Source organism: Hypomesus transpacificus, unplaced genomic scaffold (assembly GCF_021917145.1).
Source record: "Hypomesus transpacificus isolate Combined female unplaced genomic scaffold, fHypTra1 scaffold_213, whole genome shotgun sequence".
NCBI classification, from domain to species: domain Eukaryota; kingdom Metazoa; phylum Chordata; class Actinopteri; order Osmeriformes; family Osmeridae; genus Hypomesus; species Hypomesus transpacificus.
In genome coordinates, this window is record NW_025813752.1 from 62,109 (window position 1) to 129,144 (window position 67,036).

Consider the following 67,036-nt stretch of genomic DNA (forward strand, 5'->3'; position numbering starts at 1 on the left):
CTCCCTGCCTGCCTCTCTGTCTCTCTCTCTCTCTCTGTCTGTCAGTCTGTCTGCTTGTGTGTATGTCTGTCTGTCTGTCTCTCTGTCTCTCTCTCTGTCTGTCAGTCTGTCTGCTTGTGTGTCTGTATGTATGTATGTCTGTCTGTCTGTGCCTTCTTGCCAGCCTGTTTGTGACCGGTCGGTTAGTGTGTCTTTCTGTATTGTCAGCCTTACACGTCTGTCTGTCATGTATAGTTTTTATTGGTACGTATTTCAGCTTTGGACTCGCAGATACCAGACTGTGGCTGCTGACACTGTAGCGTACCCTCCATACCTGTGGTTCCCCCTTCGACTGGCTGTTAGGTTGAGTCCAGTGCCCTCCTCTGACATCAAAGTTGTACGTGAGAACACGAGTACAAGCCACTGACTGCTTATGTAAGGCCATTTCTCTTTTCCCCAGTAGCCTACCCTCTTCTTACTCTTGCCATCTCTCTCCGTCTCTCGTTCTACAACACACGCGCACAGACCCGCATGCACGCAGTCACACGCACACACACACATACAGGAAAACGAAAATCCGTTCCCTCAGGCCAGTCATTAACATCATCTGAGTTGTCACATCTAACTTCCCTTCTCCGATGCACTGATCTGAAAAGACAACCCTGCTTGAAGAGAGGGTCCCATCGAGGGTTGAGAGAGGGAGACGGAAGAGAGAGAGAGATAGGGCAGTGTTTCCGCTATGTTGATTTTGCCGTGGCGGCCTGGACAGACTTGCCCCCACTTTTAAAAAAAATCCTAGAGGAAACACTGTAGGGATAGAGAAAGATATGGGGACTAATACAGAGAAGGTGCGATGGGGTAGGGAGAGAGAAAGAGAACTAATCACAGCCTGGCAGAGAGACAGACAAACTGAAACGATGGGATGAGAAACGAGAGGGAGTGGAGGAAGAGTGGAAGATTTTGGACAGATCGGATTGAGTTGCAGTGAAGAGGCAAGGTGACATTGGGAGTTCAGAGCTTCAGCGTTCGACCAGGTGATGGAGGAGCGACGCTAGCTGCTGCCATGGACCTCAGCCATCTCTCTGAATGATGTCAGTCAAATTAATTGTTGTTCTCTTCCTGTGGCACGCTTGAGGAGCTTTGGCTGAGGCAAGGACAGTCCTGAGCTGCAGGAACACTCAGTGTGTGTGTGTGATGACAACCCAGGGAGTTGTCATCAGTGTGAGCAAGATGATTATTACCTGATTGTGTCCTGTCTCTTCTCTTATTAGAGACACGGGGACAGAACTGGGATCTGGTGTTTCCTCCCTCCTCTGCGTCTGGGACAACATGTTTGATACGAGCAACTAATGAACCCAAGGATCATCCACGGAAATCTCAGAGCTTTGGGAAAGATCCTTCGCTATGCCACGACCTGAACTCACGTATGGTCTTAAACGTCTGGACTTCCAGACGGCAGCAAGGCTAGACAAATGCTTCCGTCTGTGGCGGACTGTCTTTGGGTCCAGCTTATTAGCTGTGTTAACAACAGCGTAGCCTCACAGAACACTGAGCTCCAAAACGAATGAAACTTTAAGGAGTGCACGCACAAACACACTGTCCTGATAACACACATGCACACAGACACTCCCCCCCCACCCCCCACCGTACTACACCCCAAATTCTACAGCACGCAGCTGTGGCGGAAGAAGGCTTTGAGTCCAATGCTCCCTTAAAGGGGGGAGTTTAATATGTCCTGTGGAATTAAATGAGCTTCAGTGAGATTTAACTGTCTGAGTTCATTGGAAAAGAAGTGTCTACACTGTATGGCTAAAGACAAACATAACCGAAAGACAACGTCATGAAAATCGACAAAAAATGATTTTATTCAGGCGTGTACAGATACATTTGGACTGTGAGGCAGACACTTGACTTTACTGTATTTCCAACATGTTCACTATAACTGTACAGCTACTGTGTGTTCAAGGTCTTCAGATCACCTTGTCCACGTATAAAAGTGAGAATGGATATTGCACATTACGTTTGATGGTTGGCTACATACCACAACATTCCCTTAAGCAAGTTCCACTGGGACATTTGACCTTAAAGCTGTTTATGAAACAAGACGCATTTAATGTTGAGGTAGGGGAACACTACGAACACTGTAGTCATCACTGAGGGTGAACAATCAAAGTCTAAATATTACTGGGAGTTGTTTTTTCGGTTCTATGAATACTGAATTTGTTTGGCTTTTGCCAGAGACAAGATAAAAAGAAAATGAGGGCCAAACATAATCATAATTCTAACACATCATTCTGGTTTTCCCAGCTCACAGCAATTTATTTTCATAGTCATGAACTCTGGAGGATGTGACTTCTATTGTGTACATCAGTGTTTTTTTAAAGCAGCTTTACACGTCTCGTATGAATGTCTTTATAGTATGATCTGTTAGCAGACCATCTGGTCTTGTGTCAGACCGGCAACAGGACAACACTGTACAAACAGATGGGCATTTCCCCCTAAAAAGCTGATTTGGACTAGCCATCTAAATTAAATAAATCAAATTCCAGTAAGCAATTCATGAGGTACTGCTGCTATTATAGTTCCAGCAATATGTTCCCATCCAGCCATGGACGAGAAGATAGCAAACTAAATCAATGGCAAAACGCACTCCAGATTGAAGTTTGTGAGAAAAAACACAGAATCTATTTTCAACATCCTCTACAAGAGTGAAGTGGCCTCTATTTCAACATTCTGTGGACCCACAATGCAATGCCAGATCTAAAATGAAATCTCCATCGGACAGTCTGCAATCATTCTAGCTTTGATGCAGCAGGTTTTAGGTCACTTGTGGATTCATTTACATGTTCAACTGTACAGCATATAAATGTGATTTGGTTTCACTTGACCCTGTAATGACATTTGAGATATAGAGTTTGTTGTAACTACACTACAACAGCCTGTGGTTGTGAGTGTATGTGTCTGTGGGTGGGTGTGTGTATGTATAAGTGTGTATGACTGCGTTTGGCTTCTGTTTGGCTTCTGAGCTGAAGGGAGCAGTGTCCTACAGTCTAGGAGTATGCTGCCCAGCCTCTGGATTAACATTCCCCAGAGGGATCCCACAATTCTACTCACAGCAGCCTTAATCTCAAATCGCACATCCTCCCTCTTCCCTGCACAGCGTCTCCTCCCAGCTGAGAACAGCTCGTCTCGCCTCTTTCCCACAACATCATTGGCAGTGGCAAGGGCACAGTGCAGGCATGGGGATGCCACTGCTTTTGGAAGTACCCTTCCCCCAACCCCCACTGACCACAAAATACGGCGTGATCAAGTTCCACCAGGGGGCCCCCCAGGGGGGGGGGGGGGGGTAGGATGCCGACAATAATACAACCTTGTGTGCCGAGGCTGAAGCCCGCCTGAGAAGCGCCGAGTCAGTTCTTGTTCAGACTAGTCGTCTCAAAGCCGTGCACTCCCGGACACAGCCTGTGGCAGCCGAGGAGGATGGAGAAGGCCTTTCTGAAGTCGGCGTTGAAGGCATAGATGATGGGGTTGAGTGAGGAGTTGGCCCAGCCGCACCACACAAACACGTTGAAGGTGGTGGGGCTGATGCAAGGGAAGGACCCCCCGTGGCCGGAGGGCGACGGCTCGCAGAAGGGCACCATGCAGTTGAGGATGAAGAAGGGCAGCCAACAGCACACAAACACTCCCATGATGACCGACAGCGTCTTCAGCACCTTGGTCTCGCGCTTGAACGTCATCTTGAAGGAGCTCTCCGACTCGCCGATGCTGGAGTCTCCGCCCATGCTGTTGTGGCGGTTCTTGGCGCTCTCCGCCGCTCGCTCCAGGGCCGAGATTCGACGGATCTGCCTGTGGGCGATGCGGTAGATCTGGGTGTAGGTGGCCACCATGATGCCCACGGGGATGTAGAAGCTGATGAGGGAGGTGGAGATGGCGTAGGTCCGGTTGAGGCTGGAGTCGCAGTTCTCGGGCCCCAGGGCCCCAGCTGTGCCGTTGGGCCCCAGGGGGCCCGCAGAGCCAGCAGGGTCCAGGATGGAGGCTTTGGTCTGGGCCTTGTGCCAGTTGAGCTGGACGGGGATGAAGGAGATGAGGACGGACAGCGTCCAGGCTACGCTGATCATCACAAACGCCACTCGAGGAGTCATCTTCCTCTCGTAGCGGAACGGGCTGGAGATGGCCCAGTAGCGGTCCACGCTGATGACACACAGGTTCAAGATGGAGGCCGTGGAGCACATGATGTCGAACGCCACCCAGGTGTCGCAGAAAGAGCCGAACGGCCAGAAGCCTATGATCTCAGTTACTGCCTTCCACGGCATCACCAAGATGGCCACCAGCAGGTCCGACACAGCCAGCGAGATCACAAAGAAGTTGGTGACCTTGGAGCGCAGGTGGCGGAACTTGGTGACGGCGACGCAAACCAAGGTGTTGCCCAGCAGCGTGGTGAGGATGAGCAGAGAGAGGAAGCAGCCAGTGAGGACGCGGCCGGAGGAGGCGTCGTCCAATAATCCACTGTCGATGACCATGGTGAAGTTCATCAGATCCATGGCTCGGGGGAGGGGGGTGGAGGGGTGGGGGGGGGGGGTGTGAGTGGATAGTGGACGTGCTCAATCACCTCATTGCTTGGAGGGAGGCTGCATCAGAACCAAAGCATCAAATAACAGCATCCTCATCAATCCTCATCAGGCTGGAAGACCATTCTCCTGACTTGGGTGTGCATGCAGCTCCGGATGAATCATGAAACGCAAGGTGTTCAAGGCAACCTCTCTCTGGGAGAGACATTTTCTTTGATTCCATTTTCCAGTTTTGACATCCTGTGTTTTGTAGGGCAGGGTTACGTGACGGTAGTGCATGTTCCCTGAAGGGAAAGAGTGGATGTAAAATGTCCTATTCCACCCTAAGTGGAGGAAGCAACATATCCCAGGGTACGAGATATCCCATAACTAGCTGTCCAGTGTCTCCAAGCTCATCTCCTTACACCAGTGGTACTGGGGAAGAGAAAGATTCCGTCTCAGTACACCATGTAGGAAGCTTTCGTTGTTTACACATTTGTAATGGATCTCTTTTCGTGCCACATTTTATTCTATGATCAAACAATTTGTGCCTGTCTCGTGTGCTTTGCCTCTTTCAACAAGGACCTATTGAGGTTTTTTCTCTAAGCCAACCTTAAAAATTCTTTGAAGAGTTTTGCCAATTGTAGCTTACAGTTAAACCAAAAATGCATCATCATGTAAGAGACACTCATCGTCTACTCCATTCTGTTTTTAAAATATTTGCACACATTCAGTAGGCTAATAGAGACTTCCGTATGTTAGGAAATATGTGATTTATAGTTACTCACATGATACTGTCAATTAGGAGATGGCGTTTGAAGTCCGTCTTCAAAAATACAATGGAAAAAAATTATATCCGTTATAAGTTCGTGGCACAAGCTAAGATACATAATTTACGCTTTGGAACCACGACTACGAAAGTAAACCTTAGTTTTTCCGATCAGGCTACACTGCGAAATTATCATCATATTCTAGCATTACTGTATGATGCTTTATCTTGATGTGCCCGATTAGACGTTTTGCGTAACGCTTACCTAACGCGTTATACTCGCCAAGTGCGTCTGTCCCCTCGAACACCAAGCGACCGTCTACCGTAGCCTAGACTACACCACCGGCGACCCCGTTTCACACCCGACTCCTGACGTTGACCCATTCAAAAGAAAGCGAAGTGAGGGTGATACCATGTGACGGGTGTCGCGTTCGTCCCTGCTGCGCACTCACCGGCATAGTACTGCAAAGCTAGTAGCGGTTCATTTGCGCAACCAATGCACCATAACTCATCCAGACGCTAAATATAATAATATTAGCTAAATCTAAAAGACTTAATTTACAAACGCATAACCTACTACCAGTCATCCTACCACACCATACCACAATCACTGTTGCTCGGTCAATTAGTATTGGGCTCTCTTTAGGAATGCATGAAGGGACAGGCTAGCAATGAATACATGAATAAATAAGCCTACCTGTATTTAATTCACAATGGAAAGTGATAAAATCAGGGACTGGGTCTCTCGTTAAATCTCCGATATTTGTTTGCAATGGTCAGCGGGTCGCTGGGGCCACCTAACGGAGAGAAAGAACAGCCTCGGCAACTGAGAGAGCGAAGCTGGAGTAGTGACAAAAAAAACATCCCCCCATCCATGAGGGATGACCTGAGGATATGAGCACGTGCCCATCAATCAGTCAAATGAATGGATTATGGGCCGCCAATATATCTACAATCGGTGCCGGGTAGTTTCTCTCTTCATCCTTGTCAGGATAGCATGCCAATGTCACCTTGCCTCTTTTCATTACAGCAAGCTCATCAAAAATATTGTTGTCTCTAATTACAAATAGTCTAGGACAACATAGAATTGGGAGGGCATCTGTCAACCTGGAATTGTTTTTCCTCGGCGGGGGCTGACATCTCTCGTGCAGCGCTGCTCGATGATTGTCAAGCAAGCACATAGAGTTCCTGGATTAAAAAAGTCCTCTCCAACGTTTGGTTCAGTCTTACAAAGAACTCTACTTTGCGTTTGATTGATTTAGATAAACTTCAAACTCACTGGGGCAGTACGGTTTGTTAAATTTTGCATAGTGGTTGTGATTTGTAGGGCCTGTCCAGGGAATGACCCTGCATGGTTCTAATCTTATTCTAGCATATCAGGATTATTTCACTCTTAAATTTATAAATCATGTCTTGTTTTATCATGTGGTGTTAGTCTTCTGCCTGTCAGAGTGAAGTGTGAGTGTGTGCGTGCCTTTTCCTGTGTGAGTGCCCACACATTGTGACAGACGAGTGATGTGCTTCTCAAAGTAATCTGGAATTCATTTCTCATCTCTGCGTGATGGCTAAACTGTTCCTGTAGTTTTCCCTCAAGTGCCATCTATTGTTGGTTGTCCTTTACCGCCAGTGCCTGGTGTAGTGGAAGGCAAACCAAGGAACATAAAGTATACACACACCCTTACCACCGTCATTGTGAAATTAAATCTTCAATTACTATTTCAAGTACTTTTTCTTTAGCCTCCTCAACACTGGGACTAAAGGACACCTAAAGGATGGTCTATGCATTTACATTTAATCATTTAGCAGACGCTTTTATCCAAAGTGAATTCCTAGAGAGAGCTTTACAAAAGTGCATAGGTCACTGATCATAACAACGAGATAGCCCCAAAACATTGCGGGTAGCCAAAACATGAAGCATACATTGTGAAAAACCAAATAAGTGCCAACGGGAAGAACAATAAGAGCATGCAGTTAAACAAGATACAATTACACAACATGAACCTCAAAAGTGCAAGAGTGTACCTGTAGAAAATACACCTGCATGTTCACACACTCTTAGGCTGAGCTCTGTGGACAACATTGGCAACAGATTAATTCAGTTTGAGACCGATTTAACATCAAAGATGGCAGGGGTGGGGGGCGGGGGGTCTGATGCTTTTGTAGCCAAAATAGTAAAAAAGCAAAAGAACGTTGTGGCAACCCAGGGGCACAGCAAGCCCGGGGTCAGGTGTTCGGGGGAAGATATCTCCGGGATCCGCCCCCACCAGAGACAACGAGCCACACAGCTGCAGCTCATGAGCAGGAACGAGGATGGCTCCACTATAAAAGACGGGCCACCCCTGCTGAAAGGGGGGGGAAATGACTAGAATGAGGAGCGGGGGGGGGGATCCAGACAGCCCAGGAGACCAGTCCTGACCGTGCCCTCGACCGAGGAAGAACCTAATTTATTTTTGTATTTTTGTTGGTCGGTTCCGAAAATAAACGCCTGCTTTGGGCAGATCACAACCCGTGCTGTGCTGTGTGGTCCTAGCTGCGCCCCTTTGGTTGCCACAACATGCAACAAATACATGAGCGGTACACATCTAGAGAGTGCCAACAGTGTTCAATGGACCACAGCACATAGTGTTCCTACCTGGCATGGAGCCAGGTTATAGGTGTGAGAAGGAGCAGAATGGATGAAGCAGGAATGACAAGTGTGACGGCAGAACATGTCTTTGAGCACACATTTGGCACAACGTGTTATTTTGATGATTGTGAGTAAAGGTTCAAAAGTCAATTTCGAGATTGGACTTGACCAGGAACCATGACAACGAGTCCTTCACTTGTAACCAGCTTTCATCCAGGATTCATTCAGGTCAATCCTGCATGTAAAAGCATGGACAAGGTCAAAGTAATAATCTTTATTGTCCCCGAGAGACCATTTCTTACAGAGCCAGCAGTACAGTCATCGTCAACAATCAACACACCAAGCTACACACACAGCTCTTCTTTGGTTTGTTGAATCAGACTAAATTAGTTCTTAAATCTATTGGTCGTCCATCTTGGCTTATTACATCTGTGATCAGATGGAAGCAACCTGAACTCACTAAACAAGAGGTGACGGGTCAGCAGGTTGACTGGCGCTTCTTTGCGGCTTTGACTTTGTGCAGTTGGGAGGTCATTTATATTTGTGCCTCTATTTTACTGCATTCAAACTATTCCATATAGAGTTACCTGTTCCTGTTTGATAAGGAAAGTGACCCAAAACAACAAATCCAATAAATGGTTAGGGTTAGACTGACTCAATTAAAGAACACAATCACATAAAAGTGGAGTCAACATTAGAACTTTGGAGCTTCTGACAAGTGTCAACTGATTAGCCCATGCACAAACAACATCACAGGTTAACTTAAAGTTCATTGTCCCCAGATACTTGTACTTTTGACTGTCTTCAACACTCTGGTCAGAAATAACAGCAACTTAATCTTGGGAAGTTATTACCTGTAGTTTCGGAATGAGACGTACAAGTAACTCATAGAGGTGTGATGGTGTGGTGTTCCAACATGTTGGTCCAGATAGTGTATTAATGGTTGTCTGGCAAATCTTCTCTGCATGAAGCTGTCCTGTCTCTAATCTTGTCAAACTAGTAATTCTGAGATTCTTATCTTGCCTCTAGAAAAATGTCTGTCTTTGGTGAGAAATGAATAGATTACATGAAAATCATTTTCTCCTTGTTTCCCCTTGTACAAATACAATGATATCATCAAAATTGACTTTATTTGAAAACATGTTGAATACAAAATAAGCTTAATTCTGTTAACATTTACTTTAACTAATTCATAATTTAAATAAATTGAATGCAGGAAATAATAAATAAATAATAAATAGATGAACAACAAATGTTATAGAGATTTCATCATAGAAACTGTCCTCGTCATAGTAAAACACATTATGTAGCACATGCAATGTGCTAGCTCACATTGCATTGAATAAATAGGCATCAGAATGTTCAATGAATACATTAGTTGTTTGACAAGACATTTCGTAAAGTCTTAGCAATTCTTAGCATTCAACTCCTTGATGAACAACTTGTAATATTTGGAACAGAAGTTTATATTCTTGTATTGACTAAAGGATAGTGCGCAAGCGATCGAATGTTTGTCCTGAAAAGTAAACAACATTTTCAAGTCAAACTCAACTCCCCAAGGTCAAAAAAGAAATTCATGAGTCAGTGGAATTAAGACCACATGTAGGTTAAGAGTCATGAGAGTGCACAGTCAATGCTTTTCAGGACACATGTTTAGTCTGTATTACTGACCTCTGGCACATGCAGAAAGTTTATGTTTACCCGTAGCCTGTCCAGTATTTTCTGTAGCCCTTGTGTTTTCTGATTTCCTTCAGATATGGGTTTCAAGTTCTTCACAAACTTTGAAAGCTGCTTTTTAAATTCCGTCTGACAGAAACACTGCAATGACACACAGTTAGACTAGTTCAGTCCACACACCTTGTCCCTGTCTCATCACATTGAGAAACCCATATCCTTGGATGGAATGGTAATAGAATGCAAAATTACTTACAGCATTGCTTTGATTGCGGGGTACCATGATGGGCAATAAATTATTGTCCTGTGCAGGGGAGAATTAAGAACAGTTAGAACTACATCACTGTCTAACAAATGACAAACTGCATGTTTTTGGAAGCACATATGTATTCTCTGTAATGGCTGAGAAAGAGCTTATTGATGTTGACCCACAGAACATGCTGAGCCATGCTTTTCTTTGAGAATGGGGTTGCCTATTGCTAGCCTTCCTGGACCCTGAAAGGGCTGTATGACAACACCAACGAGACAAGGGGCTCCAGTTACATTGCATAATTTTAGCTTGGTTTGACTCTGTTCTCCCAGTTTGGCAGGAAGAACCACTTGTTCTCTACATGCTCTGTGTCAACTGGGAATACATTTGTTAACTTGGAGAAAGTGATTACTTACCCATCTGAAGGAAGTTCCATTGAGCTTTTGCAAATCATGCAAGATCTCAGTACGTGTTGGAGAGGTCCAAGTGGCTCCACTGCAAAGTGGCAACAGGATGACAAGAACAGCGATGAACATGGTCATTTTCTTCTTTTGCTGTGTTCTTTTTTCTGCGTCTCTCTGAGTCTGCATCTCTCACTCTCTTGTGATTGTAATCACAACATCTGCTTATAACGTTTCTGTAAAAGGAAGTTGCTCTGGGGGAGTGTGAAACCATGATGTCAATCATTGTTGGAAATTATCATCAAAGGGAATTATGAATTCATCATCATTCATGGGCAGGGGCGGTTCTACACGGGGGCCTACAGGGGCCAGTGTCCCCGTAAAAATATCCCTGGCCCCCACTGTGGCCCCCCTGGGCTGACTGAATAAAAAATAAAAAATAAAAAGTTTTTCTTCTTCTACTAGTCATCATGAACCGAGGAAGGGACATTGCAGCCTTTTTTGCCCCAGTAAATAAAAAAGTTAGAGAAACATATCAAGGTATTGAGAGAGGTGAGGAACTGGAAGAGGGAGAGCCAGAGCCGTTTCCAACAATGATTGACGTCATACATCAGCTTCTGTGAGGACTGCTGTGTACCAATAAGCATCAGGGTGAGCTTCAACAAAGACAAACCCTGGTTTACAGCTAAACTCTGAAAGCTGAGGCTGGACAAAGAGGCCGCGTTCAGGAGTGGGGACAGGGACAGATTCAAGGGGTCGAAGAACAGGTTTAACAGAGCGGCGAGAGAGGCTAAACGACTGTACTTGGAGAGAACATCAATTCTCTGCAAACAACTCTGCTTCTGTCTGGAGAGGCCTCAGGCAGATCACCAACTTCAAGCCCAGAGCCCCCTACTCCATTAACGACTCCCGCCTGGCCAACGATCTGAATGAGTTCTACTGTAGATTTGAAAGACAATTGGACAGTCCTGAACAACCCTTTTCCACCCGTGAGGCCTCCCCCCCTACAGTGACGACTCTATCCATTCAGGAGAGAGAAGTGAACAAACTGTTCAAGAGACAGAACCCCTGCAAAGCGGCTGGGCCGGACTCTGTCTCTCCAGCCCCCCTCCAGAACTGCGCTGACCAGCTGTCTCCGGTGTTTACCTACATATTTAACACCTCCCTGGAGACATGCCATGTGCCAGCCTGTCTCAAGTCCTCCACCATCATCCCTATGCCCAAAAAGCCAAGGCTAACAGGATATAGTGACTACAGACCCGTCGCCCTGACCTCTGTGGTAATGAAGTATTTTGAGCGCCTGGTGCTGGCACACCTTAAATCCATCACAGACCCTCTACTGGACCCCTTACATTTTGCCTACAGAGCCAACAGGTCTGTGGACGATGCAGTTAACATGGCCCTCCACTTCACTCTACAGCACCTGGACTCCCCAGCATCCTACGCCAGGATCCTGTTTGTGGACTTCAGCTCTGCCTTTAATACCTTCATCCCAGCCCTGCTTCAGGACAAGCTCTCCCAGCTGAACGTGCCTGATTCCACCTGCAGGTGGATCACAGACTTCCTGTCTGACAGCAAGCAGTGCGTTAAGCTGGGAACACAAGTCTCTGACTCCCGGTCCATCAGAACCGGATCTCTTCAGTGCTGCGTCCTTTCTCCTCTGCTCTTCTCCCTGTACACCAACAGCTTCAACTCCAATCATCCGTCCGTCAAACTCCTACAGTTTGCGGACGACACCAGCCTCATTGGGCTCATCTCTGGTGGAAACAAGTCTGATTGTAGGTGGGAAGCGGCCAACCTGGTGACCAGGTGCAACCAGAACAACCTAGAGCTCAATGCTCTCAAGACAGTGGAGATGGTTGTGGAAGAATACAGCCCCACTCACCCCATTCACTCTGTGTGACTCCCCAGTCAACACTGTGGAGTCCTTCCGCTTCCTGGGCACTATCCTCTCCAAGGACCTCAAGTGGGAACTGAACATCAGCTCTCTCACCAAGAAAGCACAACAGAGGATGTACTTCCTGCGGTAGCTGAAGAAATTCAACCTGCCAAAGACAATGATGGTGCACTTCTGCACAGCCATCATTGAGTCCATCCTCACCTCCTCCATCACCATTTGGTACGCTGCTGCCACTGCCAAGGACGAGAACAGATTGCAACGTATCATCCGCTCTGCGGAGAAGGTGATTGGCTGCAATCTGCCTTCCCTCGAGGACCTGCACACCGCAAAGACCCTAAGGCGAGCGAAGTAGATTGTGGCCGACTCCTCCCACCCTGGACACTCCCTGTTTCAGTCACTCCCCTCCGGCAGAAGGCGGCGGTCCATCAGGACCAAAACCTCACACCATACAAACAGTTTCTTCCCTTCCGATGTTGACCTCCTCAACAAGGCCAAGAGTTCACACTGACTTTAATGACTTCATGTTTTAAAACAATTTGCATTTTGCACTACATTACAAAACTGTATCTGTACCATTTGTATCTTATGTAATATTTGTATTTTATATTGTCAATTATAGCCACCTATATTTTATTTTATTGTGAATTTTATTTTCATTGTATTTCACATAGTATTGCTAGTTTATGTACCCTTAGTATAGTTAGACCAAATATTTATGTTTAAGATTCCTATATGTTTATTGTATGTACCTTCCTGCCAAAGCAAATTCCTTGTCTGTGCAAACTTTCATGGCAAGTAAATCTCTTTCTGATTCTGATTATTTTAATGTCAAGCATATTTTTTTACATTCTACACCATATTCAACGTGTAGTGATACCACAATAACTTTCATACACACAACAAAGTGTTAAACATCAAGAAAAATGATCTACATATGCTAAATCTGAAAATAATCCAAAATGATCATAATAATTTGGTCACAAACTGTTTCCAAATTTTCTTGAAATTAGATTTTGAAGGGCAGATGTGGGGGTCCTGCGGATGCAAGGTTCTGTTATCACCAGCATTTCTTTTAATCGCCAGGTGAAACTCAGTGAGGCTGACAACATGAGACTGGTTGATTGCCATCAGATATTTTAATAAATATTTGACTTTCACAAAGTATGTGTGTGTGTGTGCGTGTGTGTTTGTACGTGTGTGTGTAGGTGGGGGTCTAATTAAATGTGAACTAAATCCTAATATTGCCCGTCTGAGCCATCTTTATTGCTATGTTGCTATGCTTATGGCTGTTGTGTCTTGTGTGAGAAAAATTGCATTTCACACATCATGCACAGAACATTCCCCCTAGATGAGACCATGGTGGTGATAGAAAATCTAGTCACACTATACAAATAGCCTGGGTTTCCTGTAGAGGACCTCCTGGTGTTGGTGATGTCATTTCAACTCAAAAGGCAATCGTAAGAAAGGGCATGAAAATGCCCGCAGAGTTTCTCTGAGTCATTGGGGTTTCAACCATTTTAGGACTGTGGTCACTTGGTCAGTGGGTTGTTTGAGGGCATTAGGGGGTCAAAGTGTGGTGGTTCCATTTGAATACAAATTGGACAGCACCATGTCTATATTCTTCTTCCAACTCTGTAGTAATCTTTCACACCCCATTTGAGATCTAAGGATAATCGTGCCTTTTCAGCTGCAGGTTTGGAATAGTCTTCCGCTCCATATTAGATACTCTCCCTATTGATGTTTTTAAATCATAGGCCTATCCTCAGCCAGTCTTATGTCACTGGTCGATGATCCTGGAGAAGTGCAGCAGGTGCCTTGTGTTGCCTGGCTAATTGTACAGCACTTTGACGAAGGAGATGATTGTGGACTATAGGAGGTGGCAGGATGAGGATGTTCCTCGGGGTGAACATCAGCAATGACCTCACCTGGTCTGCTCACACGGACAAGGTGGTCAAAGCGGCCCGGAAACGTTTCTTCTTCTTGAGGAGACTGAAGAAGTTTGGCATGGACTCAGTCATCCTCACTGACTTTTATAGGTGCAGACTGACTGGCTGCATCACAGTGTGGTATGAGAGCTGCACAGACAGGGACTGCAAGGCCCTACGCAGTGTGGTCAGATCTGCTGAGTTCATGATCGGCAGGAAGCTCCCAGCCCTACAGGACACCTACCACACACGATGCCTCAAGAAAGCTGTCAGGATTCTAAGAGACTGTTACCACCCGCCCTTCAGACTTTTTACCCCGTTGCCTTCTGGCAGGCGATTCCGAAGCATTCAGTCTCGCACACGCAGACTGGACAACAGTTCTTTCCCAAGGGCCATCAGGCTTCTGAATGGACATTGATACGGACATTGAAGCACTACTCACTAGTGACTTTACACACTGTCACTTTCTGCTACTGGTTGCACTATCAGCAATATTGCACTATTGCACTAATTGTACCCCACTGTCTCTAGGTTAGTACAGGTTTCTAATGTTTGTATAGGTTATTATGTGTATTAGAGGTTTAGTATACTGTACTGTATATTGTATTATTTTGTATATTTAGGAGGTTTATTATATTTTAGATGTAATCTATGTTAAACTGAATACTTTTATGTTATGTTATGTCAGGTTTCTTTGGGTTGTTTTGTCCCAAGAATGTCAGTGCCCAGTCTGACCTTGTGTTGTTCTGTGCATCTGACAATAAAAGAACTTATACTGGTGGTTTTTCAAACGTGCTAATACATAGGACCTGACTTGAAACAGCTCAGACAGATCATTGAATGGTAGATGACTCATTAAGAAATGAGGTTGGAAAGTTGCTAAGGCCCATGAGTTCCCTGCAACATCTCACAACGCAGAGGACGGTGTTAACTTTGTCTTGACGCCATCAGGTGCCAAGGGACACAGATGAGTAAGAAGGTGTAGCATCAGGGATGCTGGGAAAAAAAGAAAGAAATTCTCATCATTCAAAGAGGGGATTTCGCTTTTTTGACTAAACAGCAATGTACAGTTGATATCTATGGTCCAAATGTAACGTTTAATGCTACAGAAGGTAATTGCGGAGATAACATTTTAAACAATATTGTGAACAATAAATGTTTGTGCTTTTATGGCCAGCTTTACTTATATAAGGACATGTTTCATGCAATGCTTTTGCCAATAGCAAACCTGATAATTTTGAAAGACTGGATTGTGTGACTCCTGTTCAACTTTGACACTAAGTCACCAGGGACATTTTTATTTATCACCACACTGTGCTGCAATGGGGGAACCTGAGTGACTACATTAACTTATGGAACTGTTGCCTCTTATTCACGTTACGTAGTAGAAAATGCTGGTGCAAAAATGTGTGTGTATGAGTGTGTGTGTATTAGTGTGTGTGCATGTCTGTGTGAAGGAATGCATGCGAGGAAGGTTTTTCACTGTGTGTGTCTTCTTTTTCATGCATGCAAGGGAATGTGTGAGTTTGTGTGTGTGTGTGTGTGTGCGTGTGTGTGTGTGTGGTCATGTGCATAAGTGAGACACATACTTCCATGAGATTGCGTGAAGATAAACCTGTTCAACTTTTCCGCTGATACCGATTTTTTTTCAGACATCGTGATGAGAAATGTCTTATGCATGCAACGGATACCAATTAAGGAAAGGATTCATGTACATGGCTTACAATTACGTCAAAAACTACTAAGAACCTGTAATAACTTAACCTAATATCTAATCAAAAAGTGCCATCTGCAACTTCCTGTAAATCCAAAACAGTTTGTCACCTAATGTATTACACAAAGGTATTCAAATCAACCAGTTGGCCTGTTTAAATTTAGAATTTAGAAAATATCTTTACAATAATGCGCAGAATGATGTACATGATATTGTGGATACAGTCATCGTCATTGCCTGTGCATCGAAAGACTAAAGGAGAAAGTAGAACATACGGAATAAGTAATAAGGCTAGTTGTCACGGCCACAGCTGTGCCCCCTGTTTTTGGTTTCGCCCTGCCCTAGTGTTTCCCTGTGTCTTTCGTTGTCTTCACTTGTCTCGTTGAGTGGTTTCAGTTCTCGTTTGTCTTATCGTGTCCAACTGTGTCTTGTTTGGTTCTGTGTATTTAGGTTCCTGTTTTGTCTCCAGTCTTTGTCTTGTCCTTACCCTTGTTAGTGTGAGTTCCCCGTCTGTTCATGGAGAAATAAACCCTTTGTTTGAGGCAATGTCTGGCTACTCACCTGTGTTTGGGTCCTACCCCACCTCACACTGTAACACTGGTGCCATTTTTGCAAAGATACAGGAACTAAGTTTCTGAATTGCTTAAAGCAGACTTATTTTGACTGACTTAACAGTGTGTTTACAAAGGGACATCCCCAGTGTCTACCAATGTCAAAACATCCCTCTCATGTGTATGGTATGTAAAACTATTTGAGATTTTATGTCAAATTACTGTGGTATTGTGTTGTTGTCTCATGTTTGCGTGTCGATGATGGTTACGTTGGTATATTGGTTGTGCTGTTCAATAAACTTGACTTTATAATTTACCCAACTCAGTTCAACGATTAATTCTCTTAAAAATTCCATAACAACAAACATCAACTCTGTTATTAATTCATTTAGGGTCAGATACATGATCATGACTTAGGGTTGTACAGCCAATAAAAATAGCCCTACCATTCTAATGTCAAGAGACACTTTAAATGTCATTTTACGATGAGGTGAGGTCATCCTGTGTCCTGCTTAGTTTCTTCTATTTGTTCTCAGTGGGTTACTTCCTGTTCTACTCTGCCTCTTGGTCTATAGTGAATATGAGATGGCAAGTCTCCAGTGTGTCTAGTCTGAGTGTGTGCTCAAACTGGGGTTTCAGGTCTTGGGGACTCAAGCCATTCTCAAAGTGTTCTCTGATCTCCTCATAGAGTGAGAGGCCGACATCATCTGAAACACAGACATGCATTAATACAAACGTCTTTTCTGTTGTCGCTTTGAAATCTTGTCATTATAAACCCCCTGACAACATGAGTATATTTCTACAACATCTATTCATTTCTTCCAGGTGTATGAATGATGTGCTGCTTACCCATGATGCACTTCTCCCTAAGTGTCTTCAGAGTGACGGGCCATCCCCCAGCATCTCTCAGGTGACACTCCTCCTCCAAAACATCCCCACATCTATCCACCGTCAGTGCCAAGGCAGCACGGGCACTGTGAACAACACCCATCGCATCTTCCTCTTCCTCCTCTTCAAAGTCATCAGGATACTCCCCCCGCCCGGCTCCGTCAGGACTAACTGAAAACAGATCCCCACAATTTGACAATGTGAGTATTAGTGAGACAACGATATATCAGAAGGACCCAGTTTGTGATGATTACAATGCACCAGAACAGCTTTTGTGAGTTCATGTTCCAGATCAGCTCTGACACATCAGCTCATCAGTCTTCATTAGACTACTGCTGACTGAATCAGGCATGTGTCTGCAGGTTTAACAATGGGCAGGGCGCTAGGTTAACCCCCAGGAGCAGAGCTGGTTATCCACTACTTGAAAGCCTAGATCCTAATTAGAGAACCGTCTCAATGGTTTTCCTCTTTTTACCCTCAGATTCCATAGAGAGGTCTTCCTTGGGAGAGTTCCCGGGGATGACCTGGCCCTGATCCCCATCCTCCTCTACAGACGACACGCTCTGGTCCTCATCAAAGTCTGACGAGTAGTCAGATCTCCCCCCATCGCTGACGTCGTCCTCCGTGACTTCAGCCTTGCGGAAGCAGGGCTCCACTGGGATGCCTGTCCCTTCCTCCTCTTGCTCCTCTTTGTGCTGTTCAGGGCCCAGCGTGAGGGGAGCAGAGGCTGCTGGCCCGTCCGTGGGCCCTCCTTCCCAGGCTGTCCTCCCGCTCTCCTCGACACTGAAGGTTGTGCCTGGGGAACCACAGTTCCCAATTGAGGGCTGTATGGATTCGGAATCGGCACCCATTCGGAACTCTGTCTCCCTCTCTCTGAGGAACTCTCTGAGATGCTCCTGGACATAGGCGGTGCCCAATATGGAAGCGGCGCTCGGTCGACTCTCTGGAGCAGGGCAGAGCATCCTCTGAATCAGGGAGGACATGTTGTCTGAGAACACGTGTGGCACAGGCCTGTACTGTCCTTTGATGATCTTGTAGAACAGACTCAGGAGATTAGAGGCCGTAAAAGGCGGACTGAGAGAGCAGAGCTCGAACAGTAAGCAGCCAAGAGCCCAGATGTCTGACTTGGAGCTGTATGGGACGTCCTGACACAACTCCGGGCTTAGGTAGCTGGGCGTGCCGATGCACGTACGAGCCATGTCCACTGTGTTGGTCATTATCTTAGATATCCCAAAGTCCCCCACCTTCACCACATTTCCCTTTGTTAGCAGCATGTTGGAGGTTTTAATGTCCCTGTGTAGTATTTTGGCCATGTGTATGTAGTCTACGGCCATGGCGACTTGTACAAACCAACCCATGATAATATTCTCTGTGAAATAGTGATCCGTGCTTCTCTCTTTGACTTTGTCATCCAATGTTCCACCATCGCAGTAGTCCATAACTATATAGATACAGTCATCCTTTGAGTTCAGAAAAGCCTCTTTGAACTTTACAATGTGGGGGTGCTTCAGTCTCCTGATGATTTCAGCTTCCTGTAGGATTGCTCCCTTTGTCCTTGTCTTGTGAGAGTCATCAGTTTGAATTCTCTTCACTGCATGCAGGTACTTGGATTCTACATGTTTCATTAGAAATACGTCTGCTGATCCCCCTCTGCCCAGACAAAGAATGCTCTCGTACATTTCCATATCAGATCAACTTTAAACTTAAATTTTAAGGTACCATTTTATAAAGAAATAATCGAACGGTTGTAAAACTGGAGGAAGCCTTGGGTGCTAAATAATATAACGTCACCTGTCTGTGTTTGGTGCCATTCCCATAGTAACCCAGTTTGCCTCATCCCCTTTATAACTCGCATTTCTATTGGTCAAAACGTTAACAGTTAGAAAAACTCCTGGGAAAACAATGTTTTATTTGTAAGTTATTATGTTAGTGCGCATGCATCGGTGGACCGTTTGTGGCGAGGACATGTAAGTTTTGTGGTCCAAAATACGCTGATGGGTTCAGAATAGGAAACACGGCTTGTTGGCAAACGTAAAAAATGAAGTGGTGCGCTCTGCGCAGTTGTGGCGAGCTGAGAAACCGAGTTTATAACCAGTCCAACTGACAAAACAGCACAACCTGAATAGCTTGTGCCTTTTGCTTTGCTTTTACACTTGTTCAGAATGCCACCAAAAGGGAAAGGTGGCAAGGGTGGCAAAGGTTAGGACTCATTAAATAATTTGTCTATATTATTATTAGTTTTTAGGAATATCTTGCACACTAGAGACAAAGTATCTCGCAGAATCGTTTGGTTCCCAATCTCAGGCTAACTACTAGCTACTGTAGCTAGCTACTCGGCTAGCAGAATGCTGCCAAGTGAGCTAGCACTAGCAGTAGCACACATGATCAATGTTACCTACTGCCATATGTTGAATGAATGTAATCAGTGACGATTACAGTTACTGTTGCACAGGTGCTGGTGCCTCAGGAGGCGGTGAGACAGAAAAGAAGGAGAAGACTCCAAAAGGAGGTACTGCTGTGAAGGTAATTTGTTAGCCAGCGTTACAGTGTTCCAGTCTGTACATGTGATTGTTGTGATGTGGATGGCTTGTAAACGAAAGCCAGCTGCTATAGCTGCTGGATAACCAGTATAACAGCCAGTTCTATCAGCAGTCAACAGAAGCATATAGAGCTATCTAAGGAAAACGGTACAGTAGGTAGGTCTCCTGGAGCAGGGTTAGACAGCCCTGATCATTGTTTGGTCCAGGGGTATCCAACGTTGTTCCTGGAGAGCGATCTACTGTACCGGTAGTTTTTTGCTCAAACCCCAGTTGTAACCAAATTTAACACATCAACTAGGTAATTATTAGAATCAGATTAGTGTTGAAGTGAAAACCTACAGAATGTTAGCTTACAGTGAACATGTTTGGAGACTTAGTTTGAGGACTTACTATTCTGTTTCCAAGTTTTATAAATAGTTTTGACTTCATTAAATCCTTTTTATAAATGCATCTCCACATTAGAAAAGTGAGGGAATATCTGGTGCTTCCGGCTGTTTCCTATCTTAAAAGTAAGAATGGATCATATCATGTATTATTGTGTCTCACTGTTGTGTGGTGGTGTGTCTGTATTAGGTGCGACATATCTTATGTGAAAAACATGGCAAAAGTATGGAGGCAATGGAGAAACTGAAAGCAGGGATTCGATTCAGCGAGGTAGCATCCCAGTACAGCGAAGACAAAGCCAGACAAGGAGTAAGAATTCCAGCACTCGCACATCACACTCATCCCAGCGTAGGACATAGCTGTTTAGTCATTCTACTGTGCTACTGTACCCACGTGCACCCTGCTCTTCCTCTGCCATATGCGGATACAGCGTACAGTGTCTTTAGGTGTGTGTGAATGCTCCGCACGTCCTTAGAAATGAAAACACTGCGTCCAGATGTTCTGCTTACCTCGACCTCCTGGTGTGTTGTGTGTAAATATGCTACACCCAAAATGTTCCACTAGATGGCGATGCGTTCCCCTTTTTGTATGAAACCATATTGCATTGCGTTCATTTACAGATCATCTTGAAATAATCTGTGTTTTATTGTCTGATTTGCATCCAGACCATGTCGATCTTTGGTCAGAGATGGGAGTGTGTGACTGTTGTTCATGTTTATGACAGGGTGACCTGGGGTGGATGACGAGGGGCTCAATGGTGGGGCCCTTCCAGGACGCGGCGTTCGCCCTGCCCATCAGCTCGATGGACAAACCTGTGTACACAGATCCTCCTGTCAAGACCAAATTTGGTTACCACATTATCATGGTAGAGGGCAAGAAGTGAGAACAGAAAGACTCTACATCAGGACACCTGGACTGGGGGAAGAGGGTTGGACTGAATCATTCATTTTGTGAGGGCAGAAAGACACTGCCGTTTTTCATTTTCTTCGTAAACGTATGTGCAACGTGTTTTTTTGGAACGGGAAGGCGGTGCTTTGGAAGGGAAACTTGTGATTTCTGAATTCTGATGTACCATTTACATTTGGTTGGATCTATATAGACAATAAGAAATAAATGACACACAGTGTACATGTTAAGATTATTTCTCTATCAAGTAATGCACAGAGTCGTCGGATTCAAAGAAGGTACAATAGTTTAATGCTTGCCGGCAAGGAGACAAATCTGATCACAATACAAAGTTGTCTGGTTCTCAAGTCTTCATGTAAGACCATTTAAACATTGGTGAGAAGTCCCCTCGCCTGCATATCAGCTGTCAAGGTGATCGATCCCAGAGGTAGAGCGCGCGTGCAACAGAGTTCTCTGACCCTAGGCTTGACCAGAGGGTTTACTTAATACAGATAAGGTTAAACACATTCATGGCACCTCTAGAACGATAATGGTCATCCTAGGTCAGGGGGTTCTCTGTTGACAAGGAATGCTAAGCACCAATATTTTCAGAATACAACGTTACATTCTTAATTTCTCCAACAGTACATCACATGTGTTTGTCCTGTCTGCTTATCTAGAACCCATAAATTGGTACATCTTAAATTTAGTAGCCTACCCTTAGGAGTAGTAGAGGGATGCATGACAAAGCAGATCCAAATCATTGAAGACGAAAGCTTTCTGTACGGTAATATAAATACCGGACATCAATGCTTAAACCAAAATTATTACTTTAAATGTTTCATTTAGGACACTTGTTATTTTTTAAGCATTACAACATAATCTGGTATAGCTGTAGTGTAGAGCATTGAACTGCAGACCCGGATTCTGCTAAATTAAAACATAGCTTAATTTGAAAAAAGCGTTCATTTGGTGAAAGTGACCATGGCGTCAATATGCGTGCATGAGTAACTAGGAAGTAGGAACCATGCCTCGATTGCTCATTGGCTGAAATATATAGAATGAGATGACGTTGTATTTCCGGGTTCCCCTACTAACCGGTCAGACGAGGTAACTTTCGGTCATTTCCCTTAACAAGACATTGGCTGATCTGTATTGGCAAACGTTACCTGAGGTAAGAATTTAACCCAGCCAGATAATCCATGTATCACTGGCACGTTAAAATAATCGTATTAATCTCGCTGTTATCCTTTAACAGATAAGTGGCTTTAATTGAATAGTTAGCATGTGGTCTGTCAATGACGTCTTCTAACATCATCAAGGGTGCTGATAACGTTGCCTGTTATACCGGCTAATTTGTGTGTTAAATATAATGTTACTTCAATTCACTTCCACTCGGATATTTGGAGTCTAGCAAGAGCTGTGGCGTATTTATTTTCAGCAATCTACGTACTGTAGTAAACTATTAGGTGAAAGCAGGATGCTCCATGCTATTGACTCTTATTTGCTTTCACTTTGTCGTTTGACACATTTGACAACAACAATTAAATACTGACGCTTTTTTCCAATGTTCCACTTGTTTGTTTGCAAACAGTGTTCAGTAATAAATATTATGGTGATGAGGAACCGGCTCCTGCATAGGTACAACCACATGCATTTGCCTCACTATTGTGCATCTCTTAAAATTGTTTTATGTAATGGTGTCTATCCTAGAAACAGGTTTGAATTGATGGGATTATAAAAACATCGATAATTGGATCAGTGCTGTTGGTTTTCACCCGGTTGGGCTATGTATAGCTGAGACTGGATGCTCCAGAGTGGCCTATCATATGGCCTGTGAGTGGGGTGAGCTGGGAGGCTGATGTCATTGGTTGACAGGCTCTATCCTCTTCAGTCCAAAGGGCTGCCTTGGACTGTTGGCCATTGGGGTGTGTCTCAATGTTGGTACGGCTATACCTTCCGGTTCTGTAACCAGTCCTTTAGCTTAGCATGACTGTTAGGTCAACTGTCCTACCTCTCTGCTGCAGGGGGCAAGGACTCATTGAAGGATGCACGGGAAGGAAGCGAGTCAACAGTGTTGAGATGTAGTCCCTGTATATGACCAGGAAAGTGAACTTGGTCTGATGTAGAAGGTGTTGATGTTGGTGTTCGGCAAGAGAGGTGTGTATGTCACTGAGGAATCGGTTTCCTTGTAGTGTTTCTGTAGTTTAAATCCCATTAGTTTGAACCTTTCCTGCTACCTTCATTCTTATATTGATAACAGTGTGTTAAAGCAAACTCACATATGACCTTGTCTTCTCTGTATTTAGCTGTGATACTGTGGAAATGTTAATGTTAGTCATAACTAGACCTAGCGTGGATCTCTGTTGACCTCCGATTGTTGTCTTTGAGCTGAGTTATTGTGCCCGTGGAAACGTGTCGTTTCCTCTTTACTGCGGCATGGATATCACATGATATTTTCAGCAGAACATCGAGTCAAAATACTGACGCACACAATAAGGAGCTCGCTCCACATGCTTGCTGTTTGTTTTGACTTGACCCTGCTTCATCTTTAATGACTTCCTTCTCTTATCTTCCAGCATCAGGCCTAAGCCTCCTCCAGGTGGACGCTGTCTAGAGATCTCCATCCCAAAGTCAGCCCCCATTTGAAGTCCCCCCCTTGCTCCTTGCTGTGGCCAGCATGGACCTCCAGACGGACTCTCCCCTCCAGTCCCTCCTCCTACTTCCAGTGCACCTCCTCGTGTGGCTCTACTCAGTGATCTCGTTCCTGCCCTGGTACGTCCTATCAGGCGCAGCCCAGAGGAAGGCCAGGGTGGGCGCGGCCAAGGCCCGCTCCACCACGGGCTGTGCCCAGGGGCCGTACCGTACCGTGGATAGCTTCCAGAGCCTGGTCAGGGAGGACTTCCCTGGGAAGGACACGCTGGATAAGCTGTTTGATAGGGCAGTGCAGCTGTTTGGGCAGGCGGACTGCCTGGGCATCCGAGAGGTCCTGAAGCACGAGAACGAGACTCAACCTAGTGGGAAGGTGTTCAAAAAGGTATGCGGAGAGATGGTTTCTTTTTCTCGAAATGTCTTTATTTCTATATTTTTACCATTTGATTTGATCTGTCGTATCGTTGAACAAAGTGGTCAAAAGGACACCCCGAACACAAACCACTCAGCTGTCCTTTGAGTGTGAGTGAGAGCTCTTCCTTTTTCTGCCAGCTCATTCTTGGAGAGTACAGTTGGCTCTCCTACCAAGAAGTGGAATCCAGGGTGAGTCATTTTGGCAGCGGACTGGCAGCGTTAGGCCTGGAGCCCAGGAGCACCGTGGCTATCTTCTGTGAGACCCGGGCAGAGTGGATGATAGCCGCCCAGGCCTGCTTCAGACACAACTTCCCTTGTGAGTTCAAGTTCAAGTCTTTGATTGTCAGATGCACAGAACAACACAGGGTCAGACTGGGCACTGAAATTCTTAGGACAAGACAACGCAAAGCAAGCTGGCATAACATGACATATAAGTACACAGAACATAGATTACATGTATGATAAGCTAAAATATAGTAGACCTCCTAATATACAAATAATATAATAATAGTCAATACAGTGTACTAAACCTCTAATACACATATTAACCTATACTAACCTTATAGACCTATACTAACCTAAGACAAGTACAATCGTGCAATATTGCTGATAGTTCAACCAGTAGCTGAAAGTGACAGTGTGTAAAGTGGCTAGTGAGAAGTGCATCAATGTCCATACTGTATCAATGTCCATTCAGAAGCCTGATGGCCCTTGGAAAGAAACTGTTGTCCAGTCTGCGTGTGCGAGACCGAGACCAGCTTTGTCGAGGCATCGTGTGTGGTAGATGTCTTGTAGGGCTGGGAGTTCACAGGGTTGATGGGAGGGAAACGACATTTGTACCACATGAACTCGAGCTGCTTATCTGAGGACCACATGATTGGCTAGGTAAACAGCAGCCTCCTCTTCTGGGTCTGTCTCCTGCAGTGGTTACGTTCTACGCCTCCCTGGGAGAGGAGGCGGTGGCGTTTGGCCTGAATGAGACCCGGGTCACTCACCTCATAACCAGTGTGGAACTGCTGGAGACTAAAATAAAGGTGAGATGGAACTTCCACATCGCCTTAAATCTAGACGAGCAGGAGCTTTTTTTTAAACATTTATTTTCTATTATACATATATATTTATAGTTTTATGTATTTAATGGTGGGCATTTTTTAATGCTATAAAAAAATCTAAAGAGTCTGCTAAATGTATCCATTCAACAGTTATAATGAAACATGTGCATGAGTAGCAACTAGGAGGAACCATGCCTCGATTGCTCATTGGCTGAAAGATATGGACTGAGATGACGTCGTATTTCCGGGTGAAAAGTGTCGCGCCAGAATGCTGCAGCACAAGCGTGTCGTCTCTTTGTGTAGTGGAGTTGCTCGACAGCAGCACGGCAGCGTGGTGACAGGTGCTTCCTGTACAGCTGGTTTTCTGGTGTGACCTGCGACCTCTCTCCTCCCTCCCTCCCTCCCTCCCTCCCTCCCTCCCTCCCTCCCTCCCTCCCTCCCTCCCTCCCTCCCTCCCTCCCTCCCCTAGGGCATGCTCCCTCAGATCCCCGGGCTGGAGCATGTGATCTGTGTGGACCAGGCGAAGCTCAGCGCCGAGGGCTACCCGCCTGGAGTGGCCCTCCGCAGCATGCACGCCGTGGAGCAGCTGGGGGCACAGCCCGACAACCGTGAGTCCCCCCGAACGAGACCCCCCCCCCCCCCACATACAGTAAGCTCTCAGGAGCTCCGCGCGAAGCTTCCCTTCCTCTCCAGAGACGTAGCCAATGAAGGCTGTCCGGCCGATTGGTTGCCTGCGTTGCTGCGCCGGCTGATTGGATGGCGTGGCTGTTTGTGTTGCAGTGAGCAGGGAGGTGGTGAGGCCCCAGCCCTCAGACCTGGCTGTGGTGATGTACACCAGCGGCTCCACAGGCCGGCCCAAAGGAGTCATGATCATCCACGGCAACCTGATCGCTGGCATGACAGGCCAGTGCGATCGAATACCTGGACTGGGGTGGGTAGCCTCACGCTGAGCATATTTGCATGTGAATCCAATCCATGGCCGTCACAATCCTGGCTATTGTGCTATTTGTCTTGGCATTTGTTTGAACAATCCCACAATCCCTCACTCTGTGTGTCTCCCCCCCCCCCCCCCCCCCCCCCGCACACACACAGACCTAAAGACACCTACATAGCCTACCTGCCCCTGGCTCACGTGCTGGAGCTGACTGCAGAGATCTCGTGCGTGGCGTACGGATGTCGGATCGGGTACTCCTCCCCGCAGACCCTGTCTGACCAGGTAATGAACGCCAGCAGAGTGCGCCCGGGGGGCGGAGCTGACCCCTGCAGCCCTCCGAGCTGATTGGGTGAGCGTCATGTTTGTCCCTCTTGTGTCCCTCCAGTCCACCAAGATCAAGCGAGGCTGCAAGGGGGACAGCACTGTGCTCAGACCGACCCTGATGGCCGCTGTACCAGTAAGACCTCACCCCCCCCTCTCTCTCTCTCTTTCTGTTATTTTGTATCTCTTCTCTTCCTCTCACTGTATCTCTTCTCTTCCTCTCACTGTATCTTTCTCTCTGTATTTGCTCTCTGAACACCGCTACTTTGGTCGGTCAGTATGTCTGTTTGCTTGAAAACCAGGAAATCTTGGACCGCATTCACAAAGGTGTGATGAGCAAAGTGGAGGAGATGAGCTACGTTCAGAAGACTCTGTTCAAACTGGGCTACAACTACAAGCTGGAGCAGATGAAGAAAGGCTACGACGCGCCGCTCTGCAACGTGTAAGGACTCGGGTGACGCCGAAACGCGGTAGACGCCCAACAAACAAGAAATGCATGTTGATTACCGTGTGTGTTGACTGGGATGGTTGTGTGGCTCTATGTCCCGCGCGCCCAGGCTGCTGTTCCGTAAGGTGAAGAGCATTCTGGGAGGCCGGGTGAGGTTGATGCTGTCCGGCGGGGCTCCGCTCTCCTCCGCCACCCAGCTCTTCATGAACGCCTGCTTCTGCTGCCCCGTGGGCCAGGGCTACGGGCTCACCGAGACCTGCGGCGCCGGCACCATCACGCTGGGTAGGGGGAGGGGGGGATGGGGGGGGGGAGGGATGCCGGGGGAGGGATGTCATGAAGGGAGAAGGAGGTGTAAAGAGGAGTTAAAAACAAAAACGGGCATCCTTTGTGTGGCTGCGAACCGTAGCAGTTTTTTTGTTGGGGGGGGGTTCACGTTCTCATGTAAGGGTTCTGTCTCCGTTCGTACAGTGGAAGATTACACCACGGGACGGGTGGGGTCGCCGCTAAAATGCTGCGAGGTCCAACTCCGAGACTGGCTGGAAGGTATCGTTCGTTCACTCCAACACGCAGGCTTGCGATGCTCCTCGATGATTTAAGAGGATTCATTGTTGATCAAGATGACCACGAAGATGTCCTAATCTGTCCTTCAATTACCGACCCGTCCCCCCTGTCTCCCCCCAGGAGGCTACACCACCCGGGACAAGCCCCACCCACGCGGGGAGATCCTGATTGGTGGTCACAACGTCACCGTAGGTTACTATGGGAAGGAGTGTAACAACCAGGACTTCTTTGTGGATGACAGTGGACAGAGGTGGTTCTGCACTGGGGACGTGGGGGAAATCCACTCTGACGGCTGTCTGCAGATAGTGGGTACGTACCGCGCTCAACCGCTTTCACACTCGCATCACGTCCGCTCAGACGGAGCGCAGTCTTCTTTCTTTTCTATGGAAGACAAGTCTTCAAACAAGACGTTGTTCCCAAGAGGGGCTTTAAGCTCTCCTTCCTGGTGAGTGTGTGATTTTTTGGGGGGCGCGTCTTGTGTCGTGTCAGACCGTAAGAAGGACCTGGTGAAGCTGCAGGCTGGGGAGTACGTGTCTCTGGGCAAAGTGGAGTCCTCTCTGAAGACGTGCCCGCTCGTCGACAACATCTGTGCCTTCGCCAACAGGTGAGCCTGACACTCTGCGAGTGACATCCCCGGGCCATGAACTGTGCCCCTCGTGTCTCTAACCCTTCACCTCTGACCTCTGCCCCCCCTCCCCCACAGTGATCAGAACTATGTGATCAGCTTAGTGGTGCCTAACCAGAAGAGTCTGACGGACCTGGCCAGGCGGAGGGGTGTGGAGGGGAGCTGGGAGGAGCTGTGTACACACCCTGACATGGAGAGAGAAGTCCTGAAGGAGATTCGTCAGGTCGCCACTTCCAGTAAGAACAGCCACGATATGTCAGTGTTTCCCACACATAGACTAATTTGTGGCGGTGCGCCACAGAATCAACTCCGGCCGCCACACATTGCGTTTCGTAAAACATTTTTTTTTATCGCTATTTAGGTAAAAACACGCAGCGTATTCGTTCAGCTGCATTTCCTTTCCCTGCTCTCCCTCCGTCTCTTTCACGCACGCGTCTTTCTCACATACACACACAGTCACTACGTCAGCACACGTTAGCAACAATGCATACGCCGTTCTAGTGAGACCGACAGCTACATCAGCGAGCCTTCAGCATTAGTGCCGTAGCTAAAGGTCTAGGAAAGTTGAGGCTACTTTTCGCTAGGTACCGACGGACATGTCTTAATCGAAGGTTCCCCTACGTTCTTTTGGTGAGAAGTTTCAAGAGCTAGCTACTTACCCGGCGTCATGGAGCCGAACAGTTAAATAGTTATTTAGCACCCTGTATGCAGCGTCGCTACCTGCATATGCAGAAATTATTTGTTTGTTGTTGTTGATTTTGTGAATTATTTCCAATCCCCCCCCCCCCCCCCCCCCCCCCCCCCCCCCCCGCCACATATAGTTTTCTAATCTGTGGGAAACACTGTATGTCACCAGGAACGATCAGCAGTTAGTGTATAATATGAGTGGCAACATTAGTATCTGGTTATGGAATTGCTTTTTAAGGTGTAAATCTAAATGATATCAGGGTTTCCCGCAGAAAATGTTAGTCAAGGTAGTAGGGTGAGATTTGATGATGGATTGGGGGGGGGACTGCCGTTGGAATTAAAGTGAGAAAACTGGCGGAAACACGGCGAATATCGCTAATAATTTTTTAAACAACGTAGTCAAGGTGGCAGGCGTGTGTTGTTAAGGCAGAACTATCCACTCATTTCCGCCGCTAGTAATTTTGTTGTGTTATTATAGCTATTTGTGTTGCTGTTGTTGTGCTATTGCTGGTTCTACTTTAATTGCTGTTTTTTTATTATTTATTTTTTTACTACATGGCTGTTACCTTGCCTTGTTATAAGAATTCCATTGCCGTGAATGACCTGTGTTGTACTGTGCATATGACAATTACATTGTACACTCCAATCCAAGTTGGCACAGGCCCTGCATTGACTCTTCACACCTTCCCTCTGCCCCCTCCTCCAGTCAAGCTGCAGAGGTTTGAGATTCCCTTGAAGGTCCACCTGAGTCCTGAGCCGTGGACCCCAGAGACAGGCCTGGTCACAGACGCCTTCAAGCTGAAGAGGAAGGAGCTGAAGAACCACTATCTCCACCACATAGAGAGAATGTACGGGGGGAAGTGAGGAGCATGCCAGCCCAACGCATGACTCGCCATCATCTGTTACGTGTGCACATGTACGCCTTTCAATCTTCACTGCACGCCTTGTATATTTAAATAGGATCACCGCTCAAACATGAAGGTCCCTCATTTGCTGGAGACTAGAAACTTGGTCTAATCTAAGTTTACTTGGAACGCTGCGAAGTATGATATGGATCTCTTAAAACCTTCCATGCGGAGATCATAATCATTGGCGGCTTTGTAAACTTATGTTTTTGTTCTCCTGATATGAAGGGTATTTTCCAGCTCTGTGCTGCCCTTCACTCTGTTTCTGTACAGTCTGCCCTTGCTAGTAGGTTGGAAGTGTGTCGTTGACAAAATCACATATCCTTGGAGCCTGACAAGAGATGCAGTAGTCCTCAACTTTCAGGGACGTAAAGTGGAACCGTGAACGTTCCATGAAAGTTTTAGAAACGCACACCGGCCATCCCCATGTAACTTTATTGTATTTTTAAATATTATCTGCCTCTGCTTAGGCGATCATTTCCCCTTTTTTGCTGCCTGTCGTTGTCGTGCGTGGGTGGGTGGCACCAGACCAACTGAGCTGGAGGTGTGTGCTGCCCCCTGTTGGCAGAACAGGAGTGGGGACGTTACTGTGCCTTCCAACGACCCTCACTCACTGCAGTACACACGTCATCTGTGTGAAGTTTAGATAGGGTTTGACTGTTGAAAGGGCTGAAGGATTTGAAGTAGTGTAGTATTTCAGAGGATTTAGCTGGTCCACTATCATGCTGGTAAAGTGCTAGAACAAACAGACCTTCAGACCTTGACATAACAGGCAGGATGCATTGTCAACACTTTCCAGCCTATTTAGCACTACAACTGAAGAACCATATATCTGCATAAAGCCACACCACCAAATTGCACTATTTTGTTCTGACCAGCCATGATATTATTGCTGATGTGTGTATTGTGTTTTGCTGTTTTTTTGACTGTCAAATGACATGTAAAATCCTAAATGACTCAGGAAGACTATATTTAATATATTTAATTGGCAATGAGTATCTGTATGGGATCTTTCTAGACTTATTTATGTGCATATTTCTGCATTTTTGTATCTAGACTTTATGTGCATCTAAAATTGTTCCATCACAAAAAAGGCATACCACTACTTGGTATCCTACTCAAGCAGTTACAAGGATAACTTTGCTACTGTGAAACAGTCTGTTATCAGTTAGATGTGCAATTTTGACCCCAAAGATTTTTTGTTCTTATTGTGAATGTTGTGAAAGGGGTTTTTCCACTTGTGTGGGTCAAAAGACAGGTATGTAAATGTATACCCTCAAAGTACAGTGTATATTCTTCACTGAGCATTTCTTGTTTTCCATAATTTGTGGGGTTACATTGTGATGAATAAATGTGTTTTTTTTGTTGATTATACCTCTTTGTATTTTTTTATTTAAAAAATAAAATAAAATAGGCACACAGTATACTTTACATATTACAACTTGAAGCTTTTCACTAAAATGGGATATGGATACATACAGAAAAGAGAGAAATGAGAAACAGTGGCCACAGGTTTTTCAGCTGTTCCAGTCTTGGAAACGGAAGCAGTCACTTGCGATCTTCCAAACAGGTTGATCGCTGTTTGGTGAAGCTTGTGCCGTCAGGAGAAAGTTCTGGTTAAAGTATCTCTGCTTGTTCCCATCAAACTTCACCATTCCCACAGTGACCACAAGCAGCGTAGTCTGCCCTTGGGTTGCTTGTTCTGTGAAAGACAAGAATAAAAGGCATTACAACTACATGCAAAAGGCTTCCACATATGGTAGGGTTGCATGTGTATAGCCCACTAGTCAGTAAACTCAGCCTTACCATGTACTGGCTGACAGTCCAGTGTGTGGACCTGGAACTCGCTGGATGGAAGTGACTCAAAGAATTCTCCAAGAGCGTTGTGGCCTGACACTGCGTTTCCATTCCACACCAGAGTTGCTTTGTCCAGATACAGACGAGTCAGGTTCTATATCAAACGCATACAGCACAGTGGTCATACACCTTGGAGCAACACGTTTAATAGGACAAGGAGAAGGTAGCAGAATAGTTGTCAGGATGGTGTCACTTACCCGCCTCTTCTTGTCCATGCAGTCATAATAAATGTTGACAAATTCCTCTGAGTACCTGCATGACTGGTCAACATGGGTCCTGAAGTCCTAGAATGGAGATTTGAGGAAGGGGTTTAGCCTTACTGGACTGTTCCTTGTCTACTACTGAACTCAACCATCCTTGTCTACTACTGAACTCAATGTCCTGGAATAAGCAGGAATGGCCAAATTGTATATTTTTCAAAAGTTAACTCAAGATTCTTATGTCTGAATTAAATATTTTAAGGCAAAGACTAGCCCCCGGTGGTTGTTTGGCAGAAACAGCAGGCCATTGATATGTGATAGTGGCTATTGGCAGATAAGGTTGATAAAGCCCTGTGTGTGTCGCAAATTATAGTAGCGGGATTATCATAAATGGGTCAAGGGGTTGATAAGGCAGGGGAAAGACCGTGTAGACAACAACAGCAGTTAGCTACATTGAACACTAGGAATATCAGCTATTTCTAACGTGCCATCTCAACATGAGAGCTGGCTTCTAACGCATGTAAAACAAATAGCTTAGCTTTCTATCAACCCACAGATGAGTTGCTGGTTAGCTAGCCTAGCTAGCTAGCTGCCAAGCTAACATGGCTAACTCTAACGTATATACTCGAAACGGGAGATTGCAACTAGCAAACTTACAACTGTTGCCGCCATGTCTGTGTGGAATTTAGAATGCTGTCCCCTCGTAAGTAAGAAATATATGTTTATTTGTGTATAGGTTGTTTTTTAAGAAACGATGGTGTTGGTTCTGTGCCCAGCTAGAGTGGAAATGTGTCGATTGTAGTCGTTCAAAAAACATCTCGATTGGTTTTCCGGAATTTAGACTTTCATCAAAAATAAAGGTTCTATGACAGCGCAGGATGCATGTCAGCAAATGAACTATCGCGCCAACGCTTTTATTCTGAAATGTTACTCAGGTCACAGCCGTTTATCTTACGGAAGTAAAATCTCGCAATATCCTGAGTCATGTTGATGACTTTTTGTCTTTAAAATAGTAAAGGATTCAGATAGTCTAGTGGTGCAATTGATGACAATGGAGGGGTCAGTATCAAATGTGGAAGTCTGCAATCTGGCCTACATAGGTCAGTTTGACCAACTGAAGAAATTAATTTTAACTGATAAGTCACTCGCATCTAAAACGGACCAAGTAAGTCATCACTCTTTATCTCAAGTTCAGGCAGAATGCTGTATCATTATGAGCAATGTTAGACATTGGACAGCTAACATCCAGATGTCAAGCTAGCTAGTTTATTTTAAGTAAAAATTCTGACCACCGGTCTCATATTATCGTTTATTTCTGCTCCTCTCTAATCAGGATCACAGAACAGCTCTACACTGGGCATGTTCTGCTGGACACACCAATGTAGTGGAATTCCTGTTGGATCTAGGAGCTGAAGTGGACCTGAAAGATGATGTAAATTCCATGCAAATGCATCTCTGGTTACTTTACATGTGGCAACTATGACTTTACTGGGAAAAAGCTAATTATGAGATTATGACCAGCAAGGTTTGACAGTAATGGTCCTTGTTGTTCCAGGCCTCTTGGACTCCCCTCCACATAGCAGCATCTGCAGGCAGAGAAGACATAGTCAAGTCTCTAATATCCAAAGGAGCCCAGTTGAACTCGGTAAACCAGAATGGCTGCACTCCTCTGCATTATGCAGCCTCTAAAGACAGATATGAGGTAATCCTGGCACCCCAGTGCCTTTTCACCAACATACGTCAACCTATAACATATTATTATTCAGCTGTATAACTGTATAAACAAATATCACATTTTGCTGTTGTTTAGTATAAATACCTGTATCTTTGAACAGATTAACCAAAAAATCAGATATATCTGATGAACTAGTGTTGATGGTTGTGACAGTATGAAAGCCTATATTTATATAGATAAAATCCTTAACACTGTCGTGCTTCTTATCAGATAGCCCTTGTATTGTTGGAAAACGGGGCTGACCCCAATGCCACAAACAAGCTGGAGTCCACTCCCCTTCACAGAGCTTCAGCCCAGGGCAACTACCGCATCATCGAGCTGCTTCTCCAGCAGAGTGCCTCCACCAACATCCAGGACTCAGAGGGCAACACAGCACTGTAAGTTCAGAAAGTGAAGCCTCCCAATTCAATTTACTTTATTTATCCAGAATAACATTCTAAAAGGTATGTAACACTTGAATTGTCTTTGGGATCGATAAAGTCAACTGAATGGCACCTAATTTTAAGGCACATCTTCTTTTTTTTTTTTAAACACACACATTATAACCATAGGAAGTGGAAGTTATTAAGAGCTCTAGAGCATGATGCTTGTGAGACAGCAACATAAACTCTGTGAATTGGCTCATGTCCAGTCAGATCTGGGTCTTGTGGAGGTGTAGTATTACTATTCATGTTGAGAACCATTTAAAGATCTAGTTCTTGCAAGAGCGTAAAAAATGGACAACAATTCCCGGTTCTTTGGATGTGGTTGAATTCTGCTCTATACCACAAACTGTGTGGGGTTTTTCCTCAGCCACCTGGCATGTGATGAAGAGCGCGTGGAGGCAGCCAAGCTGCTGGTGGAGCACGGAGCCAGCATCTACATCGAGAACAAGGAGGAGAAGACTCCTCTGCAGGTGGCCAAAGGAGGCCTGGGCACACTGCTGCGCAGGATCGTTGAGGGATGACCTGCAGGAGAGCTTCAGAGATCTAAGTCTGGTCACGTCCAGGTTCTCTCTTCTCTCCTTAGCTTACCATGTCTACTTCCTGTCGGCCCTCTACCCTTTCCCTCATTTGCCTTTTATTAGCATAAGATTTAGCTTGCATGACGATGGAAAGTCAAGTTGAGATTTGGTTTCTCTTTACCATGCAGGACTATAGATCAGTTCAAATGAAGGAAAGAAGATGAGAGTTAGCCTTGTGGGCTGAGTTGGACTCTTCGCTTGAAAGAGTATTCCTGACAGGAGGAATCTGAGGCTTTAAACTGTCATCCACTTAAAACCGTGGTGATGAGAAATCTATTTTGTACGAAGTTGGAAACTATTCAAGTTTAGTCTCTGAAAAGCTAGTTTTAAAATGTCTACTGCTTTGTGATGTTATTTATGGCCTGATTAAATTAATCACCATATGTACATGTTGTGTGTGGTTGAAACAATAGACTTCTCTTGAAAACTGCTTACCCGTCATTGTTTTTTCATTCCAAGTTGTGCGTTCTAATCCTTTAAAAATATTTTATAACTTTGCCCAATAAAAGGCCTGTGCTTCTAAAGGATTCACCACAACTAATTTGTCATTATCTCATGTTGTATTTGCTCTGGCAGATTGGTCTGGCCACCCTCATATTCAAACAGATTTTCCTCCAACCAAAATGGGCCAAGCACAACCATTTATCTGATATGGACTGTGTTAACTACAATAACTGTACATAGGAGTACTGTTGAGGCATTTTCATTAAAAAAAAACTAGTTGTCATTCATTGCTTTGATTGCTTATCCAATTGTATCTATAGGTATTTTGGTCTGTGCCTGTTGATAGCACCCCTTGGAGAGAAAAAAACATGAACTGAGAGGTTGCAGACGAACATGTATTTGTGAATTGGTCTGGCAATGCCAGGCTATAGTACATTGCCATTTAAGACTATTACAAAGGTCTGTTTAAAGAAGTTTTGTTCGAGGAAACGATTGTAAAAATTCAGTAATTCATCAATTCTGAAGTAATGCAATTGCATTCATTAAAAGGCCAATATTGTTTCTTTCTTTTGGTCTCACTTTTGCATAGATAACGTTGCATGCCATATTTTTGTAAGTGATAAGTCATTTTCACCCAACTAACTATATCTGTAAATATTATGCTATGGCTTGGCTAACTGACTTGTTGGAAACCCCATCAGTATATTCTTATTAGGCCTTAATATTCATTTGTGTTTTAGGTTAAGGTCAGACAGTTTATATCAATCTAGGAAAAAGTGGCAGGTTTGAGCAGGTTCTGAAATGAATATGGACGCTTGTCATGCTTTCTGGTTCAGCACTTCAATTGTTAATCAACGACGTGAACTCAGAGTTTGGTTGGGTACACCATTAATGTCAGTCAGTCATTGAGGTAAATGCTCTCATTTTTCCATACTCTAGAGCCGGCTTCTTCCCATTTCCTCTTGGTCATTATCTTCAAAGCCCCTTCCATTAGTTCAATCCAGTAGACGAATTTATGCCGAGTGTCATGGTCGTAGATGGTCTCAGAGTATTTCCCTCGGTTATTGTTTGCAAACCACTTCACTGTAGACCATGCACTGTTCAGAGGACTCAAGTGCGCGCATTGGAAGGGCAGCTGGAGAAGTTCGTGGCCGTAAGAACGCGCTACCGAGGGGCAGCAGGTTATGAGTGTAAATTCCACCGGGCCCGAAGGCAGGTGATGAAAAGTCATCCAAGAACCCGATGCATACCCACGCATTGAAGCCCTTGAGTTGTGTGGATCGACCACAATTGCACATTTTCCGTAATTTTCTCTCAAACTGTAGCATAATTCCTCAAATATCTCAGCAGATGGTTTAATCGGTGAGACCCCGTTGCAGTGAAATAAAAGTTTGTAATTCCACGGCACCCATCCCTTGTGGCCGCCTGCATGGAGGAGGCTCCAGGTTTGTCGGTTTTCAGTGATATTCATTGATGTAGGCCTGATGATGTCCCCGGTGATAAGACTCTCTGGAATCTCAGTCTCGCCAATGTCAACCCGATAGAATTCATTGCTTTGCAGCTTTCTGATATCACGAATGTATGGAGTGCACTGAGAGCCGCTATTAGTAGTCCTGTTCCACATCAATTGTAGAAGTTTATGCAGCCTCAAGTGCATTTTCAAACAAACTATCATGCCTTGACAGGCTGCATAAAGGCCGTGGTTTTTCGACGCGACATTTTGCCCGAATTTCATGATAGACACAATGAGGTTCTGTTACCTCATAATAGACACTCCTTTAGGCCGTTAGGCCTCTGTGAGGGCAAATTAAAATAAGATCATTATATTTCAAGTAGGCTAGAGCCTATACAAAAAGGTATATAAGTGAAATCGTAAAAAAAAATATGATCACATAAATGCACAGTTCTGTTAGTTCTGTGTTGTGATGCGATCGGATTCTGAGATCAAGCTAATCAACTTGGCACTGAGGAAACGGACCTGTACGAATGGGGAAAAACGCCATGATTAAGGCCACAGAATCGGATGTATGCCAACAGTTTCAATGCGGATCTGAGTCTTGCTTGAGCCTTTCACAAATGAGGTGTATAGGCTCAGATCCCTTTAAAATGCCAACCCCAGACTCTGTTGAGACCGTAACGGTATTTTCCATTCATGACCATTTCCTATTTTTGCATTATAAAATCCCCTGCCTTGGCATAGCATGACCTCACAATTAGATTGTATTCTGTTGTTTCCTGTTCATGTCCATACTCAGACAGTAACCTGTGGATAAATCTTACTTAGATCTGGTCGATGCAGAATTGTTGATTGAGAGGTGAATATGCAATTTGTTATCAGAATTCATTTAAATGAAGATTAAGGTGTTTTTTAAGCACATGGTTTTATCTGTATTTTATCTTTAACTTTGGGAATCTTCAATCATTTTCTAATGATCTGACCCTTCTACGTCATACATATTTGGGATCTGATAAGTTGCGCCGAGACTAGTGCGCACTAGACTGCTAGGCTAAATGTACTTCCTGTCTACAGGGTCGCAGCAACATTTACTCGTTCGGATATTGTTGTCCTAGAGGACACAGTTGAAGTCCAAGGAACTGTTTTGGGCCGAGATTAAATTCAACAGGCGCAAAGCTTATCGAATGTAAGAATCTATATATTTTCCTATTATATTTAATGTTGTTTGTTATATTGCTAGCTTGCAATTTTTTCTTTTTGATAGCCAGGCTAGACTACCTAGCTAGCACAAACAAACACATTCGTTCATGTTGGCTGACCACCCAGGCAACTGTCGTAGCAAAGCGACGATCAAGAGGTATACATATGGCAAATAGTAAGATAATGACCGTTTTAGTGAAAACATATAGGCAACACGATGTTATTTTTCTACATTAAGTCATGAATAGCATTGAATAATGCTTAGCGCTCTTATCAGACTTAGCAGGAATCGTCCCAGCTGTCACTATTTAGTCTGTCATTTACTCTGTTGACACGCGCATCTATTGTACTATATCGTTTACCCGGACTAAAAGCTGTGTGATCCTTCTAGATTTTTCTTGTCCAGACAATTCAGTTTGAGTGGTCATTATCACATTGACAACCCCAGTGCCACCTCCACAACTAGGCAGGCTTCCAATTGGCTTGTTAGTCTTTTTTCTTTAACCCTAGTTCGTCTGTTCCATCGTGGAGGTCCAAAAAGTAATATTGACAAGAGACCAATATGGAGTTAGCTGATGCATCCATCTTCTTATCTGGGTTCAGTTGGGATTGGTTGCATCTCCAGAAGGAAATGGAAGGGAGTTTTGTGCGGACGTGTGGAAAGCCGTGATTCTGAAGTATTCTGTTGTCTACATGATATTTCCTGGATCACTCATTGGATGAAAGAATCTGCTTCACAAATATATCATTATTTATCATCCCCCTGGTTTCAGCCAAACTGTACGGTGTCATTCACACCCTCAAAGTCATGCCAACCCCCAAAACTGTTAAAGGGAAACTTTATAGAGCGACATTGACAGACTGGGGCAATCCCACAAAATAAAGCAAAATTCTGCAGAAAATACCTCCTGCTGAAAGGGAAGTTTAGCATGAGTTCAGGTCAGCATATTTCGATGGGGGACTGTCCCTCCACGTGGGTGGGTATAAACCCGTCTGTGTCTGAGGTGAGGTGAGGTGTGTCTGTGTCAGCAACAAGAACTCTGTACATTGTCCTTCTGGGAGGAACCTTCACTTGTTCTGTGCCACAGTCTGCATCATCACCCTCACCCTATGTTTATAGTGCTGTCATGTTTGATCAAATTAAGCTAGTGTCACTAGCTTGTATGCTTGTACAGCTTGTAGAATGTACACATCGTATATACATCTCTCTCACAGCCCTGATGTTTACCGTATCAGTCTAAAAAACCGATGTGTTTTTAGTCATAAAGATAGAAGAATCCTTTCACTGCTCAGTAATTGAAGTGTCCACAGGGCAAATTCAAATCACTTGTTAAATTCCTTTCAGGGGAGCATGCGTGATAGGATCGTAATGTTCCCGGCACTCCCCATACCCACACATTGTTTGACAGGATAGTCATTGATCTACATAGGCTCGAGTGAGAACGAAACCTGCTTTTTCACTCCCCCCCACCTCTCACATGCAGCAGCCAACGCCTCCATGTGAGCACAAGCCCTCTGCCACTCTTAAAGGCACAGTGCACAAAATCCTGGGCAGTGTTGCAATCTGCAGACAGACACTATAGCACCCTCTCCTGACCTTTTGCATTTTATTTAAACAATGTACACAATTTATTTTAGTTTGTTTGTTTTGGGGGCTGGGATTTTTTTATTATAGTGGTCACAGTGTTCTCTAGAGCATCAACATCAGATCTGTCGTTTGTGTAGTTATTTATAAAGTTGTACTGAATTGTACTTTCTCCTTTGCTCTTAAATCATCCAATTCTATTTCCGTAGCTCCCTCCCCTGACTGTCCTTCAGAATGTCAGGCCTCAGAGGAGATAGTGACCTGGAGGCAGACCACTCCATTGACTGGTCCATGATGGACTCTCGTCTGGACTCGTTCCGCGGCTCCACCTTGGCCCAGCAGGTGTCAGTGGAGAGGCTGGCCCGGGCCGGGTTCTACTTTACGGGCCACGCCGACCGGGTCCGCTGCTTCAGCTGCCAGAAGACGGTGGAGAACTGGTGTGGCGGGGACACTCCCGTCGAGAGGCACCTGGAGGTACTGCTGACGACGCTATAGCGATGATGACGACTCCGACGCTAAGGTGCATTCCGAAGATTTGTTCTCTGGGTACAGCTGGCAAACTTCTCTCCTCATCCTCTCTGCTCTAGGTTTCCCCGACCTGCAAGTTCCTGAGCTGTACCTACCGATACAACGTCCCGGCGCTCACCAACGGCTCCCCCTACAACGAGGAGGCGGAGGACAGGGAGTTCCGCCTGCGGACGGGAGAGGTGGTGGACGAGTCCACGTACCCCATAGCCCCCCAAATGAGCAACGAAGACTCCCGCTTGAGGACCTTCGACGCGTGGCGCTCCGAGACCCCGGTGAGGCCACTCGAGTTGGCCCAGGCCGGGTTCTACAGCACCGGGGAGAGCGACAGGGTGCTGTGCTTCTGCTGTGGAGGGATGCTGTCGGGCTGGGAGGCCGGGGACACGGCCTGGGGGGAGCACTCCAAGTACTTCCCGAACTGCTACTTCATCCTGGGGCACGACGTGGGGAACGTGCCCTCCCAGGGCGCTGCAGAGGAGGAGGGGGTGAGCAGGGGGCGCCCTGGGCCTTACATCCCCATGGAGAGCTTTGAGGAGAGGCTGGGCAGCTTCGCCCACATCCAGGTCGCCGTCGACCCGGAGAGGCTGGCCAGAGCAGGCTTCTACAGCACAGGTAGCTGATGCCGTGTCTGAGCCAAGAAGGAGGATTTGAATACGAAAATCAAATCCTCGTTCTCTAGAAAAGTGATTGTGTGTGTGTTGGTTGCAGGAGCTCCAGACAAAGTGTCGTGTTTCCGCTGTGGAGGCGGTCTGAAGGGCTGGCAGCCGGAGGAGGATCCTTGGGAGGAGCATGCCAAACATTACCCTGGGTAAACACACACAGCTTCATTGCCTTTTATTAACCCTACATCCTAGAGCTTTTATTGCTCTGAGTGGAGCCCACAGCTCTTCCAAACTCTAATGGCGAGAGTCTTTCTTTGCATTTGAAACAGGTGCAGCTTCCTGCTGGCGGAGAAAGGACCCGAGTTTGTCAACAATGTTCAACTACAATCCCCACAAAGGAACACTGTAAGTCATCGGATTGTAACACTAACTGGAGCCCAAATTTTACAGACATGATGTCAACAGATTCATTGTGAATCATCACCCAGTTTCAACACTGTCAAATCCTTTTTTCTTTTATTTTAAATTCCTAGGCATCACGCCATCACAATGGATTTTCAAGTCATGGCCAGGGTGAGTGTGGATGACCTTTGCTTTCCGCATGAGACGAACCTCTTTCTCATCCAGAGACTGTTCCCTGCCATGCCTGAGCCTCCGTCTGTGTTCTGTTGGCTGCGTTCCCTGTAGATCCCCAGGTGCTGCTGTCCCCCATGGCCCAGAAGGCCCTGGAGATGGGCCTGGAGGGTTGCCTGGTGGAGAAAACCATCCTGGGGCAGATCCAGAAAACTGGAGATGGCTATAGCACCCTGGAGGCCCTGCTACATGACTGCTTTAAGGGGGCCCCGGACAGCGAATCACCGGTGTCCAACGAACAAGAAGGTGAGTGTCTCATGTGGTGCACACACAAGCAAAGGTCAGGTCTCGAGGAAATGCCACTTGCTCTACTTACTTTTGATTTTTTTCCCCTCTATCGTCTTAACTGTAGCATACAATATTATAGGAGCTATGCCTTTATGAAGGCTTGTGTTGAATAGGGTTTTCAGAAAATCCCTTATACTACAGGTACAGTCAATGCTAAACATGTCAATTACTGTACGTCTCGTTCAGGTGACGACCCCCTCGAGAAACTACGGAAGCTGCAGAGGGAAAAACAGTGCAAAGTGTGCATGGACAGAGACACGTGCATCGTCTTTATCCCCTGCGGACACCTCGTCACCTGCAAGGAGTGCTCCGAGTCCCTCAGCAAGTGTCCCATCTGCTGTGGGACCATCACTCAAAAGATCAAGACCTACTCCTAAGAAGCCCTGTGACACTTTCAAAACGCTGCTCCTGCACCGATCTGCACCTATCGACACTAACGCAGCCTACCGGAGCTGCAGAGTTGTATGTGCTAACTTGCTATGTCTCTTATCTTGTGCTTGGTTTGAAGGTGTTGATGACGTCAGAGCCAGTTGGTTGAAACACATACAGTTCTGCAGCCAGGCTTGTCATTTTAAAACATAATAAATGTATATAGAGATGTATTATATTTCGGAACCCACTGTATATAGAAATTTGAATAATGAATATTTTGATTGCATTTACACAAATCATTTGTAAATACAGAACTGCCTTATTTGGAAGGCATACTGGGTGTTGATGAATGGGTCTTTACATGGCAATGTTCCACCACAGCTCTCGCCAGTTGTGCTTTCTCATTGCGATTGTTTGTTGTGTGTTGTTGCCTCAACTTAACGATCAGATCATTTCTGTTTACCATTCTAACCATATCCTCATAGATACAAGTTCATTGAAGCATTTTTAGAAGGGGAGTAACTAAGTCAGGGTGCATGTCTTCTACAACAGTGTCACTCCCAGTTGTGGGTAATTCATTTCTCACTTGCCTGCTGACAAGTTGGAATAATTATAGATTTTTTAAATGTTTTATGTGCATTTTCTTCTTTTGTGTTCTACGTGTTCTAAGTAGCTAACTCCACTTAAGAATGTTTAAATTGAATTTGGTGTGCATCATCAGACAATATGATTCCTCATTCCTGATTCTTTCATTCCTCATTTCAAATTATGTTCCAGAAATGCCCCTCTCATTTGTAATATGTTACTTTATCACTTGCTTTACCAAGTGTGAACAATAAACAATCATGATTAAGCAATTCTTTGTGACATTTTTACTGGCTGGGCCTTTTCCACAGGTAAGTTATGGGTTAGTGGATTAGTTGATAAAATGACAACAGGTCACAACGTTTTAGCATACTGTTGATAATAATGTTTAGCTTATATGGGGAGTATTTATCTAAATATAGGATTAGGATAGACGCCTAGGAACTTGATAAAAGAACCAACAATAATTATACCTGTACATGTACCTATGTAGCTACCTGTACAGTATTTGTTTCAAATCACAACTTGGCAAAAAACTTGTACCAGAAAGTGTTTATCAATTGTCTGCCAAGAAATATCCAGCCAAGAAAAGGGAATAAATAAATGCACAATAAATTAAGAACATAGATGATTAACAGTACATATATATTTTGGTTTTCTATACATTCAATTGTCCTTATAATGGCTTTTTGTTTTTATTAATACTATCAGAGGATGAGTGGGGTCCTTGTCACCAGTATTTAAACAGTTCTCCCTAATCACAAGGAACCTTAGGCCTACGTATGTCAGTGGAAATAAACCCTCTAATAGATTTAACACGTTTTGTGTTGGGGCAATGATTCCACAGCAATTCATACACTTGACTTAACTGACAGCAGCGCTGCGCGGAAATACCCACTAGATGTCACATTACTCATGAGGCATCAGACGTGCAAAGACTACTTTGGCCAGTAGGTGGCAGCTCTGCACCACAATTTCCACCACCGTTTCCCCCTCACAGTCGTCGAAACAACAATCCGTACTACGGAGCAAGCGGGGTGAGAGAACGTCCAAAACCGCTTCTGACCGCCACTTTCAAACTCATTTAGCTACGGAATTGTGTCGAAATTGCGCTGATATCTCTGCAATAACTTCCAAAGTTAGGATTCTGTTGGAACTACATTCTGATAACGAGGTAAGTTAGCTGTAAAATGGCGGAGAGCAATCTAGAAGTTTGTTGATTTGTATTTTGGTTGCTAGCTGCTAGCTAGTGGGCTAGCTTCTGGTTCCAGCTAATAGCTTACTCAGTTAGCTAGCAAGCTAACTGAGCTCCCGAGGCAAGATGGACGACGCAAGGACGAGATGTTTTTTATGTAAATGGACAGAAATATGTTTACTTCTTGTCTCTTTATATATGGTCTTGCATTACGATAGCAAATGTTTTTTTACGTTGTGATTAAAATGTTGTAACCTAAGGGGAAGTAAGCGAGTACAGTAAAGGTTTGTTGGGTCAGCTTTTACTGTACATTACCTAGCTAGCTACGACAGATCCGCTGTTTTGCAGGGAAGTAGCCAGCTAGCTATTCGTAGCTAGGATAGCTAGCACCAAGATTATTTTAGGCCTTGAGGAAAGCTAGCTAGTTAGCTAACCTCAGTTTACAAATACATTGAGAAAGTTGCTAAATTGCCAAGTAGTATTTGTGTTTATGTTACAGAAGTGGTTTGGAACCTGTTATACCGGTAGTGTTTTGGTGAAAGTTTTCTTTCTATGGACAGGGCTTTCTTTCTCAGATTATATCCGGATGGCTAATGTTAGCAAATAGGTAGGCTAGCTATTATTGTCGGTCTCCCCGGTGCTGAGCAGCATACTGCTGCTGCTTGGCGTCAAGTAGTTTGACAGGCGGCCACAGCAGCCCTTGGCCAGCGCAGTAGGGGGAACGTACTAACGGGAACTTAGATTTATAATTTTACTTGTTAGCTATCTACTGGCTGACGTTAAGATGTGCTTAGTTGACGTGCATTGTTGTTAGCTAGCTGCTTTCATTTCTTGGGTGCCTTTCTTATTGCATTGCTGGTAGTGGTTGGCGCCACTTTTCAGCCGATACACAGACAGTAACCAGCCAGAGCAAATGAACTGTAGATTAGCCTCGAGTTCAGTGGCAGTGTGTAATTTATGTAAGGAGGCAGCTAGCATAAGATTACTTTACTTAACGCTGTCGAGAAAGCTGTTTGTTTGCAGCTTGGCCTTCACAGTTAGTGTTGTTATGGATAATATGACAATTTCATATAGCAAGGCACGCCGCTGGTTAGCGTCATAATTTTGCAGGACATGTTGTCTACTTAGCAACCTAAATCAGTCGGAAGTTAACAGTTGACTTCACAACCGTGCGTTACCCGAACATAAAATGTGTTTATTTTTTGTGCACACCTAATAGATGTTGACAATCTCCGCTCTTTATGGTGCATGTCATTTTTTTTTTTGCGTTAAAGTTGTTAAATGTGCAGTTTGTTTCTGTGCAGTGCAATGTCAGTGTTTAATAGAAACTTGTGAATTACACGCTTTCACTACTCATGGGCACTGTTGTCTATGTCCTAGCTAGCTTGCGGTGGAAAGACACACCCTGTTTAAGAGCAGGTTTGGTAATTGGAGGAGTTTTTTCCTTTCCTCCCATCGTGGACGTTGCCACCTGGAGTCTACAATCTGTGTACTTTATTAGTAAAGACTGTACTCAGTTGGATTCAATAAGAAATAACCTTTTAGGGACTTTTTCTGCATGGTATGTCAATCTCATGCTGGATGTGAATGTTATTATTTCATGTATGATTTTGTAAGCCTATGAGATCTACTCTCTCCTTTCATCCCACTGTTTCTCTTGTTTATGTCAGCCAGTGTTGATAACTAGTTTTTATTGGTTGAGATGTACATCGGGGCGGATTGCACACTTCCATATTAGGGCATGGAGGCAGATCCTCTTTCCTGCCTTGGGTGACGTTTCCTGGAAACCAGGGTGAGGGTAGATGAGGGAGCCAATGAGCACGCAGCTGAGCCTGACAGGAGCGCATATGTCCGTCTTCTGTTACCATGTGAAAACATTGCTTTAGATTCTTGGGGCAATGTAGAATAACTGAATCCATAGTTTGCTGTCCTTTATCCAAATAATTATTAACCTGTAAAACATGCATTGTCCAAAAAGTTCTATTTCACCCTGTTTTCACCCCTTTTCTGGCTGTGCCAGAGCCACCTGTGCTTCACCAGAGGAAACTCCAATGTGTTGCCTTGTGTTCCAGGTCTTATGCGAAGGCTTTGTCGCCCGGTGCTTTGCGAGGATATCAAGTCAGTCATAAGTTGAGGTTGTCCAGAAGATGTTACAGAAATGATAGCGGCACCAGAAATACCGTCAGAGTTCCACTACCCTCAGTAAGTGGCCAACATATCGTTTCACCCTGCGTACAGGGACCCCCCTGCTGCCTTAATTGGGGGACTGTTTAGGCCGTGGGTGTCGTCTAACAGCCGTGTGTGTCAACAGGGATTCAGACACGCGCTTCTCCTCAGACACAGACTTCTCCGAGGATCCCGATGGAAGAAACACAATCCCAGCCAAAGGAAAGGTATGCTGCTCGACCCCCTGACGGACTCGTTGCCATGTTCAATGATGCGATGTTGCTCGTCCTTTCTGTGCTCGCCATCCTCACCGTTGTCCCCTCTCTGTCTCCGCCTCGCTCCGTCCGTCTCAGGGTGGGAAGAAGGGGAAGAAGCCTGCGGGGGAGAAGGGAAAGGGGGGGAAGGGCGCCGGCAGGATGAATGGCCACCACCAGGAGAACGGCATGGAAAACATGATGCTGTTCGAGGTGGTCAAGCTTGGAAAGAGCGCCATGCAGGTCAGTGTGTGTGTGTGAGTGTGTGTGAGGGGGGGATGCAATATGTTGCTCAATATTTTGATCCTTTTGCAAGCTAACCGTTTATTTGTTGACAGTTATGTATTCAAGGTCGCAGCACTTTTGAAGTGTAGTTAATAGAGACTGTGTCCTTACTGCTGCTGCTGTTGTTGTTGTGGCGCAGTCAGTGGTGGATGACTGGATAGAGTCCTACAAGCACGACCGCGACGTCGCGCTTCTAGACCTCATCAACTTCTTCATCCAGTGTTCCGGCTGCAAAGGTGTGTGTGTGTGTCCCATCTCTCTCCATGCCTTAGAGTGGCCTCTCTGCAACTGTAGTGTCTGATTGCCACTGTGACTCAACCTACCACGTCAGTGAAGATACGATGATCCTTTGTGTCTCTCTCACCGATCCCTCTCCCCCCCACCCCTCTCAGGTGTGGTCAGCGGCGAAATGTTCCGAAACATGCAGAACTCCGAGATCATCCGGAGAATGACAGAGGAGTTTGACGAGGTACCGAGGTCCACGCCACCTCCTTCCTGTAGTAGCTTTCTTCCTCACGTCTCCTCGAGTGTCCCAGCTGGGAGCAAACCTGGCCAGCCCCGTCCGCACGGCGCGTCCGAAACGGTTGACCTACCTTTGGCCGAGCGTTTTCACCACAAGGTGTCCCCCCTCTGCCTTCCTCCTGCAGGACAGCGGGGACTACCCTCTGACCATCGCGGGGCCGCAGTGGAAGAAGTTCAAGTCGAGCTTCTGCGAGTTCATCGGCGTCCTGGTGCGCCAGTGCCAGTACAGCATCATCTACGACGAGTACATGATGGACACGGTCATCTCCCTCCTCACCGGCCTGTCCGACTCCCAGGTCCGAGCCTTCCGACACACCAGCACGCTCGCAGGTGAGACGACGACGAGTCTGTGTGTGTGTGTGTTAGCCGGAACAGTGAGCGTTTCTCCTGAAGGCGTGAGGGAACTGAGGTGGGTTTTTCTAACTGGCCTGCGTGTGTGCCGCCGGCAGCCATGAAGCTGATGACGGCCCTGGTGAATGTAGCTCTCAACCTGAGCATCAACATGGACAACACCCAGCGGCAGTACGAAGCGGAGAGGAACAAGATCGTGGCCAAGAGGGCCAACGACAGGCTGGAGCTACTGCTGCAGAAACGCAAAGAGGTGAGAGTGCGGCAGGGGGTTAGTTGCTTGCTAGATGGTAGTTAGTTTGCACTCCACACCGGAACTCCTAGCTCGCTCCCTACACTCCTCGCGTGCTTGCTTCCTGGACTCCTAGCTCGCTCCCTTCACTCCTCGCGTGCTTGCTTCCTGGACTCCTAGCTTGCTCCCTACACTCCTCGCGTGCTTGCTTCCTGGACTCCTGGCATGCTCCCTAGACTCCTTGCTTGCTCCCTAGACAAATATCTAGCCTTACTGATGATGTCCTCCTGACACCATAAACACATTACCCTCACACACTCCAGGCCACTTGAATGCAGTGCAGTCCTGGTATGACCTTTAACCTGCCTCCCCCCGCGGGTCACTTCTGCTCTGCTGTCTATCACCTCTGACAGCAAGAACACCTCTGCAGTCCACTGCAGGATGGCAATTCAGCTAGCCTTCCTGTTCAGTTAGCTCTGTGTGTCTGTGTGTGTGTGTCTCCCGTGGTTCCGCTGGCAGAGACTGTTAACTGGGTTATGTAAGACCAGATCCCACTGGGCATCCATCTGCTGTTCCTCTCCACACAATTGCACGCATGCACGCGCACGCACACGCATCCTCATAACACACTCTCAGTATCTCATGAAACCTCAAACCTCTGTGTGTGATGTGTTTTGAGGGTTATTGAAAACTTGATTTGTATTTTTACCGTCCTTCTTAGCTCCAAGAGAACCAGGATGAGATTGAAAACATGATGAACGCCATATTCAAGGGGGTGTTTGTCCACAGATATCGGTAAGTGCACACGCACACACACACACACTCACACACACACACTTCTCCTAGGCCAAACCTGTCTGTTTCCCCCTTGGTCAGACTTCCAATTAATATGCAGTGTCATCAATAACGTTGCCTAAGAGATAACGGTTGTGATCAGGTTGATGAGGATGATGACGGATTGTTGACTGTAAGGCCGTAGGGTGGGTTAACCACGACGGCGGCGCTGAAGACAATGACATCACCTTGTCGTGCATGGTCACCATGGTGATGCCGGTGTGTTCTCTGGTCTCCAGTGATGCCATAGCAGAGATCAGGGCCATCTGCATAGAGGAGATCGGCGTGTGGATGAAGTTGTACAGCGACGCCTTCCTCAACGACAGCTACCTGAAATACGTGGGCTGGACCATGCACGACAAGGTGAGCAGGACGTGGCCAAGGCAGGAGTCACTCGGCCTTAATGGCTTCCTCCATCAGGACCGGGACATCCTCGTGACCTGGCATACAACGTCTACGCAGCAGAAAAGATAGACATATATGTATTAGGGCTGGGCGATAGGGGTCAAATGATCACGATAGATTCATATTTCCATTCGATACCGATGATTAAGATGATAGACCACAGATCTGTAGTTGGAGCAAAATAAGCCTCCCTCAACTTTTTCGCCACACTCGGCATAAAGTTTAGGCAGCACGGTGTGAGAGAAATGTTTGCGGTCAGGGAGCACGTACCTGGGGTCAGTAAGCTTTTTATCAATACCACGGCGCAAACTCTCACTTTCTGCACGTACCAACGAGTGATTTTGCTTCAGGTGGTAAAAAAAGGTTTGTCGTATTACTAGACTTGTTACAGGCCAAACAGGCCACCTGTTTACAACACAGTTTCCACCGAACATTGCTCTGCTGTTTGTCGGATTTCCAAAATCCAAACCACTTCCAAATAACTAAAGACAAACCCCTTTAATCAATAATTTTTGTTGGAGAAGTTGGATTCTGATATATCTGTGGTGATGGTCTCACACATCTTAATGTGTGTGTGTGTGTGTTCTCAGCAAGGCGAGGTGCGCTTGAAGTGTCTGACAGCCCTGCAGGGTCTCTACTACAACAGAGAGCTCAACACCAGACTGGAGCTGTTCACCAGCCGCTTCAAGGTGAGACCACGCCACCTGCTGGACAAGACGCTTCACGACACCAAGCTACACACCTGAACCATGCTCTCCACCAAGTCTCTTAACTCACCACTGTCTCCCCCCCCCCCCCTCAGGACCGTATCGTCTCCATGACGCTGGACAAGGAGTACGACGTGGCGGTCCAAGCAATAAAGCTGCTCACCCTCGTTCTGCAGTAAGTCCTCCTGTGTCCGTCCTGTGTCGTCCTGCCTGTCCGTCCTGTGTCGTCCTGCCTGTCCGTCCTGTGTCGTCCTGTGTCCCCGTCCTGTGTCCCCTGTGTCCGTCCTGTCCCCCCCTGCCTGTCCCCCTGTGTCGGTCCTGTGTCCCCCTGCCTGTCCCCCTGGCCGTCTGTGTCAGTCACGTCCAGAGACGCCGGCTGTTGTGTGACTGCCCCTGTGTGTGCTAGTGACCCTCCTCAGCGTGTGTGTGTGTGCTGGTGACCCTCCTCAGCGTGTGTGTGTGTCTTGTCTCTGCAGTAGCACGGATGAGGTGCTGAGCCCCGAGGACTGCGAGAGCGTCTACCACCTCGTCTACTCGGCCCACCGGCCCGTCGCCATAGCAGCCGGGGAGTTCCTCTTTAAGAAGTAGGCGCCCACTCCCCCCCTCCCTCCCCAACCTCTTCCATCCAATCAGAAATCACAAATGGATCCTTACGACCTAGCCTCAGGAGTAGAGTTAGTGTCGTCAGTGGAGATGATAATGATGATTATGATGATGATTATGATGACGTCCACATGTTGTTCTCCCCCAGACCAAAGAGGCAGATGCCGAGCTGACCAGATCAGCTAGGTTAGGGAGAGAGAGAGAGGGGGGGGGGGGGGGGGGGGGGGGGAGGAAGAGCGATGGAGGGAGAGCGATGGAGGGAGAGCGATGGAGGAGAGAGGGAGAGTGTGGGGTTGGTTGGAGATTGAGGACAGTCGTCCATTGGTTAGGCCCTCATTCTGATCCGTCCAAGGATGTCCTGGCTGGACCCTTCAAGTTAAAGCTTTGTGTGTGTGGTGTTATTCCCCCCCTCCCATCCCTCCCCCAGGTTGTTCAGCCAACGAGAGGCAGAGGAGGAGGGCGCCCCCAAGAGGCGGGGCAGACAGAGCATCAACGCCAACCTCATCAAAACCACAGTCTTCTTCTTCCTGGAGAGTGAGGTGAGACAGACCCCCCCCCCCCCCCCCCCCCCCTCCACCATCTGTCTGTCTCTCTCTCCATCTCTCTCTGGCACTATGTTAGAGAGACCCTGGATTATTTCTTTTGACAAATTGTCTCCCTCTCCCCCCCACCGCCCCCAGCTCCACGAGCATGCAGCCTACCTGGTGGACTCTCTGTGGGAGAGCGGGGCGGAGCTGCTGAAGGACTGGGAGTGTATGACCAGCCTGCTGCTGGACGAGGCCCTGCCCGGAGAGGAGGGTACGCTGCCCCCACACCACACCAGCCCTGACTCTCCAACACTGACTCTCCAACACTGACTCTCCAACACTGACTCTCCAACACTGACTCTCCAACACTGACTCTCCAACACTGACTCTCCAACATTCCCTCTCCAACACTGACTCTCCAACACTGACTCTCCAACACTGACTCTCCAACACTGACTCTCCAACACTGACTCTCCAACACTGACTCTCCAACACTGACTCTCCAACACTCCCTCCACACAGCCCCCCAGTGGTTAAGAGGAGTAACTGTAAGAGTACAAGTTGTAACTTTGGATTTCTTCTTCCTTGGTGGGGGGGTGTGTGTGTGCGGGTGTGTGTGTGCGGGCATGTGCAGCGCTGACAGACAGACAGGAGACGGCCCTCATTGAGATCATGCTGTGCACGGTGCGCCAGGCGTCAGAGTGCCACCCGCCTGTCGGCCGCGGCACAGGGAAGAGGGTAAGACACACACACACACACAGAGCCTAACTGCCTTGCGTGCGGTGCAGCTGGAGGCTCGTGGCTCTACAGCCCTAAGCCTCCCTGTGGGGCTGAGCAGGGCCTAGAGAACGCCCCAATGGAAGCACACCACACCTCCAGCCCTCTGCCTTCACTGACATTCCCCTGAGTCTGCCTCCGCCACGACCGGCTAACCCTTCTGTGTGTGTGTGTGTGTGTGTGCACCCAGGTGATGACGGCCAAGGAGAAGAAGACCCAGCTCGACGATAAGACCAGGATCACAGAGCTGTTTGCTGTGTCACTACCCCCCCTGCTGGCCAAGGTAGCACACTGCCCCTCTCTACCTCTCGCTGTTTCCCTCACTGCCCCTCTCTGCTTCCCTCACTGCCCCTCTCTGCCTCTCTCTGGCCTTCTCCATGCCTTTGTCTCTGCCTCTCTCTGTGTGCAGCACAGTGGCCTCTGGTTACCTTACCCTGTGTGTGTTCCTCCCTCAGTATTCGGTAGATTCAGAGAAAGTCACCAACCTGTTGCAGCTGCCTCAGTACTTTGACCTGGAGATCTACACCACAGGGCGCCTGGAGAAGGTTAGAGCTCTCTCTCTCTCACACACACACACACACACACACCTGCTGCAGACAGGAGCATATGATAATCACAATTATTTTGATCAATATTGAGGTCACGATTAATTATCACGATTATTTGTTGATTTTAAACAAATCAAATGTTCTTGTCACAATGCATTGTACCTGCATAATTGATGTGAATAAAACTCAAAATATACAATCAATAAAAAACAAATATTCCACAACAGAATGTAACCAAATGAGAACATTTCAGAACTATGCAGAAAAGACTAGTTCACAGGTTTTTGGACAAGCATGTCAACATTTTCTGGCCCTCATACATTCATCCTATTGAACTTCATGGTGTTTTTAAGTGGTTAAGATGGTAGCCTTATGACCGACTGCTATCTGTTGTGGAATTTTCCTCACATTACACTGTCCTCTGTAGCCGTCTACATCTAGAAACTAAGCTGCGTGGTGCAGGGAACATCTCGTGATCAGACATTAGGTGTATTTGACTCCATGCAGCGCCGCAGCCGGCTGCAGCCTGCAGATTGGAGAAAGAGTTTACCATAGCCCAGTACATAAAATGACACATTTTCCGACTTTACGGAGCCGTTTATAACTCCTCCCCCCCCAGCACCTGGAGTCCCTGCTGCGTCAGATCCGGGAGATCGTCGAGAAGCACACAGACACGGAGGTGCTGGAGGCCTGCTCCAAGACCTACCACGCCCTCGCCAACGAGGAGTTCACCATCTTCAACCGGGTGGACATCGCCCGCTCGCAGCTGCTGGACGAGCAGGTGGACAAGTTCAACCGGCTGCTGGAGGAGTTCCTGCAGGAGGTGAGGAGGGGGGGAAGAGTCGGGAGCAAGCGAAACAAAGTCAGTCAGCAAGACGGAGGGAGAGATGGAGGGGGGGTGGTTAGAGGAGAGGCAGGGAAGGAGGGGATGGGTGCAGAGCGAGCCGAGGTTCCAGGGAGATCAGAGCGGCCGAGTTAGAGAGACCCGGGAAGGAGGGAAGGGAGAGGCGGAGAGAGCAGAGCTGGGGGGCTGGGGAGGCCGAGAGACGGGTCAGATGCGTGGGAAAGCCGGAGGAGATGGAAGCAGGACTGACTGGTGTTGTGTGTTCAGGGGGAGGAGGTCGACGAGGACGATGCCTACCAGGTCCTGTCCACCCTGAAGAGGATCACAGCCTTCCACAAGTGAGTCCCTCACGTCTGCTCCACATTGGCGTGTTTCGGCTGTCCGCAGAGGGCGAGTTTTTCTGAATGTGTTTGTGCTCCGTGCTGATAGGCTACCTTCGTGCATCCGCGTTCTGATTGGTCACTCGCATCCGCACTGAGCCAAAAGTTGTGCTTTCCCCCCCCCCTGTTGTAATGAAACCTCCTGTCTCCTCAGCGCTCATGACCTGTCCCAGTGGGACCTGTTCACCAGCAACTTCAAACTGCTCAACACAGGCATCGAGAACGGAGACATGCCCGAGCAGGTCGGTACACACACACACACACACAGGGTCCAGTGGACCTCCCTCCCAGAGGGGGTGCAGCAGTAACCCCCTCCTCCCTGTGGCAACAGATAGTGATCCACGCGCTGCAGTGCACACACTACGTCATTTTGTGGAACCTGGCCAAGGTTTCGGAAGGACACAACTCCAGAAAGGTCAGCCCCCTCTCCCCCTCCTCACACCACCTGACCCCTGTCACACCTGGCTCACACCTGCCACACCGCACAGAGCTGCTCGCTGACTTGCTCTGAAAGGTCGACTGACGCCGTGTGTGTGGCTGTGTGTGTGTGCCAGGATGAGATGACCACCCTGAGGAAGCAGATGAGGGCATTCTGCATGATGTGCCAGCGCTACCTCACCAACGTCAACACAGCCGTCAAAGAACAGGTATGACTCACACACACACACACACACACACACACTACACACGCACTAAAACGTGTTTGAAACGTGTTGTAACTCTCTCCCCCCCCCCCTCTCTCTCCCTGGGTGCGTGTGAGCAGGCGTTCACCATCCTGTGCGACCTGCTGCTGATCTTCAGCCACCAGATGGTGTCTGGGGGCCGGGAGCAGCTGGAGCCCCTGGTGTACTCTCCTGAGGACTCCCTGCAGGCCGAGCTGCTCTCCTTCATCCTGCACCACGTCTTCATCGACCAGGACGAGGACACCAGCAGCACCGGTACACACACACACACACACACACACGCATGCGTGCTTTCACTCACTGGGGAAACTGTCAGGATGTCCCTCAAACACACACACACACACACTCTGCTGTTGTTTGGCTGCGGCCTGTGGTCTGTACCACCAGTAGGATCAAGTTCAGGTCTTTTGTTGTCAGACGCACAGAACAACACAGGGTCAGACTGGGCACTGGAATTCTTTGGACAACGCAAAGCAACCTGGCGTAACATGACATACAAGTACACAGAACATAGATTACATTTATGATAAGCTAAAATATAATAAACCTCCTGAATATACAAAATAATATACAATACAGTATACTCTCTAATACACGTGATAACCTATACTAACCTAAAGACAAGTAGGGTACAATTAGTGCAGTATTGCTGATGTTGGATGTGTGTGGATGACGTATCGTGTGTGTGTGCAGACGGCCAGCAGGACGACGAGGCAGGGAAGATCGAGGCTCTCCACAAACGGAGGAACCTGCTGGCGGCATACTGCAAGCTCATCATCTACTGTGTGGTGGACATGAAGACCGGAGCAGACATCTTCAAACAGTACATGAGGGTAAGACACACACACACACAGCCTGACGCCCCAGGCCTCACACATACACACACCCTGCTCTCTGTGCTCAGACTGGAATCATGTCATTATCCCTGCCATTTGTGGTTGTGACACTGAAAATAATCCAGACTCTACTCCTCTGTCTGTCTCTCCCTTTCTGTTGGCTCCCTCTCCCTGCAGTACTATAACGACTACGGCGACATCATCAAGGAGACCATGAGTAAGACCAGGCAGATCGACAAGATCCAGTGTGCCAAGACCCTCATCCTCAGTCTGCAGCAGGTCAGACCCACAACACACACACACACACACACACACACACACACACACACACACACACAGTAGTCACTAAGCACTGAAGTCCTTCGTGAAGGCTAACCCGGCTCCACAGTGTTGATGTAGTGATGTGTCTCCTGCAGCTGTTTAACGAGATGCTGTCGGACTTGGGCCACGGCTTCGACCGCTCGTCCTCGTCCTTCTGTGGGATCAAGGAGCTGGCCCGCCGCTTCTCCCTCACCTTCGGCCTGGACCAGGTCAAGACCCGGGACGCCATCGCCATGCTGCACAAGTGAGGCTCCGCCCCCCTGCCCACCCTCCCGCCCATGTGCACCTTTCCAGTGCCGTTCATTGAAGCTCCCAGACTATACAGCTGACTGTCTCTTCTGTCGCCCTCCGTCAGGGATGGTATCGAGTTTGCGTTCAAGGAGCCCAGCCCCCAGGGCGAGGGGAACCCCCCCCTCCACCTGGCCTTCCTGGACATTCTCAGCGAGTTCTCCTCCAAACTCATGAGGCAGGACAAGAGGACTGTGTAAGTCCACACACACACACACGCTGTGTTCTGCCGGAAGCCGTGCGTGTGAGAGAGCCGGTGCGTCTCACAGGTTTGTCATGCGTTTGTGCATTGACCGGTATGTATCTCTCTCTCTCTCTCCCTCCCCAGTCACATGTACCTGGAGCGCTTCATGACCTTCCAGATGGCCCTGCAGCGTGAGGACTGCTGGCTGCCCCTGATCTCCTACAGGAACTCCCTGCAGGCGGGCGGCGACGACGACACCATGTCTGTGATGAGCGGCTACTCCAGCCGCGGCTCCTCGGTGCGCTCCAAGAAGACCAAGCCCTCCACCGCCGGCTCTGTTGCCGGCTCCTCCGTCTCCTCCACCGCCGCCGCCAAGCGGAAACTTCCGGAAGGTACGAGAAGGCCCCCCCCCCCCTCGTCCTAATGTGGCGCCCCCGTCCAACACACACAGACACGTCGGCGAAGGTTCTGTCGATCCACGTTTAGTTGAGTTTGTCCAGGACCACGGGCGGTTTTCAACTTTTCGGGGCAGAAATGGATGGGTTGACTCTGGATATGCCGACTCACTCCTGCTGCTGTTAGCGCCGACCTCTGTGACCTCAGAGTTTTGCTGTTCTGGTAGGGGTGTTGATAAGAGAGGGTGCTATCACATATAGCAGACATGTCTGCCAGGCATGAGGACCTCCCCCTCCTCCTCCTCCTCCTGGTGTCCTTGCAGAGCGAGGAGCCTCAGGAAGTGGTGCTGTTCATGGTACCCTGTGAGCCAGAGCTCCGTAGCTGGGCCGGATGGAGCCAGGATTAACCCAGATGCTCAGCCAATCAGAGCTCCTGCCCCTCCCCGCCCAGGCTGCTGGCTGATGGGAGGGAGATTAAACAGCAGCAGATGGTTGGGGGGGGGGGGTGGATTTAGTGTGTTAAAACCTCATTTCTGATATAGGATGGTAATGGTATCACTACCCCACATGTTGGAAGTTGAGGGTCTAACTTGGAGGTGTAACCGTGTGTGTGTGTGTGTGCCCCCTCCAGAGGAGAGCAGCAGCAGCAGCGAGGTGTGGCAGCAGAGCATGCAGACCCCGGTGATGATGCCCTCCCCCCACCTCACCTCCACCGTCATGCGGGAGCCCAAGAGAGCCCGCGACGACAGCTTCATGGGCGTGTACCAGCTCCCCCACGACCAGCAGCAGCAACAGCAGCAGCAGCAGCAGCCCCTCCCTCACCCGCACCCCCAGACCCCCCAGCACCACCAGACACCCATGGACTACAAGTAAGCCCTCTGCCCTGTTGGCTCATGGACTACAAACATGGCCGACGTTCTTCTGACATGCCAGTGTCACAACACACACACAAAAAAAGCAGTGTCAATAATGAGGGGTTCCTCGTGTGTGTGTTTGCGCGCGGCACAGTACCCAGGTGACGTGGATGCTCGCCCAGAGACAACAGGAGGAGGTTCGACAGCAGCAGGAGAGAGCCATGAACTACGCCAAGCTCAGGACCAACCTGCAGCACGCCATGTAAGAGCCCCCTCCCCCCACCATCTGCCCTGGTATAAAGGTGTGACTGGGTACTGATTGTGTGTGTGTGTGTAGCCGTCGTGGAACAGGGCTGATGGAGGAGGACGAGGAGCCAATCGTGGAGGACGTGATGATGTCGTCCGAAGGTCGTATGGACGACCTGAACGAGGGCATGGACTTTGACACCATGGACATCGACCTGGTGAGACACCCTGCTGATCTGTTCCCCCTTTAGGGAATCGCCTTCCAATAACCTGCTTTAGTCGCCTCACTTTAGGGTCGACTGGGAATCTGGCTTTCAGCGTCTGCTTTGTCACCGGGCTGCAGTCTGGAGACAGCTGATTAGCTATACAGACCTGACCTCTCTGTCGTAACAGAGCTGTCATGAGAGCCAAATCTCATGTCCTCTCTTTCTCCTCATCCCTCCATCTCTCCCTCCGTCCCCTCCAGCCCCCGTCCAAGAACAGGCGAGAGCGATCCGAGCTGAAGCCAGACTACTTCGACCCCGCCTCCATCATGGACGAGTCGGTACGTACCAACAGGAGTCTGGGTTCCTCTTGAAATGGGAAACGTTCGCCCTGCTGTGTATAAACCGTGTTCAACCCGATGTGCTTGTTCTTGTGTGTCCAGGTTCTCGGGGTGTCCATGTTTTAGTCTGCCCCTGGGCGGCTGGGGGACGAGGAGAGGAGGCGCTTTGTATTTAAAGAGATGCGTGACGGGGTTTTCCTCCGAAGACGAGACGTCTGCTTGATGCTCCATGTGGACCAAGGACACCCGCACTCAGTGTTGCTTGCTCAGAGAGGACTTGATTTCAAACAAAAACAACAAAAAAACAACAAAAAAAACAACATATACTTTTATTATTATAATCCTTGGGTAAGCTGTCCCTGTTGAGTTTGTAGAATGATGGGCCACTTCCAAAACCATAAGGAGTCAGACATTTTGTCTGTAGAGAAAAATCCATATTTGTAGATTTCTTTGTTTTTGTTTTTTATTTCCAAATGGGGACGGATTGATGTGTCTAACTTAAAAAATACCTTTTTTTTTCTCTTCCTGTCTAACCCTTTCTGTGATAGTAGTTAGAACCAGGTGTGATGTAGTAATTTATAAACAGGTTGTAGTAGCTTGCTGTACCGTTGTAGAGGTGTGGACGGAGGTCCCTTTTTCCAGTTTATTTTTCAAATGTTGTTTTTGTTTGTTTTTTCTTCCTCCTCCCCTTGATGTTGGACCTGCCGGAACGGTCCGGAATAACCACTGTTGGTTCTGATAGTAGAAATGTGGAATAGTCCTTTTTTCTCTAGTGCTGTGAAGATAGTATCCAATAACCCCCCCCCCCCCCCTCGCCCCCTTCAAGTCACCACAGTAAAGCAGTGAGTCCCAAGCTTACCCACAGATTTGGACCACACAGCACCCACACCTCCTGCCAGAAAAAGCCCCCCTCCCCCCCCCCCCCCCCCCCCCCCCCCCCAGTGCCACTGGGCTGAGAGGGGACAAAAAAAAGCAGCAACGCATTCACAAACGGTTCTCTCTCTCTCTCGTGAAACCCAGCATATTAGAGTGTTGAAATAGGTATCTACATTTTAAATAAAAAGTTATATATGAATCGGTGCTGATTTTATAACTGTGCTCTTTTTTTGTTTTATCTCTTGTTTTCCAAAATTTTCAACCTAAAGTCATAAAGTTTCAGAAATGTGTAAGTAAACTGTTATAAATGAGAGCATGTGTAGTCATGCGTCGAGGAAGATTTCTAAATTTGTATTTTTATGGTTTTTCTTTTGTCTTAATAATGTCTTGGGGTTTCTACCTGTTTTCCTACGTGTAAATTAGTTTGGATAACGACATCGACGAACAGATTTGTGAAAATTCAGCTTTAAGGTTTTTCCGACACGGAACAAAAAAAAGCAGAAACAAAACGCCATCCATGTCACATGATATCACGTCACATGACATCACGTCACATGACAACTTGAGTTCCAGCAGTGTTGTTCTGGCACAGAGCCAGTCCTCTCAGTCTCCCCTGGAGGTGAAGGTTCCTCTGCTACTACAGCAGCCCTGTGGCAGCTACGCAAGGCTTCCATCTGACACACCTGACATACATACAGTTTAAATAGAACCTGTTTTGTCTACTGAGGTATATATAGATATATATATATAGATATATCTATAATATATATACCTATATATCTTATCTACTTTGTAATCATTCCATGCCTAAGCCTTAAACATGCATGTGAAAAGTCATCTTTCTCTTTCCCTCCTCAATCTTCCATGTGTGAGGAACGGCCATGTTTTAAAGGTAGTTCAGTGGGTTGGTGTGACACAGACCATTTTCGTCGGCCGGGTGCGGTGATAACGAAGTAGAAGAAGCAGCCTGTGTGTGTTTTACCTAATTATTTTATGTAAGTAAATATTTTGGAGAAAAGTACTGTTCATTGTTTGTCATTTACCACTACATTGGTATGGTTCATTATTAGATCATGTATATAAAACAAAACTTTAAGCTTTATTTTCAGGTTTTCCTCTTTTCTCTCGCCATTTCTGTTTTTCATTTCTCCTCGCCACACTTACACACACACACACACACTTACACACAAACACACACATTCTGAGTTTCCCCATCCCCTGTCACTCACTGTTTCTGATTTGTACTTGTCTCAAGACAGTAACTTTTGAATAAAAGTAAACCAATTTGATTTGTTTCTTGTGTGTTGTCTTGAGTATTCTTTATTTATACATCAAAATGCTGTGTCTACCATAGAGATATATATATATGTATTAGATTAGATTGGTGAAAGTCATCTAGACAGCTGTTACAAAACCCATCCTAATAAGAGTAGAACATCATTTCTCAGACATCCACCAGGGGGCAGCCTTTAGCCGTACAGTCACAACCAGGCGTCATGAGACATCCTAGTGAGTCCCTCACTATTCCCATGTTTACCAGTACCAAAGCTCTATGTGTGTATGCTGCCACAGCCCAATTTCCTTCCACAGGATGTCATATTTCAGTTCCAGGAGCAACAAACACACCTTGTGTTTTTCATCTAAATAAAGAGTCTCCCGCCCTTTCTCTGTCTCTCCAACACAGTGTGAGAGGAAACGAGGGAGAGAAGGAGGGAGGGAGGATTGCGGGCGGGTGTAGCGTAGCTGTTATCATGAAAGAGTAGAGGGGGCCTGGCAGATGATGAAAGCAGAGCAGGCCTGTGTATTAAACGCAGCATTAAAGAGAGGCTCAGATCAATGCAGCTTCATTAGAAAAGAACCAGCAGCGAGAAATCCATTCACTCCCGCTTCCTGCGCACGAAGGATAGAGAGGTCAACTCCACGTCAGACCCCCGGGGCCAAATACTATTTGAAATCTTTTCAAATACTTTTCTGGGCTTGGGCTTCACTGGGACGCCTGAGCCTTTGGGACAACCCCTCAAAACATCGTTTTTGGCTACTTATTTCATCTAACAGCTGGCGGGCAAGTTGGAAAGATTTCAAAAACTGTGTATCCCTTCCAGGACTGTCACAGTTACAGTTGTCTGTCATTTCTCCTGTCTGATTGGCTGTGGCCCAGGCAGAGTCCTCTGTGTTAACCACATCTGAGGGTGTGAATACATCAAAGAAAAAGAAGAAGGTTGGCTTTCTACGTGGAAGTACACAGATTCATAATCTGTGTTTGTGAAAAAGGGGGTACGGTCCAAAGTGTGTGTGTTTATGGATGTTTGTGTGTGTGTGTGTGTGTGTGTGTGCGCAGTGTTGGCCAGGTCAGGGCTGCTGAGGGAGGTTGAGTCTGAGTTGCGGAGGCCCCAGATAGGCCTGTATTTACTTGTGATAACCCTGGGCTCTGGCCAGCCTCTATCAACTCACCTGCTGTTTGTAGGCAGGGGTGGGTCAAGGAGAGCGAGCAGTCAGGAGGAGAAGTGGGGGAGGTGTGTGTGTACGTGTGTGTGTTCATGTGTGTAAATACAGGTACGTCCAAACTCAGCCCGGACCATCAGAAAACCCTCCTTAAGAAACAACTTCTGGCAGCCTGTGCTCTGTCGAGGACAGACTCATTGATCTGTCTTCTCGTGCCAGTGATTTTCCATCAGTTCGAATGTTGAGGCAGAGAAAAGGGGAGCTGTGTTCCGTCTCGGTTACGGAGTGGGCTCAGTCTGCAGCGCTCTGATTCCACGGTTGAATCATTAATGATCATATCAGTATATCTCCGCAGACCTGCGGGGGACAGGACAAAGAGGAGAATCATTCACCAGGGAAGCTCTGTCCTCCAGATTCAGCTGACAGGGAGGCAGACAGACAGACAGACAGACAGAGGCAGGCAGAGAGGCAGGCAGGGAGCAGGCAGAGAGGCAGGCAGGCAGACAGAGGCATGCAGGCAGGCAAACAAACAGAGAGGCAGGCAGAGAGGCAGGGATACAGACAGAGGCAGGCAGAGAAGCAGGCAGACAGACAGACAGACAGACAGACAGACAGACAGACAGACAGACAGACAGTAAGACAGGCAGGCAGGCAGGCAGGCAGGCAGGCAGGCAGGCAGGCAGGCAGGCAGGCAGGCAGGCAGACAGGCAGGCAGGCAGGCAGGCAGGCAGGCAGGCAGGCAGGCAGGCAGGCAGGCAGGCAGGCAGGCAAAGAGGGGATTGGAAACCAAAACCTTCTGTGGCATGCACTCTCTTAATTACTTTCTTCCACAAACTCTTCCACCAAGGCAGCAGAAGACCTCTCTGGGATTAACGAGCGGAACCTTTCGCAGAACAAAGAGGTGAGCGAGAGAGAGGCAGCAGGATCGATGCCATCACCGCAACCGAGAACTGCCTTTATGAATATGTCTGCAACGACTGGTCGGAACAGGTCCGAGATTCCTGCTGCTATGAATAGCCCACCGTGGGAAAGCCCTCTCTCAGCACCTTGTCAGTTCAGCAGCCATCCGCAGAGGGGAAAGGTGTGGCGAACAAGCACACGAGTGAGAGGGCAGTTGTTGGGGTTAAAAGAATGAAATGGAGGGATTAGCCTGTTGTCACGGGAGCAGGACAGACCAAGTCCTCCGTGTGGAGGGATTCTGTCGACGGCAGGGTCAGGTCAGGCTGGATGGGGTCGAGGGTGGCTGACCGTTGAACGTGAACCACTGGGTAACAGCGGGGGACTCTGTCTGTGTGTGTGTGTGCATGTGTTTGTGTGTTTGTGTGTGTTTGTGTGTGTGTGCGTGTGAAGTGAAAGAAGCTTGACCCAAAGGTGGGCGGAGGAACAGAGAGCGCAGGTGATGACAGAGAGAGATAGGGCCAGTCAAGACCTGGTTTCAGCAGGTGTGTGTGAGATACGACTGCTCTGCCCCCATGGCAAGAGAACTGGTTTATTTGAAGAGTTTTCGCAACATCAGCACAGACTAAATCGGGGTCCTTTATCCATCACAGTCTCACCACAGTGAACAATTCACCATGCAAACTCCTCAGATATGGGACAACAGCTTCCCTTCTCGTCTCTCCATTTCATCCCCTTTCCTCCCTCATCCTTTCTTTCTCCTTCTTCTCTCCTCTTCCAGCTCCTCCTCCTCCATCTTCTCCTTCATCGACTCCAGAGGTGACCCAGGAAGACAGGTTTCTGGACCAAGTTCCTCCAGGCTAATCACGGGAGCGTCAGTAAAAGTTTGGACAAGTGTATTAAGGGCGTGATCAGACAGGACTCATAAAGATGACAGAGCTTCCCCAAGTCCCTGCCCCCCGCCCCCCCCCCGCCCCCCCAGCCCCCCCCAGCCCTTGCCAGCCCAGCCCACTGATTAACGAGAGGTCCCAACACCCCGCCTAATAAGACTCATCTCTTTAATTGGCTGTGTGATACGAGTGTATGTGTGTGTGTGTGTGTGTTGGCTTTTTACTTCACTTAACCTCTGCCCCCGCCCCAGTCATGGATGAGGTAAGGAGCTGTGCAGAGAAGAAGTCTAATCTGCCGGTTGAGATTTAAAACTTTGATGCGTAACCATCGTGACGTAACGATGCGTGACTGTGATAGGATGATCATATTTGTCTGGCGGTGCTGACAGATGGGAAGGGTTTGGAAGGTTCAGCAGGTATAGCTTCTCTTGCAACAGTGCCAGCTCACTGTCCTTAGACGGGAGGGGGGGAGGGCAGTCTCACACACACTCACACACACACACGTGCACACACACACGTGCACGCTCCCATGGACAAAGAGTGCGGGCCCGGTTGTAGAGAGGCTGGTCCTTATTAACACTTCATTCATCAACTCCTGGAGGTCAGAGTTCAGAGAGGCTTGAGGGGAGGGGTCTGACCCCTGACCTCCCCCCCCCCAACCCCCCTGACAGCACCTGGAGTGGAAGCCTTTCCTTGTACCATCTTCTTGTGAAACTGAGAAATAACATGAAGACTGGCTTATGAATAATACATGAAAACTTCTCTAAAGGCAAAAAAGTTGACCGTCATGGATAATCTCATGTGAATCTTGTGATACTTACAGACAGCACCCCTCAACCACTCACATGCCCCCACACACACATACACACACACACTCAGACAATGCCAACAAGATCAGAAGAAGGAGAGTGCTTCAACCAGGGCGTGGGGGAGTGGAGGACGAGGCGAGAGGAGAGAAGGGAGGAGCATGAAAAGGGAGGAGAGGGGAAGAAAAGGGGAGGAGGAGAGAGAGAGGGAGGGAGGGAGGGTCAGGGTCACAGCTGCGATAAAGAGGGCAGTCTGAGAGATGTTGGTGGGTACACCGGGAAAGCAAAATAAACATCCCCCCCTAAAAATAGAGTGTAGATCTGAGCTCATCTGTCAGAGCCGGGTCCACAGGCCCCCGGCAGGTGTGAGCCTACCTCTACACAGCTCTCAACGATGCTGGGATCTGCTGACCTTTTCCACAGCCCAGAACAAGGGAGAACACAAGGCTCCATCCAGGGCTGCTGATCCCTCAGGTAAACAGAGAGGGAGCGTTCCACCTTGACCTTCTCGGTAAACACAACAACCACGGGGCCGGCTCACCGGCCTCGAAGCTCTGACCTCCTAATACTGCACTCTGACCTTTGACCCCTCCTGGGCTCCTCTGCCTCCTACGGACATCTGGTGTCTGGTTCTCGCTTCCTCGTTCGTCTTTCGTTGCTCCTGCTGGCCTCCGTCACCTCAGGTGGTGCCCTTGGAGGGCAGGGAGCCCAGAGGTGGACCAGCGTGGTGAAGGCTCACTGACAGACAGGAACCCCTGACGCACACTCGGGCCCCAGGGTCTGCGGAACACCAGTGGAGGGAATGTTTTTTCCAACTCTCTCTCTCTCTTTCTTTCTCTCTCTCTCTATCTCTCTCTCTCTCTCTCTGTCTCTCTCTCTCTCTCTCTCTCTCTCTCTCTCTTTCTACTGTTTATTCTACTTAGTTTCTTTATTTCTTTTTGTTCTTTCTTTCAGTGCCACTGTTTGTAGGGGGACCCAGGTACACAGTTCCAGAGAAGAGGAGAGCATGCCTCGTAAATTTCTCATTTGTGCAGGCCAAGCTTGCAATGTGGAAGATGAGAAAGAGTAGGCGTTAGGGAGTGGCGTCGCTCGATGCAAGAGCAGTGTTGCTGGGGCTGGTCACAGCAAGGTTGCAAATTGAGTTTGCCTATTGTAAGCTGGTGCACAGTGGATGGGGAGGGGGGTTTAGAGCTGAAGCTGTCAATAGAAGGGTTTTTTATTATTATTTTGGGTTTGTTTTGGTTTGGTTTGATTGGAAAGTAAAATTGTGAAATTTGAAAGTGAGATGGGTTTGTTTTGAATAAGAAATGGCTGGTGTGGTGAAACTGCTTGGTTAGCTGGCAGTTCTAACTGCCCAATAAAGGTATCTTTAAAAGTCTAAGTCTCTCTCTCTCTCTCTCTCGCTCTCTCTCTCTCTCTCTCTCTCTCTCTCTCTCTCTCTCTCTCTCTCTCTCTCTCTCTCTCTCCCTCTTTATAGACCTATTCATCTCTCTGTCTCTCTCTCTCTCTGTCTCTCTCTCTCTCTCTCTCTCTCTCTCTCTCTCTCTCTCTCTCTCTCTCTCTCTCTCTTTCTCTCTTTCTCCCTCTTTCTAGTCCTATTCATCTCTCTGTCTCTCTCTCTCTCTCTCTCTCTCTCTCTCTCTCTCTCTCTCTCACTCTCTCACTTTCTCTCTTTACCTCCCCCTCCCTCTCTATCTTCCACACCACTCCTCCTTTTTATTTATGCCCACAGAGCCACTTTGTTGTGCTTTTAGTGTCTGGGAGAGTAGATGGGGTTGATACTCCCAGATCCTGCAGAGAGGGGAGATAAGAGCAGATTTATGCTGGAGTGAAGGAGCATGGGAGTAATTGTGCCGTCTTTGATGATGTGCCTGAGAGCCGCCTGTACCCATAGCTGCTTACTAACAAGGACGCCCTCACTCAGTCCCCCCCCCTGCGTTTTAGTAAGCATCCGCGTGTGTGTGCGCGTGCATGTGCTGGAGAGTGTGTGTGTGTGTGCACAAGCTAAACAACGAGACATAAATCCAGGGTCATGACAAACAACAGACTTGTGCTGTTCTGTTTATAACTCCATTATTCCTGACGCCATAGAAACATGGTCTGATAAACACCCCCCCTCTCAGAGTGACAGACATCTCTGAGTCCTTGATAAGGTTATCTGGCTCGGTAATGCACTGGGCCTCTTTGTTAGTGTTTTGGGTCTGGCTTCCTGGTCACAGATCGTGCCAAGACTGGACCGATCATTCACCGGACATCTCCCTGAGGACAAGGCTTCACTTCACTACCTGACTAGTTTTGTGGTTAAGAGAATGACCAGGGCCGTCTAAACCTAGCCAACCCTGACCCAACAATGGAACCAATTTGTATCGGTCACATGACGGACCTATACTGGTCGACCAGAGCAAACGGTGGTCATCACCTTCCGTTTCATACCAGATGTTACTATGGTTACTGGGATAAAACCACATCCGCTCTGGAATTAGAATGGACCAACTGCTATAACTGATCTTAGAACAACACAGTGACTACAGAAACGAGTCGTCTAAAAGGGGTGGTAACAATGGGGTCAATGTGACCAATGGGAGTACCGGAGACTGATTTTTCCGCCCTTGAGTGATGATGTCACTGAGGGTTGTCACAGACACTGGGAAGTGAGTCTGACACGTTGATCTGGGGAGCCTAGGACCTCGACCTGACGCTTGATTGGAGCAAGTGGGCTTCGACAGGCCCGATATGATAGCACACACACACACACATTCATTATCTCAAGGACCACAGTGACCTTCACTCCTACTTTTCCAGCTATCCCTTCCCTCTCGGAACCCCTTAAACTAACAGAACAGGCCCAGAGAGAGCAGAGAGAGAGAGCAGAGAGAGAGCAGAGAGAGAGAGAGCAGAGAGAGAGAGCAGAGAGACAGCAGAGAGAGAGAGCAGAGAGAGAGCAGAGAAAGAGAGAGCAGAGAGAGAGAGAGAGAGAGCAGAGAGAGAGGGTAGAGAGAGAGCAGAGAGAAAGAGCAGACAGAGAGCAGAGAGAGAGAGAGCAGGGAGAGAGAGAGCAGAGAGAGCAGAGAGAGAGCAGAGAGAGAGAGCAGAGAGCAGAGAGCAGAGAAAGAGAGAGCAGAGAGAGAGCAGAGAGAGAGAGCCAAGAGAGAGAGCAGAGATTAGAGAGAGAGAGCAGAGAGAGAGAGCAGAGAGAGAGCAGAGAGAGCAGAGAGAGAGCAGAGAGGGAGTACAGGGAGCAGAGAAAGGAGATCTGATCCAAGCCGAGTCTCTGAGAGACTTCCCACACTTCCACACTCCTCTCCTCATCCCCACAATCCTCATATAATCCATACTTTTCTCTCCTCATCCTCACACTCCTATCCTCATCCCTACACTCCTCTTCTAATCCCCACACTCCTATCCTCACCCACACTGCTCTCCTCATCCCCACACTCCTCTTCTAATCCCCACACTCCTATCCTCACCCACACTGCTCTCCTCATCCCCACACTCCTCTTCTAATCCCCACACTCCTATCCTCACCCACACTGCTCTCCTCATCCCCACACTCCTCTTCTAATCCCCACACTCCTATCCTCACCCACACTGCTCTCCTCATCCCCACACTCCTCTTCTAATCCCCACACTCCTATCCTCACCCACACTGCTCTCCTCATCCCCACACTCCTCTTCTAATCCCCACACTCCTCTCCTCATCCATACACTCCTCATCCACACTCCTCTCCTCATCGATACACTCCTCTCCTCATCCATACACTCCTCATCCACACTCCTCTCCTCATCCATACACCACCACACTCCGCGGGGCCTCTCTGTCTCCCCCTCCAACCCTGTTTTCCGGAGCCAATGTTCTCTCTCCTCAAACACTTCAGTGGGAGAGAGCCGTGAGTCAGATCCCCTGGCCCAATTATAGCATGTGCATTCCGCAGCCTCTTCTTTAACACATAAACAACACCCTCACCGAATGAGAGAGGGGGGGGAGAGAGAGGGAGAGGGAGGGGTAGAGAGAGAGAGAGAGGGAGGGAGG

General features: G+C 47.4%; 9 protein-coding genes and 1 long non-coding RNA gene across 14 annotated transcripts; 5 read left to right on the top strand and 5 right to left on the bottom strand.

The window, feature by feature from the left end:
- Positions 1-3,316: 3,316 nt before the first annotated feature.
- LOC124462440 (D(1) dopamine receptor-like) lies at positions 3,317-5,681 on the bottom strand. The gene is made up of 2 exons (XM_047013986.1): positions 5,315-5,681; positions 3,317-4,961 (listed from the first exon to the last, which is right to left on the bottom strand). The coding sequence occupies exon 2, from the start codon at positions 4,518-4,520 to the stop codon at positions 3,390-3,392; it is 1,131 nt and encodes a 376-aa protein (XP_046869942.1). The 5' UTR covers positions 4,521-4,961; positions 5,315-5,681; the 3' UTR covers positions 3,317-3,389.
- Positions 5,682-7,355: 1,674 nt separating this feature from the next.
- Positions 7,356-10,432, bottom strand: LOC124462446. Of its 2 annotated transcripts, XR_006955430.1 has the most exons (5): positions 10,262-10,432; positions 9,852-9,899; positions 9,593-9,739; positions 8,776-9,437; positions 7,356-8,156 (listed from the first exon to the last, which is right to left on the bottom strand). It is a non-coding gene; the product is annotated as an uncharacterized LOC124462446 (long non-coding RNA). The 2 variants fall into 2 exon arrangements; XR_006955429.1 differs by having other exon boundaries at positions 8,776-9,739.
- Positions 10,433-16,713: 6,281 nt separating this feature from the next.
- nek12 (NIMA-related kinase 12) lies at positions 16,714-19,189 on the bottom strand. Its single transcript, XM_047013984.1, has 3 exons — positions 17,700-19,189; positions 17,186-17,395; positions 16,714-17,043 (listed from the first exon to the last, which is right to left on the bottom strand). The coding sequence occupies exons 1-3, from the start codon at positions 18,907-18,909 to the stop codon at positions 16,889-16,891; spliced, it is 1,575 nt and encodes a 524-aa protein (XP_046869940.1). The 5' UTR covers positions 18,910-19,189; the 3' UTR covers positions 16,714-16,888.
- A 108-nt stretch (positions 19,190-19,297) lies between these two features.
- On the top strand, positions 19,298-21,289 carry pin4 (protein (peptidylprolyl cis/trans isomerase) NIMA-interacting, 4 (parvulin)). The gene is made up of 4 exons (XM_047013985.1): positions 19,298-19,423; positions 19,677-19,747; positions 20,338-20,457; positions 20,873-21,289. The coding sequence occupies exons 1-4, from the start codon at positions 19,387-19,389 to the stop codon at positions 21,029-21,031; spliced, it is 387 nt and encodes a 128-aa protein (XP_046869941.1). The 5' UTR covers positions 19,298-19,386; the 3' UTR covers positions 21,032-21,289.
- An 834-nt stretch (positions 21,290-22,123) lies between these two features.
- On the top strand, positions 22,124-31,006 carry acsl4a (acyl-CoA synthetase long chain family member 4a). 2 transcript variants are annotated; one of them, XM_047013976.1, is made up of 15 exons: positions 22,124-22,207; positions 23,613-24,070; positions 24,238-24,415; positions 25,024-25,133; positions 25,621-25,759; positions 25,932-26,082; positions 26,244-26,367; positions 26,471-26,542; positions 26,709-26,848; positions 26,964-27,136; positions 27,323-27,397; positions 27,536-27,724; positions 27,905-28,019; positions 28,119-28,276; positions 29,434-31,006. In XM_047013976.1, exons 2-15 carry the CDS (start codon positions 23,714-23,716, stop codon positions 29,589-29,591), a joined length of 2,139 nt encoding a protein of 712 aa, XP_046869932.1. In that variant the 5' UTR covers positions 22,124-22,207; positions 23,613-23,713; the 3' UTR covers positions 29,592-31,006. The 2 variants fall into 2 exon arrangements, with proteins under 2 accessions (XP_046869932.1, XP_046869933.1); XM_047013977.1 differs by lacking the exon at positions 22,124-22,207 and adding an exon at positions 23,071-23,193.
- nxt2 (nuclear transport factor 2-like export factor 2) lies at positions 30,558-32,607 on the bottom strand. Its single transcript, XM_047013981.1, has 4 exons — positions 32,347-32,607; positions 31,687-31,773; positions 31,439-31,583; positions 30,558-31,334 (listed from the first exon to the last, which is right to left on the bottom strand). Exons 1-4 carry the CDS (start codon positions 32,359-32,361, stop codon positions 31,150-31,152), a joined length of 432 nt encoding a protein of 143 aa, XP_046869937.1. The 5' UTR covers positions 32,362-32,607; the 3' UTR covers positions 30,558-31,149.
- Positions 32,608-32,627: 20 nt separating this feature from the next.
- On the top strand, positions 32,628-35,434 carry psmd10 (proteasome 26S subunit, non-ATPase 10). 2 transcript variants are annotated; one of them, XM_047013980.1, is made up of 6 exons: positions 32,628-32,854; positions 33,023-33,121; positions 33,245-33,391; positions 33,635-33,801; positions 34,217-34,412; positions 34,556-35,434. In XM_047013980.1, the coding sequence occupies exons 1-5, from the start codon at positions 32,735-32,737 to the stop codon at positions 34,368-34,370; spliced, it is 687 nt and encodes a 228-aa protein (XP_046869936.1). In that variant the 5' UTR covers positions 32,628-32,734; the 3' UTR covers positions 34,371-34,412; positions 34,556-35,434. The 2 variants fall into 2 exon arrangements, with proteins under 2 accessions (XP_046869936.1, XP_046869935.1); XM_047013979.1 differs by having other exon boundaries at positions 34,217-35,434.
- Positions 35,435-35,666: 232 nt separating this feature from the next.
- LOC124462427 (uncharacterized protein C21orf140 homolog) lies at positions 35,667-36,495 on the bottom strand. The gene has a single exon (XM_047013969.1). The coding sequence runs from the start codon at positions 36,493-36,495 to the stop codon at positions 35,770-35,772; it is 726 nt and encodes a 241-aa protein (XP_046869925.1). The 3' UTR covers positions 35,667-35,769.
- A 601-nt stretch (positions 36,496-37,096) lies between these two features.
- Positions 37,097-42,381, top strand: LOC124462448 (X-linked inhibitor of apoptosis). Its single transcript, XM_047013995.1, has 9 exons — positions 37,097-37,186; positions 37,402-37,513; positions 39,322-39,586; positions 39,700-40,249; positions 40,346-40,445; positions 40,569-40,644; positions 40,773-40,812; positions 40,927-41,118; positions 41,347-42,381. Exons 3-9 carry the CDS (start codon positions 39,347-39,349, stop codon positions 41,535-41,537), a joined length of 1,389 nt encoding a protein of 462 aa, XP_046869951.1. The 5' UTR covers positions 37,097-37,186; positions 37,402-37,513; positions 39,322-39,346; the 3' UTR covers positions 41,538-42,381.
- A 697-nt stretch (positions 42,382-43,078) lies between these two features.
- stag2b (stromal antigen 2b) lies at positions 43,079-59,264 on the top strand. 2 transcript variants are annotated; one of them, XM_047013982.1, is made up of 34 exons: positions 43,079-43,291; positions 45,385-45,514; positions 45,624-45,705; positions 45,832-45,975; positions 46,157-46,253; positions 46,410-46,486; positions 46,665-46,869; positions 46,989-47,140; positions 47,841-47,914; positions 48,193-48,316; positions 48,949-49,047; positions 49,161-49,240; positions 49,542-49,649; positions 50,096-50,207; positions 50,349-50,466; positions 50,830-50,933; positions 51,163-51,255; positions 51,428-51,517; positions 52,140-52,343; positions 52,632-52,702; positions 52,899-52,986; positions 53,076-53,159; positions 53,299-53,391; positions 53,508-53,682; positions 54,121-54,260; positions 54,441-54,542; positions 54,680-54,828; positions 54,940-55,068; positions 55,201-55,448; positions 56,083-56,320; positions 56,460-56,567; positions 56,643-56,769; positions 57,018-57,095; positions 57,198-59,264. In XM_047013982.1, exons 2-34 carry the CDS (start codon positions 45,471-45,473, stop codon positions 57,219-57,221), a joined length of 3,861 nt encoding a protein of 1,286 aa, XP_046869938.1. In that variant the 5' UTR covers positions 43,079-43,291; positions 45,385-45,470; the 3' UTR covers positions 57,222-59,264. The 2 variants fall into 2 exon arrangements, with proteins under 2 accessions (XP_046869938.1, XP_046869939.1); XM_047013983.1 differs by lacking the exon at positions 43,079-43,291 and adding an exon at positions 43,426-43,469.
- The last annotated feature ends 7,772 nt before the right edge of the window (positions 59,265-67,036 follow it).

Bases quoted from the DNA above. Each gene is read 5' to 3' on its own strand.
- LOC124462440 (XM_047013986.1), bottom strand. From the start codon at position 4,520: ATGGATCTGATGAACTTCACCATGGTCATCGACAGTGGATTATTGGAC.
- nek12 (XM_047013984.1), bottom strand. From the start codon at position 18,909: ATGGAAATGTACGAGAGCATTCTTTGTCTGGGCAGAGGGGGATCAGCA. The intron at 17,396-17,699 runs GTAAAAAGAGGA...ATCTGTTTTCAG, and splicing joins CCTCTCTATGGAATCTGAGG to TTAGTCCTGACGGAGCCGGG. The intron at 17,044-17,185 runs GTAAGCAGCACA...TCTGTGTTTCAG, and splicing joins TAGGGAGAAGTGCATCATGG to ATGATGTCGGCCTCTCACTC.
- pin4 (XM_047013985.1), top strand. From the start codon at position 19,387: ATGCCACCAAAAGGGAAAGGTGGCAAGGGTGGCAAAG. The intron at 19,748-20,337 runs GTAATTTGTTAG...TGTCTGTATTAG, and splicing joins AAGGAGGTACTGCTGTGAAG to GTGCGACATATCTTATGTGA. The intron at 20,458-20,872 runs GTAAGAATTCCA...TGTTTATGACAG, and splicing joins AAGACAAAGCCAGACAAGGA to GGTGACCTGGGGTGGATGAC.
- acsl4a (XM_047013976.1), top strand. From the start codon at position 23,714: ATGGACCTCCAGACGGACTCTCCCCTCCAGTCCCTCCTCCTACTTCCA. The intron at 25,134-25,620 runs GTGAGATGGAAC...TCCCTCCCCTAG, and splicing joins TGCTGGAGACTAAAATAAAG to GGCATGCTCCCTCAGATCCC. The intron at 27,137-27,322 runs GTAGGGGGAGGG...CCGTTCGTACAG, and splicing joins CGCCGGCACCATCACGCTGG to TGGAAGATTACACCACGGGA.
- nxt2 (XM_047013981.1), bottom strand. The intron at 31,584-31,686 runs GTAAGTGACACC...CGTTTGATATAG, and splicing joins GCATGGACAAGAAGAGGCGG to AACCTGACTCGTCTGTATCT. The intron at 31,335-31,438 runs GTAAGGCTGAGT...TGTCTTTCACAG, and splicing joins GGACTGTCAGCCAGTACATG to AACAAGCAACCCAAGGGCAG.
- psmd10 (XM_047013979.1), top strand. From the start codon at position 32,735: ATGACAATGGAGGGGTCAGTATCAAATGTGGAAGTCTGCAATCTGGCC. The intron at 32,855-33,022 runs GTAAGTCATCAC...CTCTCTAATCAG, and splicing joins TCGCATCTAAAACGGACCAA to GATCACAGAACAGCTCTACA. The intron at 33,392-33,634 runs GTAATCCTGGCA...GCTTCTTATCAG, and splicing joins CCTCTAAAGACAGATATGAG to ATAGCCCTTGTATTGTTGGA.
- LOC124462427 (XM_047013969.1), bottom strand. From the start codon at position 36,495: ATGTGGAACAGGACTACTAATAGCGGCTCTCAGTGCACTCCATACATT.
- LOC124462448 (XM_047013995.1), top strand. From the start codon at position 39,347: ATGTCAGGCCTCAGAGGAGATAGTGACCTGGAGGCAGACCACTCCATT. The intron at 40,250-40,345 runs GTAGCTGATGCC...TGTTGGTTGCAG, and splicing joins AGCAGGCTTCTACAGCACAG to GAGCTCCAGACAAAGTGTCG. The intron at 40,446-40,568 runs GTAAACACACAC...CATTTGAAACAG, and splicing joins CATGCCAAACATTACCCTGG to GTGCAGCTTCCTGCTGGCGG.
- stag2b (XM_047013982.1), top strand. From the start codon at position 45,471: ATGATAGCGGCACCAGAAATACCGTCAGAGTTCCACTACCCTCA. The intron at 52,987-53,075 runs GTCGGTACACAC...CTGTGGCAACAG, and splicing joins ACGGAGACATGCCCGAGCAG to ATAGTGATCCACGCGCTGCA. The intron at 54,543-54,679 runs GTCAGACCCACA...TGTCTCCTGCAG, and splicing joins TCATCCTCAGTCTGCAGCAG to CTGTTTAACGAGATGCTGTC.